We start from the raw sequence: 60,948 nt of genomic DNA, 5'->3' as shown, positions 1-60,948 counted from the left end.
GGGCAGGGATAGTAATATTGCACATGTGGAAATAATGTACTAAGAAAGCTCTGTGGTTTCATATGGAGAAAAAAGATAGCAGCCAACTCTAGCTGAGTGGGCAACTAATTAAGCCAGAGATCTCTCTGTACATTGTATTCTAAGTTAAGTACAAAAGCATGTATCAGCAAGGTGCCATATGATTTCTCCTTTATAATTTGCAGTTTGATTTCAGAAATGAACTATGCGTCATCACTGTAGTGATCATTTAAAGATGAATGGGGTTGGCTGAATGTTAGATAAGAGTCCATATGATTAATGTGTCTTGTTCTTGTGCATGATCATTTTCCTTGGTCAGATGTTCACATGCAGCTTAGGTCTGCTGTTTCTCCCTCCCTGATTTTAATTGTATCATAGTTATTATAATAAAAATATGAACACTTTTAATGTTTAAAAACATTAGAATATATTGAGACAGCTGTAAGGAGTGATTTTGCCATTGCTACGTATTTTGCTTACTCCATTTAAATGGGGTGCTACAGCCTTCATGGTTCCTTCCTCAACTTCATCCACCATTTTTCCAATATGCAGAGACCAAACACAGGCTAGAGGGCTTTTATTACACGATACAGGAGAAGCAAAACCTCCAAAAGGTGTGAATTCTTTGTGATCTCAAAAGAGTACCTCTCACCAAAATATCTCAAATATGATCTCAAAAAGGTACCTCTCACCAAAGCAGCATGAGAAATTTAACAGTGCCATTACATAGAAAACAAAGCCTAACATGACCTATCCAGCTCTGCCTCAGGGCTTCTCTACTTTCATTCTTTTTCCACTCATTCACAATGACTTTATTCTTCTGCATTTGCAATAAGTAGGACTGGGATAATGCTACACAAGGGCAAGTACAGGAACAATCTCAAATGCAAACCTAAATCCCAAGTCCCTCCTGATTAGCACATTTCACCTTGCAACTGGTGGGGCACATCTGGCTTGTAGGAGGTTGGTACTTAGCACTTTCCCCTGGTGGTTATTGAAAAGAAGTTACATGTACGACAACCAAAGCCAGGTGCCTCCTTGTGCTCCCCAGGCCCAGGCAGCTGCAGGTGCAGGGTGACAAGAAGAGGGGCAGTGAGCTGCAGTGGTTCACTGCCTGGTGCAACAACAGCCTGGCAGGCAGCACTTGCTGTTTGCACTGTCCTGCCCCAACACCCAGGCATGAGGGTGGCCATCTGCTACCTGAGGCAGCAGCCAGCCTCTGTGCCTGCTTGCCCACCATAAGTACCTTTGGCAATAGGATGTGAGTCTGTCTGAGAGAAACAGAGAAAGCAAGAGAGGGAGAAGGAGCAAAACTTTAATCAGGCTGATGTTGGATTGCTGGTGCTAGATCAGTGTATTAGTCAGGGTTTTCGTCTGTGCTAGTGGCAGCAAAACTGACTTTTCAGACTGACATTATGTGACCTGTTTTACAGGTCGCAAAACACATTCCTACATGTTTCCAAGACATATTTTATTGGCCTGAACATGAATCTCTGGCTGTACATCACATGTACTGTACGTGTAATGTAGATCACTCTGTGAAGGATGTCAAGGAACAGGACATGCTAGCATAAACAAACTCAGCAAAAGTCAACAACGTCGAGCTGCAGTGGAAAAAGGCAAACGGTCTGATGTATAAACAGGAGTACACTTGGGAGAGATGTGACGCCCTTCCACTTCTCAGCTACTAGGAATTCCACAGCCATATTTTGTTGAGGTCGGTGACAGGAAACCAGTGGTCTGGCTGTGGAGCTCCCAGGGGCAGACAATAACGGTTGTCTAGAAAGCACAGCCACCATGGGAAGGTTAAATGGATTAGGGTTGCTTGAAGCCCTTGGAGGTAGGGGTGAGGGATAAGATGATGTCAATTATGTCTGGCTATATCAAAAACTCGAAAAGTAGAGGAGAATAATGTGTTTGCTGTGACCACAAGAGGTAAGATTCAAAGCACGTGATTAAATTGCAGGAAGAAAGTTTCAGTTTAAACTTCAGGAAGAACCTTCCTAATAGGACAAACAAACTGTAGGATAAGCAGTTGTGGGAGGCAGCCTGCTTCTTCAGCAAGACACTCTTTAAAAGCAAGTTAGACAAACAACTGCTAATAATGACCTGGGTCTGTATGAGTCTGTCTAGGTGTCCTTTCCAGTGCTGTTTAAGAGCTGATGGCTGCAAGCTCTACTGCAATGACACAGCATTAGACAGCTTTCTAAAGAGACATGCTGAGATGTGCAAAGCATAACTTTCTGCTGATGCTAAGGTAAATGCTGAAAAACTGGAGTTGCAGTGGGGTTATCTGGTGTAAATGAAAATCCAGCTTGCAAATCTCTCCATAGGTCAGCGGTGATTCTTAAAGGCACATTGAGACTACTGGGACATCTGATTTATAACAGCATTCACCGTATTTGCAGAATGAAGCAGTCACTCTTGAGAAAATGCCACACTGGAAAGCATAGGGTCAGGAATCCTATCAGAAAGGGTATCAGATACAGTGATGCAAATTTCTGAGTCTTTCAGGGGTTGTCTATGCCTGATAAAGGTGAGCAGGCAACCTAGGCTGCATAAACACACACCAGGGACCTTTCTCCCAGGCTGTTGCTATGGTGAGGCCGAATCATACATAGTTTTATAGGTTTCAAAGCCCAGCTACTTATTATTATAGAGAGATTTGAATGATGTCTTTGTGAACCCTGCTGGTTACAGCTGTGTCCTTAGATTACAGTGTTCAGATTCAATTTTACTGTGTACGAGTAAGCTACTTGGGGAGTATTTTCATTAGTGACTACAGTTCTGTGCCAGGCTTTGTCCTCTATATCATACTGCTGCTGAACTTCCCTACTTCTTCACCATTTTCTTCCCCGAGGATAAAACCAAAATTCTGGAGGTTACAAAACCAGAAGAGTATACCTTGGGCATATAGTAACACCCACAGAAAGCAAGACTGATAACCAGGATAACAAGAACACTTTTGCTTTTTAGTTATACTTTTCCATGAAACCAGAGCTTACGTTTGCTTGTCCAAATAGATGTTGAATAAATGAACTATTAAGTTGATTAAGTTTATGAATTAAGTGTGTGATGAACGTAGGTGGTTAGTCAGAAGGTCAACTTTACACACAATACCTCTAAGATACATCTATAGATGGGGCTGGCATGGTCCCAGTGCTTTCTAGACTCATATTTCTTGGTGTATGCAGTTTTGCCATGTTTTAAGTGCTGTGACTGGCTGTGCAAGCACCTTAGGAGCCCAGAACTAAACAAGACACTGAGTCAGGGCCCTTCTAGGGTGTCTTAGGGTTAGGAGTCTTCATGAACCTTCTTAGTGAGTAGCCCTGCTTTTGTTGTTCACTGCCACAGAAGTGGTGGGGGAAAAAGGCCCCTTATTTAAGTGACTAAATATCATGTGTAATACATTCAATCTGCTGGAAAGCACTCTGTAATGGGTGGTTGTTTCATATTTATCAACAAACTGCTTCTCCAGGAAAGGTTCTATTGGGGATCAAACCTTGAAAGGGTCAACCATGCAACAGACTACTGTAGGGCATCGATCTTAGTGGGAGACACTGGCTGCTGGATGTGACTGTTGGCAATGAGAGCTGTCAGCTATTGCCTGACTACTCAAAGCAGAAACAACCCCTGCTCCTTGGGAGGCTGACACAATTGCAAGATGCAGGTTGATGACATGGGTAATAAAACAAATAAGGAATTTCTCTTTTCCTGCTGAGAATACTCGCCACCTCCATAATGACAACCTGGGGAGAGAGTGGGTAAGGATATAGAGCTTTCCAGACAGCTTTAAACTTTTAGGTCTTGAGAAATTCTTTGGCACTATCCTGCATTTTTTCAAATATCCCATTAACATTTACAGAACGAAGTCGAACCTGATTGCTAGAGCTGCTAGTCACCATTTCAAGTGACTGAGAGAATGACAGAGAATGTAGCCAGTAGCACACACTTGTCAAGCAGAAATCAACACAACCTGCAGGATCACATGGGAGCACTGTTACTGTTGGGAGAGATTTTTGACCTCTTCAAGTTCCTAGCTTTGCACATCCACATGTGTATGGCTTGAGTAGAAACACAGCAGTTTGCTATTTTCTGTTCTACTGCTTGCAGCTGCATATATAAACGCTTTAAATTTGAAGTCCTCCCAAATCTGTGAAATCCTCAGTGATGTAGGTCTTATATCTTGGCAGGATCTCCAAATGAGTGTTGATGAAGTATGCACACTGATGAGATACTTTCTGTATTTCCATTCTTCTGGGATGCAGATGCCCATGAAAGAAGCCACAATGTTAGGCCAGAGCAAATACCAGAATTGCTGCCCTTGAATCATTGTAGCTTTACCATCTGGAAAATAATTGATTGCATCCATTTTAAAAATCAGCTGCTGCATTATTAACTTTTTATAAACCATTATTTCTTGGCGAAAGCAGTGATCTAAACATTAGCACAACTTGGTGCATGCCTTGCAGCACTTAGAGCACAGACCAACACAGGCATGGAATTTTCTTTGGAGGCCACAAATCAGTCTTACCTTACATCTCAAAGTGTGGATGTGCTTCTCAGCTGCCAGCTATACATACTTTGATTTTCTAGGCGATCTTGATTATTCTGACTCATATTTCTGAGTCATATTTCAGAGTCAGAAATGGAGATGAATTTTGGGCCTTGGTTTCTGAAAATCCCAGAGTTCCAGGGAGCTGTAAGTGATATGCTTCTTTGAAAATGTCTCCTTACTGCTGTTTGGAGACCTAACTATGATTATAAAAGCTTATTGATAGGTTCACATTGGAAAAAACACTGCCAGTAGCCAAAATGAAGAATCTGCACGTGCAGTATTGACATAGCTGTGGTGGTGCTTCGAGGGTGAGCCTCGAAGGTTTGAGAAGCAAGTGATAGAAGGTTTTTTAATCCTTTTTCTCCTGATGCCAACAGACAACCCAATGTAACTCTAGTTCTACTCCTCAGGATGCTGTATTGGATTTTATCTGGTTTTATTGGAGTGGTCAGTTTTTGTGTGAGTTTTCCCATACATGAAGTTAAGCAGAGAAAATAAAGTAGGTAGAAAGATCAAGTGACTACACTGTTAGGTATTTTTTTTCCTTTTATTACTTACATCAGAGCATAAAAAGATTATGTACCTTGAGTTTATGAAGGAGGCTGGTGCTCAAGCAGAAGAGGTTCGTATATAATTTGTGACTGAAAATACTGGATTTTTATCTTACTTGGAAAATGCCACTTGTTTAGAGAAAATGCACATTCAGCCACTGTCTGTTTTCACTGGATCTTGTGCCCAAACCACCCTACAACAGAGTCCCAAAGCCACAGGAACTTACCAATATTCCTTTCAAGCTTCCATGTGATCTACAAGTATTTCATTAAGTCTTGTATAGACTCCTGGTACAAAATTAGATCACTTAAAGAAAAAATATGCAATTCAGTACCCAATGGAAACCTTGTCAATCAAAACTGTTCTAGTCAGATCATTAATCAGATGGTTTGTGTTCTTTTTCCTAGGGCATTTGGAACTTCAGGCATGCACACACAATATCCTGTTTCAAAAGGTGTGGTGGAGGAGCAGTTGTCACTTCAGCATATTCAGGTAGGTCAGGACTTGGTGAACATGCAGTTGTCACTGTATCATTACTGTTAGCTGGGACAGCTAAAGAGTCCTTCTCAGTGGCCCTGACACACTTATGTGAGGCATCATACAAACATGGAGCAAATATATGGTCCCTGCTCCAGAAGACTCACTGTCAACTCATGTATACAGGGAGGACCCAGAAGGATGCATACAGACAGATGAAGGAACACGAGGAAATATCAAGTCAGGTAAAAAGCAGCAGGTGGATCAATCTTGATTTGTAGTATGTATCTGGTAGAGCCGCGGTGTAGACAAAATTCTGGACCACATCCTTACATCTTCCCTTTGAATCTCATTAAAGCTAGAAAGCACTGATAACTATAAACTTACTTTAACCATGTAATTAACTGGAGCTTGTGCTGTTTTGCGCAGTTGGTACTTTAAAGGCATGTAAAGATCATTAGGACTGATTTGATTAGGACTCTTAGTGGTGTCATGGTCAGTTTTAAGGATCAGAGGAAGAATCATGATGGGATTTGTGCTCAGCTATAAACGTTCAAAGTGATTGCAAATTTGGGGTGACAGATGGCCTCTTGCTTTAAATGTGAAAAAAATTCGCCTTCCTTTGTTTTTATTCCCTCCCTATGTAACTAAATAGTTATTCTGGAAATATCATTAAAATGGATTAAAAAGAAATGTTACCCATAAAGGAAGTTTCATCACTGCATTCAATTTTCTCCATGGAAAACAGTAGGTTTTTAATGTAGCTGAATGTCAAAACTCTGCAGATGTTATTGTTGTGCTTTTTAAATGAAAAAGTTAATTAAATAGAAATGATACTCCCTAAACTAGCTTTTCTCCATTTTGGATGACTGCTGCTCCACCTCTGGATGCAGAACTGGTGAGTGGAAGAATCACACAAGAAACAGAGAAATTAAATAAATTGAAAGTACCCTAAAATTGCTGGCTCTGTGTCCTGCTCAGCAAATGCCATCTTCATAAATAGAAAGGATGACCACAGTGTTCTAGAACTGCCTTGCCATGCAGAAGGTGATTCAGAAACACAGGAGGTCCAGAAGAATGATGAGGGAGAATTCCAGATTCAATAACATTGGAAAATTTGAATCAAACCTGAACTTCATTAAAGTTTCTGAGTTTGTATCCTGAAATTTGGAAATGTCAGAACTCCAGTGGTTTAATACTTGACTTTTTGTAGCTGGGGGAGAGGTGATAAAGTAGCTCAATTCAGAGTTAGCTCAAAAGATCTCTTGCATCTTATCGGCACACATGCTGCTGAGTACTGTAATAAAGCCAACAGTTTTATACCTCCAAGAGATCAACCTCATTGCAAGAGCTTAGGAAGCAAAGCATTTTAGGACTAAATGGGAAAATGAATTTTGAAACAACAGGATAATAAGCAAGAAGTAGATGCAGATCCCCATATATTCAGAAGGCATGTGTTACCTGAGACTCAAGCACAAGAGCCTCCAGAGTACCCAGTTTCAAGAGTTCAAGATGGCTCAGGTGACTGTTTTGGCATAAGATTTATTATTGACAGTGCATTGGGATAAAAGAAGGAATATTGATCACATTGATATAATTCCAGGAGATACCTGCAGAAATTTATCAGAGTTCCCTGTTTTTCTTTTATTTTCGATTTTGAGGCTGAACGTGAATTTTCAAACCACGATGTTCTCGAGAGATTTCTATTTTGAGAGTGTTTCAGGATGAATGCATTACATATCTTTGCAATGTCATCATTTAGCATTTTATGGCAATGATTTCATTCTGTAAAAGTTGTCATTCACCATAAAGTTAGGGAAAAGACCATAAAACTTTGCGGGAATTGTAGAAAAATTATGAAGTCTAACTCACTTAGCAGAAGTTTGGAAATTTCAGTAAACTGAGGTTCTGATTTGATTCAAATATTCCAGATTCACTGAGTTGTGATAGTTTTCCTCAAATAATCTTCCTGACCTCACTTAATACAAATACCTTAAACTCAAGACTGATTTAGTCTTTATCCATCTGCAGACAGCAGAAGAAAGTTGAACATTATTAAAACAGCTTCAAATCTTGCAATGAATGTCTGTTACTTTGTTTCAGGAGTCTCTATGTCTATTATTACAGCAATTGCCCATTACTTAGAATTGATAAACTGAATTTATAGATTAACATCATAGGATTTCTCCCTTCCTTCCTGCACTCATATGAAATGTCATTACTTACCTTGAAAAACAGAGTCTTTACCTCATAGCATATGGAATGACCAAGTATGTTATCTTTTTTCCAACTGAAAAGAATGCCTAGCAATAAAACTTGTTTAACACACTAAGTGGTCCCAGCGAGACAAATATCAGCCTTTTCCTTTCCATGAGAAAAGTGGTGTGTTCTCCAGATGGCACTGGATCAAATTGTCATGGTACTTAGAGATTCATACAGAGATGCTGGGCAGCCTTAACTCCCAGACATGTGAGAGGGGCTTGGCAGTGCTCAGAAACCTGTAACTGTGTGGGCTTCTAGATGAGGTGCTGGTGTAGTGCTTATTCAGGCTGATGAGCTCCATTCACAGTCTTATTTCCTTCTAGAGGTGGATAAGACCTTCCATCCAGCTCATGAGCCATTCTTTCCTTTGTCACCTGGGCAGCATCTTAGTTCATTAAGAGAGATAGAGATACCCTGAAAATTGTTCAAGACTGAAAATTCACAGCTTCTGTGTTGTGGGTCACAAGGGGAGGTGACAAGACTTTGGCCTACCTTCTTCTTACCCATTAAAATCTCATATACTTCAAATTAAGCAAGTATGATCAAGCGTTCTTTACTACCATCTAACCTGAGATGGTCTCTTGGAAGCATGTACCTGTTTTCTACTCCCTTTCCTTGTAGGTATTTTCCCACTCACTTTAGCTACTCAACAGCTGCTCTCTGCTAGGCTTTTCTGCACCTCTTCCCTTGCAGTAGCAGGTCACTCTTGGGGTTGCCCTGAGAACTCCTGTGCAGATTTCCTCCTCTTCTTCTGCCTATGTTTTGTTGATTTCATTGTTGGGGCTTCTGCTTCCCTTAAGAGAGTTTATGACCATCCAGGAATTACCTCTGCTAGGAAATTATTCTTTTCCTTAAAGGAATGTGTTCTTAAAAATAACACTAACCTTTCAGGGTAAATTCTAGGGATGACTAATATTTTGGCATACTCTCAGCAGTTCACATTCTCTCCTCTTCTCGGTTGGGTGGAAGGAGGTGACAACCCAGCCTTCTTGGAGAAGCCCAGGCTTCATGGAGACTTGCAGCAGTGGGAGGTGTCTCTGTGATCACACTGAGACCAAGAGCCTGCTGGGGACATGGTCCTGGAGGAGGTTCTCTAAAATACTGACCAGAGGTGATTTGCATTAGGCAAATCCTTCTGATAGCTGACTAGACTTGCCCAAGAACAGTCTGGGATCCCACTTCATTTTCTGTCCCCCACACCATTTAGTCCCTGTGCTGGGAATCTCATTTTTACCACATGGTTCTGCTCAGTAGAAACCCTCTCCTAACATCCAGCTTAAATTTATTATTCATGCTTATGGTCTGGGCTGCAGAAAGCAGCAAGAACGCACAGCTCCAAGAAGAGGTGAAGACCAGTGGTGTGTTTTACTGGCTTTTTTATGGGTGTTCAATGCTTAGGTTTTCCTAAACAACTAATTAAAGAGTGCTGTCAGTTGTGATAACTTTTTTCTTTGATTTCTAGCCAGAGGTGAGTCTTCTCTTAGGATGCTACTTTATCCCATCTCATCAGCTCAATGCAATCATCAGATGCATTTCTGTGGGACAGTTGCCCTTGAGAGCATGGGAGCATGCCTGCTAGTGAAAGTAGCTCAGAGAGACAGATGTGCTTGTATCATGGGAACTCCCTCAACTACACTTTGGACATAACAGTGAAGTAGCAAATGAGGTCCAGAATAGGTCTGACAGCTTGAAGTCATTCAGCAACCCTACCTGAAATACCATTTGCTTTGCTGTTGGAGATGTAAGCAATGAGGGCAGATGAATAGCAGGGCTCATTTGGAGAGCTTTAAACTAGATTCGAAGGGGGATGGGGTTGTAGCTGGGCTTGCCCCAGTGGGGCAGCACTCCAGAATTAATGAAGACTGGGAGGCCTCCTATAATCCTAGGGTGAAATCGGTGTGCTCAGCTCGCTCCCTGAAATGCCTGTACACCAATGCGCGCAGCATGGGAAATAAGCAGGAGGAGTTGGAAACCTGTGTTAAGTCAGGAGACTATGATCTGGTGGCAGTTACAGAGACGTGGTGGGACAGCTCACATGACTGGAATATAGTCATGGAGGGCTATGTCCTTTTCAGGAAAGACAGGCCAGCCAGGAGGGGTGGTGGGGTTGCTCTTTATGTGCGGGAGCAACTACAATGCACCGAGTTCTGTCCAGGGACAGATGATGAGCAAGTTGAGAGTCTGTGGGTGAGAATTAAGGGGCAGGCTGGCAGGGGCGATACTGTTGTGGGTGTCTGTTACAGACCACCAGATCAGGGTGAGGAAGTTGACGAGGCCTTCTACAGGCAGCTGAGAGCGGCCTCACAGTCACAGGCTGTGGTCGTCGTGGGGGATTTTAACTTCCCTGATGTTTGCTGGAAGGACCACTCGGCAACCCAGCCGCAGTCCAGGAGGTTCCTCCAGTGTATGGATGATAACTTCCTCCTGCAAATGGTGGATGAGCCGACCAGGAGAGGAGCGCTGCTGGATCTCATCCTCACTAACAAGGAGGGTCTGGTCGAAGCAGTAAGGGTTGAGGGCTGCCTTGGTTGCAGCGACCATGAGATGGTGGAATTCAGGATCTTGTGTGGTAGGACCAGTAGAACAGCAAGTAGAATTGCAACCCTGGACTTTAGCAGGGCAGACTTTGGTCTTTTCAAGCAATTTCTAGGGGAAATCCCATGGGCAAGGCTGTTTGAAGGTAAAGGGGCCCAAGATAGTTGGTTGACATTCAAGGACTGCTTTTTCTGAGCTCAAGATCAGAGCATCCCGACACGTAGGAAGTCAAGGAAGAGGGCCAGGAGACCTGCGTGGCTAAATAGGGAATTGCTGGGTATGCTCAAGTGGAAGAGGAGAGTTTACAGGTCGTGGAAGGAGGGGCTGGCCCCTTGGGAGGAATATAAGGCTGCTGCTAGAGGATGTAGGAAGGCAGCTAGGATGACTAAGGCCTCCTTAGAATTAAACCTGGCGAGAAGGGTCAAGGACAGCAAAAAGAGCTTTTTCAAATACATGGCAGACAAAACTAACACCAGAGGCAATGTAGGCCCACTGATGAACGGGATGGGTGCCCTGGTGACAGAAGATACAGAGATGGCAGAGTTACTGAATGCCTTCTTTGTCTCTGTCTACTCTGCTGCAGGCAGTCCTGAAGAGCCCTGTACCCCTGAGACCTCAGATGAAGTCAGGTCAATGGAGCGGTTTGCCTTAGTCGATGAGGAATGGGTTAGAGACCAGTTGAGCAATCTGGACATCCATAAATCCATGGGTCCAGATGGGATGCACCCGCGGGTGCTGAGGGAACTGGCGGAAGTCATTGCTAGACCACTCTCCATCATCTTTACCAAGTCTTGGGAAATGGGAGAGGTGCCTGAGGACTGGAGGAAAGCAAATGTCACTCCAGTCTTCAAAAAGGGCAAGAAGGAGGACCCGGGTAACTATAGACCAGTCAGCCTCACCTCCATCCCTGGGAAAGTGATGGAACGCCTTATCCTTGGTGCCATCTTAAGGCATATCAAGGATAAGAGGGTTATGAGGGGCAGTCAACATGGCTTCACCAAGGGGAAGTCATGTTTGACCAATCTCTTAGCCTTTTATGAGGAAATAACACGGTGGATGGATGATGGCAGAGCGGTGGATGTGGTCTACCTTGACTTCAGCAAAGCATTGACACAGTCTCCCACAGCATCCTCACAGCTAAATTGAGGAAGTGTGGTTTGGATGATCAGGTAGTGAGGTGGACTGCGAACTGGCTGAAGGAGAGAAGCCAGAGAGTTGTAGTCTATGGGGCTGAGTCTACTTGGAGGCCTGTAACTAGTGGAGTGCCTCAAGGGTCAGTACTGGGACCAGTATTATTTAATATATTCATCAATGATTTAGATGAGGGAATTGAGTGTACTATCAGCAAGTTTGCTGATGACACTAAGCTGGGAGGAGTGGCTGACACGCCAGAAGGCTGTGCTGCCATCCAGCGAGACCTGGACAGGCTGGAGAGTTGGGCAGGGAGTAACTTGATGAAATATAACAAGGGAAAGTGTAGGGTCCTGCATCTGGGCAGGAACAACCCCAGGTTCCAGTATAGGTTGGGAAACGACCTGTTAGAGAGCAGTGTAGGGGAGAGGGACCTGGGGGTCCTAGTGGACGACAGGATGACCATGAGCCAACACTGTGCCCTTGTGGCTAAGAAGGCCAATGGCATCCTGGGGTGTATTAGAAGGGGGTGGTTAGTAGGTCGAGAGAGGTCCTCCTTCCCCTCTACTCTGCCCTGGTGAGACCGCATCTGGAATATTGTGTCCAGTTCTGGGCCCCTCAGTTCAAGAAGGACAGGGAGCTGCTGGAGAGAGTCCAGCGCAGGGCAACGAAGATGATTAAGGGAGTGGAGCATCTCCCTTATGAGGAAAGACTGAGGGACCTGGGTCTCTATAGCTTGGAGAAGAGGAGACTGAGGGGTGACCTTATTAGTGTATATAAATATATAAAGGGGGAGTGTCATGAGGGTGGAGCCAGGCTCTACTCAGTGGCAAACAATGATAGGACAAGGGGTAATGGGTACAAAGTGGAACACAGGAGGTTCCACTTAAACTTGAGAAGAAACTTCTTCTCAGTGAGGGTGACGGAACACTGGAACAGGCTGCCCAGGGAGGTTGTGGAGTCTCCTTCCCTGGAGACATTCAAAACTCACCTGGACTCATTCCTGTGTAACATTATCTAGGTGTTCCTGCTCCAGCAGGGGGATTGGACTAGATGATCTTTCGAGGTCCCTTCCAATCTCTAGCATACTGTGATACTGTGATACTGTAATAGGAGCCCCATGGAAATAAAAAGAAAAGTTGTTTTCCACCAGGACCCTTTGACAGTGCCACTGTGATCCAAGATCGGCAATGACAGACCTTCAGGGCACACTGCAGTATGTCCCATCACTGTCAGTGGGGATTGATAACATGCTGCCCTGTTTGTTCTACACCTGGTGTGCATGCCTTTCTGTTCGGCTCATTTTCCTTTTCCTCAGTCTGATGTAATTTTTACAGATGAGGAATAAATGGAAAAATTTCAACAGACCTTTAATAGCTTTTTCCATTGACATAATGCTTAATCTTCTAAAACCATTTCAAATAAATACGATAATTAGAAGAGTCGACAAATTAGGACCATAAGGCATTTTTGGAAGATGAGCAAAGACCACCCGGCATATCACATATTTCCCTCACACACATATCTCTCCAGCCTTCTCTAGCCAATAGCTACACAAACAGCTCTAATATTACAATCCTAACTGGCTTATTGGTTATGTCTGGATTTGCCACACTCATAATTAAAAGTGTGCTTGACCAAAGAAACACAGAGCATTTGCAGAGATAGAACCTCAGACTTTTTCAAAAGTCTTGAGAACCTGCTTCTCCTATCTTTTCATGTGTGACTTCATTTATATAGATGCTTGTAACAGAAAGCATTCCCAATGATCTGGCATGTTTGGCAGACTTTGAAGTACATGAAAATGATCACTTTGCATTTCCTTGAGTGTAGCCCCAAAACACAGCTAGAACAGAAGGAAGGAAATGAGTTCACCCCTCTGCCATCTGCAGATTTTTATGTCCCTCAGTTCCCCACCCACCTCCTTGCAGGCAAGGAATACAATTCTCTCTCAGAGACTAATAGTTGCATGTGGCTCAGGAGGGAAATAATTTCCAGGACATTGAGTCCTAATAGGGAATTTCCTGCTGTGCTCCTGCTCCTGCAACAGTGGCGCTCAGCAAGAGCACAATGCTAGGGTAGCTCTGACCAGCCACCATGGGGAAAAGAGGATATCTCTTATGAAAGACCTGGCTTCCTAAGACTGCTTTTAAAACCCCAGTCTGGCAGACAGCCCTTTGCCACTGCAAGTCAGTGGAGATCCCATATTTGGTATCTTCATGAAGAGAAAAACCTCATCAGAAGTGTGAGTTGCATCCTCCAAACAGCCGAACCATTGCCCTGTGCAGAGCACAGCACTATTATCTCCAGCTAACAGACTCAAAAGACACTTTCAAAGTTTGTATCCAAAAAAAAAGGCACAATCCTTTAGCCATCTGGTAAGTGGAAAAAGCAAACCTTGCCACAGCAGTTGCTAATCTTTGCCTGGCAGCGGGGATACTGACCAAACACCCCGACTGCAAGACCAAACAGCAAAAGGCAGGCACACATCTGTCAGAAAACAAGCAGAAATACAGCTCTTCCGGCTGCTTGGCACAAACAGCCAGTGTCACCTATCCAGAGCCAACCCGACGACGTCCCAGAATGCCACGTGATGCAACTGACCCAGCTCTGGTCAGCACAGTGATTTTAAGGCAGACTGTCACTGGTATATTGCCCTTGCCACATCCCATGGTTGTTCATTAATGCAGTCTGGAGGCTTTCAAAGTTGCATATGCTCCGTGTATCTGAGAATAATGCCGACAAGGCAACATCTCAGTTCCTCTTTTGTGAGCATCCTATCCTCATTGAGAGGACAGTGTGGTGGGAGGAGAGCTGGGTGCCATTTGTCTCACCTCTGCAACAGGGGTAGGGATAAAGAGTAGGGGCAAAGGGAACAAGCAAGTGACCCAATGCTCTTTCTTGAGACCCTGTTTTCAGCAGTCTGGTTTATGACCCGTGAATGAATGGGGGAAAATCCTAAAAATCAAGGTGCAGTAGAAGCAAGGGGGGAAGAGCAGAAGGCCCTGACCTAAAGCACAGGTGAGATTTGTTGGTTTCCCACTCAGTGCTGTGGTTTTGTTTAAAGCTCCTGCTAGCTCACCTCATGCACTGCATGGTGAACTGAAGCCAGACACCGGAAACAGATCTTGCGAGGCTCAGGGCACCCTAGATGATTTGATCCTAATGCATATCCAGTTCATATGAAGGGTGGATAGACTTGCCTGCCTGAGAGCAGATGCCGTCCACAGCCCATGCTATTGAGAAGAAACTAATGGTAACAGCAACCCAGTTCATTTCAAAGCCCTCTGAGTGACAAGTACACCTTTTGAGCACGGCTGTCGGCTGGGAGCTCTGAGCTCTCCTTGGCTTTCTTTGAAAGGTAAGATGTAGATCTAGCAGAGCTCTGCCAGCTTGCCTGGGGCTGGGTATGGGCAGGGCCTGTGGGTGCTGCCTGCGAGGCAGGCAGGGCTGGAGCTGCTTGTCCCAGAGCTGCACCAGGGACTGGTGCTGCCTTGGCTGGAGGATCTGCATCCTGCCCAGGGAAGAGCTGTGCAGCAGTCATCTGCTTAGCCTGGATATTTAGTCAGGAGGGGATTGTTTTCTGTGGAGGCAAAGGAGATGTCAGATTCGGTTGCCAGAAATAGGTGACTGATACAAGCCCAGCTTGTATGGGGATGTTTTCTAGTATCAGTAGTTAAATGCATTGGAGGCAAAAAAGGTGAGATAAATCCTGTTTATAGCCTTTTACTTTGGCAAAGAAAAGTAAATTTGCTTTTCCTGTTTTTGGCTTCTTTCATATCTCTGTAAAAGGGGTTCAGTTATGGAGGTCGGAGTAAGTGCAAAAACTGGCATTAAATTCCCTTTATTTCCCATTTCATTCCCATGGGGATTTAGGGAGGAACTGCACCAGACAGCGCATTTGTCGGGGCTTTGGTCTTTATTTGAGCCCAGAAAGCTCTGTTTCTGCTTGATCCTGATGAGACTGATGTTGAGGAATTTGCCACCAGTGAAAAGGCCACTGAGCTTTTGGGGAGGGTGAGACCGCAAACGTTCACTGTTACTTCTGGATGAGAAAGGAAAACAGCATGCACGGTAGCCTTATTTAACCTGCACACTGCCCCTCAGACAGCCTGATATCAGGCCTGCCGCGATGGCAAAACAGTGCTGCTCTGAGTCTGCAAAAATAATCAGGATATTCTGCTGCGGCAGGGACTGGGGCCAAGCAGTGAAGACAATCTGCCTTTGAATGCAATCAAATGTGAGTTTCTGCTCCGGAGGCTGGAGGAAATGCCAGGAGGACAATTTAAGCACTAGCAGGACGTCTGGCCCCAGAGCAAGGCAACTTGCCAGCCTGCGTCGACTCGCTTGGCCACTGCCGCCTGCCTCCCTCTGAGGAAGTGCTGTAACGTCTTAAGAAGGTTTGTCAACCGAGACCTTTGGTCGTCCACTATTTAAAAGATACCCAAACTGTTACGGTGGCTGCTATAGCTAATGGTAAAATTCACAGCAAATTCTAACCAATATAATGATTTAGCTTGAATTATCTGGACCAAAGGGTAATGGGGAAATGTTAATCATCACTGTTATCATATTTATTCATGGTTTAAAATACTTTCAGGACAGATTCAGTTTCTTTTTCAAGCTGAAGAAAAGAAGGTTTACAAATACTGCAGCTGAGCATCTGTTAGACCTCTTGCCAGTCTCTGTCCAAACTTGGATCCAAACACTTTTCACTGTCAAGGTAAAATTCCCAGCTGCAGCAGTGCTGGAAATTTGCTCTTCATTCATTTTTCCTCTAGTTCCAGGAATGAAATAACACTATCAAAAATGCATCAAAACAACCCTGGAAAAATATTTGCTGTAGTACAGAATGCAGGAGATAAGAAGACTCACAAGTCACAGCAGTTTCTGTGCATATGTCCTCAAATCAAATGTGTATGTTATTTCTTCCAGACTAATTTTTCTACAACAGTTGAACTACCACATCATTTGCTATAATGTCTCTGTGTTTTTTTCTAAGAAAGACAGCTCTTGTTTGTACTCTCCTTTGAAGCAGGGAACAGTAACTCTTACACGTGATGGGATTTATTGTCCCAGCTGCTCTTAAACAACACAGGCTTATAGTCAAATCAGTCTGACAAATAAAATTATTAGTTAAACCAATATGAGCATGAAAGAAACTCAGTGAAACTTCTCATCAGTATTTCACAGTCTCCTACCTGAATAAAGCTCTTTTGCTCAGACTTTGTGAACAGCTGGGTCCATATATATTTTACAACCCCAGCATTAAATATATTATGTCTTTCAAGCAGAGAGCTGGATGAAGTAAAGGCAATTGAATACTGGATTGTTGGTGTTTGTAGTAGGAATAGACCAAAGCAGCTGGTCAGAGCCATCCTTGAGTTTGTTTCTCAGTGAGCAGAGCAGCCCTTGTTTCAGCTGTGCTTGGGGCTCGCTGCCTGGGGTTTTGATGCAGGGGATGGCAGGCAGCTCTCATTCCCATCAGCCTCTCTCCAATCGTATACCCAGGCACTCTGGTCTTCTGATTCATGGCCTGTGCTGTTGGAAACTGGGTTGCTGAACCACCACCACAGCTGGATGTCATTGCTGGTGTCATTTTCCTGGTACACAGAGGGACTTGCTGCTTTTTCAGTCATTCAGGGATAACCATTACTAGTCTGTTCTGTCAGGCACAAAGATATCTCACTAGCTCAGCAGATCAAGACAGTATATACTGACAGTCAGTTATAGCCCCCATTTTAGAGCTGAGGATGAAGATAAGGAGGGTTTTCCTGCCAGCCCACATCATGGTTGGTAGCAGACCTCCCAGCCCTTTATCTTCCAGCTCTGCTGACTTTTCTCCCTTTCCCTTGCCTAGTCTCCCCTGTGGTTTAACACAGCAAAATGCCCACTGGAAAACAAAAAAAACCAAACTATTCCTGTTCACGATGTCAGGGAAGCTGAGCTTCACTCTGATGGCGCGTGTTGGGATCCTCTCCAGGGGTGGCTGTAGGGGTGGTCCAGCCTTGCCCCAGTGGGGTGGCTGGGGGGCTCAGATAATCCCCTCCTAGAGAAGGGCTTTGAGAGGGAAAGCCCTTTAGAAAGCAAAGAGATTAATCACATCTGGAGGGTGAAGGAGAATGGCAGATCAGTAGCACAGAACAAAGGGAAAAGAAACTGAGCACCTGGGGAAGGGACTGGGAGGGAGAAACAGAGGATTTAATTTCTTTGTGTCTTTCTTGGGTAAAGCAGATATCCAGGGAATGCTGTGCCCTGGCCCTGCTCTGCCACACACCATCTGCTGAGAAATGGGTTTCATCATCCTGCTCTGCCCATGAACATCTCCCGGAGGGATAAATCCTCACCTTTTCACAGGCACCCAGGCTGGGAGTTGTGTCCTCGGTCCAAACTGAAAGGACATTAACTAAGATTGCTTGTGGGTGTAAGCAAAGGCAAACCATCAGTTGTACAACTGTGACTCCTCTGTGCGGAGCAGACCTTTGCTCTGTTTCCCTGAACCATCCAAGAGGAAGATTTACACAGTGGAGCAGCAATGGATGTCTCACAGGGACAGAGATCAGGGATGTAGCTGCTTGGAAAATTTCAATGCAAAACTGAAAAAAAATAAAATTTAATCAAAAAAAGAAAACTGCAGGTTAGGTTTCAGCCAAAAATATTAAATGTTGAGGGGAAATGCTTCGAAATGGCAAGTGATTAAAGAATTGTGGTTTCCTATGAAAAAAGCAAGAGAAAAATTTCCAGGAAAGTTTTTGCCTAGTCAAAAATGTTCTTTTCCATTAAAAAAAAACAAACACAAAACCCCACAAACCAAACAAAACTAACAAAGAAAAGAAAAGATTGTATCAATTTCTTCGCAGTCCTGGTTAGGCCCAGCATTCCTAAGAGGACCATATCCACTAGATGTCAGTCTATTTCCATGCAATGAAAACAAATGAGCCAGAAACGTCTCAGGAGTTTTCCAGGATGAGGATATTTCCACTGAGCTGTCTTCTGTCAAAGATGTTGCCAATAACTCCTTAATTTCTATAAAATTCCTCAGCTTTGGATTTCCAGAGTTTTTCAGAGCCATTGCAACACATTCCATGGACTATGCCAGCCAGATAATTTTCCACTACCACATCTAACCCCCATCTGACCTTTGATTCACCAGATCTTTAAAACATTTTAAGCAATATCTGAATAGCACATAAAAAGAGTTTAATCCCCCCTAACTCCTCCACTCGTCACACCTCCCCCTTCAGCTCATGATGTTACTGATTTTACAGAGACAGAGAAACAAGCACCTTATCTAGCTGAGGTGTGTGTATGCAGCAGCAGATGTCTTTCTGCAATATTTTACACAGCTGAAGTAAACGTCTTTCTCCCTGATACCAACATGTGAAGACAAATGGGGTGTATTCCATGAAACATGGCCTTTAACAACATGTCTGTGATTGTCCTGCTCTCAAAAATCATTCATTTTGGGCTGCAGGTGTTCCAAGCAAAGGCCAAAAAACCAAAGGTAATGCCTACAGAAAAGGATATTCTTCCTACCACATGTGACAAATGCTGTGATACTGTAAATTTCTGACATTGACTTTCACTGCTGAGTTGACTTCTGTGGAATTTATGGCAATTGTATCACAAGAAAATGTGGCCATCAGTTTCTAAAGGCTTTGGTCTGGATTCTTTCAGTGTATTCTGCTGCTTGTATCTTCATCAGTATTGCTTGAGCCTTCTTCAGTATTGATTCTGTTCCAACAAAAATACACAGGATTTACCTGTGGCATGGAATGCAATAAGAGAAATTATCTAGACCCCAGATTAGAATGGTACTTTATCCCTAGCTGCAAATATATGATATTAGGAGGCGTGTCCTTGCAATCACCCTGCTGAATTAGAACCTGAATTTTCAGAAGATTGAGATTCCCATTCACATACACATGTGACCACGATAACAAGGGTAGTTAAGGTTTGGAGGGAGCCAGCTCTTTTGAATAGCACACAGAAAACACCTGGTCAATATTGTATAAATCTGCCACGACGTGTGTGTTGAAGCCTTTTCCTGGTGATCAGTTGTGATTTCTTCACATTTAGATGAAACTGTGAATTAAAAAAAGTCATATTTAATTTTTTTTTTCCTGAAAAAGTTTTTTTTTTGGTACAAGTAATTTGCAGCCAGTACTTGCTGCTGAACTTCATAGGCTTGCATAGCTCCTACACTTTTAATACTGGATTATTTGGAGACAGATAATCACTTGGCAAGAGAAAAAAATGTGTGTATCAGATTTGGGTTTGCAAGATATGGACAAAATAGGAAAGAAAAAAGAGCCCCCTCAGTCATAAAACTTCAAACCCTCACCTTTCTTGCAGAGTGAAACTTGAGAAATGTACCTCCTCATATTAAATACCCTCCTGTTCTGCTAGGAGGTGGGCCTCAAGACATGCTTCATAATAATGGTTCTGGGAGAGACCAAGGGAAGTTTTCTGGGGGCCAGCGCTCACGCTGGTAATGAAAGGAACACGTTGAATTACAAATACTGATGCCTCATCTTTCCCGAGAAGATGCTGTGACTGAGCTGTACAAATCAAACCTTTATTTCTAAGAGAAGTGGCTGGTATAAGAGAGAGGTGTAAATAGGTAGTTAGTAAGTTGAGTGTCTTGGTCTTGACCGAAGGTTAGTGCCAAGAAAATTGTCAGTAATGAGACCCAAGGAGCCATGCATGTGTAGCTCACTCAAAAGGAGCCTAAAGAAATCAGCAGCAAAAGTCTGGGGGAAAGCGCTATCTAGATACATGTTCTGACTTGCAGGCGCTATTTCCAGCCACATTTGGCTTTCATTTACAAATCCTGCTTTGCACATGGGGTCTGTCTCACAGGTGTAGTGTGTTCCAGACAGCAGAGATCAAACAAAATTGGATAAATCTGCCTATTGAGACTTAACACATGATGTGTGCTGGAAGATATGATACAACACCTTTGGTTCTCTGTAGTTATTCATGAGTTGGAACATACTCTTATTTAAAGAGGTTCACTGAAAAAACTGTTTTTTTACTTTGTTCTAGCCTAACACTTGCCTTCAAACAACTGGGGGGGATTTTCCCTGTAGCAGCAACAGTTTATATGAGCTGTGACCTCTCAGGTAGGTCCTCTTTGTTTTTCAGCTAGTCCAGGATCTTTAGTCTGTCTGCTGGTGCTAATTATTTCTCTTGGGTCTTTGGGAACACAGTAATCAAGCAGTTAAAACAACAAAAGAGACACCCCAGCCCTGCTCTATCCCTGTGCCATTCTGCTGTTTCATGAGCCCTAGATTAGAGGGTTAATCGAAAGCTTTAACTCTTCTCACATAATAGTCCAGGTGCCTTTAACAGTTGGGAAATAACAATGATTTTGGCTTCAAATTTGTTCAACTTGCTGCAAAGTCACATTTCCTTTCAGCTAGATAGCAAGTTTAGTCTTTGCATATAAAATCATCTGGGAGAAGACATTCTCAACACAGATATTTTGGGCTCTTCCTTTGACCAAAAATGTATTGCTTCCTTTCACATAATTTTCTTTCTGGATTTGGTTCCAGGGTTAGGAAGTACAGAAAAGTTTACTCTATTCTGAAAATACTGCTCAGTAACAACAACAGAAAAGAATCCAAGGCTCTTGTAATTTTTTTTCACCACTCACTGGAAAGAATCTGCTAGAAAACGTGTTGCTAATAATTGCTGTATGTAAGCTGTCTTGGGGATTTATTCTGAAACCCCTTTCCCTGAAGAGTGTCCTTAAAATAATAGGAAGGCTTATATGTTCCCACAGTCCTAGAAACTATGTAGTGTGGGTTTTACCTCAGGCTAAGGCTGCTTCAGCTTAGTTGAAAGAATAATGGCTGGGTGAAGATCTTTCTTTGAAGGACCCACAGTAGTTTTGTAGACTGTGAATGAAGAGATGAACCATCATTGTATTCTTGTACAGAAATCCAAGAAGTGTTTCAACCCAGGGATTCATTTAAAAATGTCTCTGTTGTGGAAGGATTATTTGGGACAAGCACTGGGAGGTGGAGGAAAGACTGAGCAAAGACTAAGAGAAAACTACTGCAAATGGTAGCAGTAGGTCTCCAAAACATTAGTACAAAGCCTGCAATGGTAAAAGTGGTCCAGAAATGAAACCTGAGGTATAGTACTACTTTTGCAATGAGGAAAAGCGGCTGGTTGAAAGGTAATCAAAAATGACTAAAAAAAGGAACAAGTTTTAATAAATCTAGGGAGGCATCTGCGAAGAGGAAAATTTGTGTCTTCTGACAGAAATGTCAAGTCTACAGCAGATTGTTTCTCTCCAGTCTTGAAACCAGTCTTGAAAATGACAATTTGGAAATGTCACACACCAGCAGACAACTTGAATGAAGTTACTGGCTCAGCAGTTTAAACGCTGATTTACAAAGCTCCAAGAATGGTACCTGCTCCATAAGGGAAGATGGAGACGAACTCCACTGCCCCAAGATGCTGCATCTTGACTTGGTGTGATAAACTGGGAGACCAAGAGGAATCAAGTAGGCTCCTAAAGGAGAAGCTGTTGGCCATCAGACCCTCTTTTTGAGGCCAGGAAAACCTAACTCAGAACTGTCCCTTAGAAACACACAATGACTGGGTGCCATCCTAGGATGCATAATCTTTATTTTGCTGCATTATGAATTTTTTAGGAGCTGTGAGACTTGTTTGGGCACTCCAGAAAGTGCTGTCATAGTGCCAGGACCAGACCTCAGGGCTGTCTGAAATGTTGAGATGGGCTGTCAGAGGACTGTAAATACAGTGTCCAGACCCCTAAAGACTGGATAGATGTGGTTATACTGCTGCAGTAAATGCTGCCCTTCCGCAGGTGATCAAACCTAGAATCTGGATAAACAAAGTAATGCATAAGTGTGCTAGAGGGGAAAGCAGCTACAACAAGCAGCAGTTTCTCAGATCAACTCCGGAAAGAAAACCAGTAAGAAGGATGCATAAAACAAAAGGTATAGTAAAAAGATGAGAGATGGATGGAAAAACAGAGATGGTATCGCTGGAGAAGCTGCTGAAAGAGATGATATTGAAACACTTGATCGGCTCAAGTAGATCCAAAGTGTCATACTTGCACTGCTCAGCTCATCCATGGTAACAGAGGAGAGTGCAGAAAACAGGGAGAGTGGGGAAACGTGGTGACAGCACTCTCCAGAAGAGCTGGACAGATTAATACTACGAATTGGTGCTATCTGAGGCTAGGGAAATGCCAGGCACCTGCAGACTACGAGGACAGAAAGGAGAGGTGAGGGAGTGGAGTGGAACATTTTATGCAGAAGCAATAATACACTACTAAGACCTTAACTACAAACCCCCTTTGAATCAATTTACTGAGAAAAGGAGGTAGAAGTATCTGGATAGATGTTTAAGAATTTTAAACAGGTTGCTCTGCCAGGACAATCTGCTGGAAAGAAACAAGAAAAGAGCTGACTAGCAGTAAGCTTCTGTTGAAGTCAGGCTGAGAGGGAAAGTTTCTGTGTCTGAACATCAAGATGTAAGACGAAGTTGAGAGATTTACACTGTTCTTGCCCTAAGCAGTGTTTGGCAGACTAAATATGATTCCTCTTCAAGGTACAAATTTAAGTTAGCATTTAGGTCTAGAGTATGGCCTAAAAGGAGGTGTGTAGTATCCGTATTACTGATTATCCATATTAATTGTGTTTAAGTGTTTAAGGCTATGCTGGATGAGGCTTTGAGCAGCCTGTTCTATTGGAAGGTGTCTCTGCCCATGGCAGTGGGGTTGGAACTAAATTATCTTTAAGGTCCCTTCTGACCTGAACCATTCTGTGATTCTATGATTATCATTTGATAATTGTACTTTGGGGCAATATAGAGTTTAAGGATGAGTTTTCCACTGCCAGAGCAATGTTTAGCAAGGTTTTATGACCAACATTTCAGGAATCAACTTTTCCTCCTGAGATTTTTCAGAATGGGAGATTTTGACACAAGCTCTAAGAAGGTCACAAAAAGAAATGAATGGAATTGTTTTGCCCATATAAAAATAACTGGGAAACGCCAAAATTCATCATTATTGGCAGCCTCAGGGCACACTGCTGCAAGTCAGTGTTGCTGGGACAGTGCAGGAGGTTTGGACCATGTCTGCTTGCAATTTGCCAAGTTCTCATTGTTGCTTATTCATTTCTCACTTTCCAGCATAATAAAGTCAACGTTTTTCATATTTGGATGGCAAAGTCCAGCTGAGTTAATTAAATCAGAAGTGAGCAGGATACCAAGTGATTTCATAGAGTGTGTCAGTTGTGTTTCTTATGCAGGAGATTTTCTCAGTATGCTCTGTTTGGAACATGGAAGAAAAATGAAAATGTCATAGTGTTTCTCCCCCATTTTTAGTGTGCATGACGAGTAATGCCCTTCTGACTGTGCCATCTTTGTCAGGAGAGATTGGCAGCTCCTCCCAAGCTCTGTGCCCAACTGGATAAGTCACAGAAGAACAGCCTTAGGCTTCAGACCGCCATCCAAATTGGTGGAGTTTGACAAGTTATTACATGTCATCTGAGCCACAGTAATTCCATGGATGTGCTTTAAGCATGTGGCAAATCTAAGTTACTGTACTATAGCTTTAGATGCTTCCACTGCAGGCTAAGATAATCTGTAGCATTCAATTAAGAGTTATCTTCTGTACTTGCTTTGCTGGGAGAGTTACAATACAAAGAGAACAGGGATTTTGCATCTGGGCTACACATATGATATGGCTATGCAATGGTTATGAAATAAGCTTTCTACAGTTCAAGACTAGGGACGGACTAGGTCAAACTTTGCCTTCAGTATGTTTTGACCTTTATTTGCCCAGAGAGCTGAATAGCTCTAAGCTGTCCTCCTTTCTGCTTCCAGCTGTGTCTGTTTTCCTCTCACACCTGTATATAACATTGTTTGGTCAGACTTAGTGAGGACTGACAGTAGCTGGTAAATAACTGTGATAGATTTCGTAGTAAGGAGGCTGCCTCTCCAGGAACTGCTACAAAGGTGATATGCTTCACAAAAACTATGAGCAAAGCCAAGAAAGGAAGAGTTTATTTTGCTCAGGACAAGGATAGCAGGATTTGAACCCTACAAACGTAAATTTGCTCTTTCCTTTTTTGTTTTGTTAACAGCATTTTCTTGCCAGGTGCCTACATTTTCAAAGTGATATTATTCAGTGAATCTCATTGTATAAGAAATGAAAAGTGCCTTAGACTTTTGTCTGTGATAGTGAGATGCAGAACTTGGCAAAAATGAAATTTGCTTTTCTTGCCGTTAGGGATATAACAAAGTTACTTTTTAGGTCTGTACTCTCATTAGTTTTTGGATTTATTTATTCATCAACAAATATATAGTACAAGCCATTTTTATTAAGAACAGCAGTGTCAGGCTCTCACAACATGACTTCATGAGAATTCAATGAGGTCAAAACACAGCAAGTAGCTAACTGATTCCCTCAGGTAGCATTAAAGGAGAGGAAACTGAACTGCCCACATGCACAAGACTGCTTTCCATGGATTTTCCATTAAATGTTCTGTCAGTTTGCTGAAGTTTTCTTTACTTGTTGAAAGCAGCCAAACTAATATTACAGAAAAGAGTAGTTAGAAGTGAGAGAATAGTACTCTGGGAGTTGCCTTCAGATTTGGGAATTTCTCTGTAGTTTTTTTCCAGATTCCCAGCCAACCACAGGATAAACTGATACCTACCTCAGTGCTGTACACAGTGTTGTAATGTCTTGCAAGACCAGAAAAAAAATGTTTTTGTGACATGCTGAATTTTTTTTTCTAGTTTTTAGCTTTTTTGTCTTAAATCTATATTGTAAATAGTGCTAGAGGAATGAAGTCAGTGTGGGATCAGTTTAGAGAATGATTGCTACTAGTGTGTAATACTAGGCATCGAAAAGAATGAGTGTGGATGTCTGAAAATACCCAAAGGGAAACCTTTGAGTACCCACCGCAGTTACGTTTAAAATACACTTTTAGTCTCCAGTCACTTGGTGGTGCTCTTGAGTTGTATTTCAGCTTTGAAACAGATAATGTGCAGAAAGGAATACGTTACTCAATTGTTCTTCCATTTTCACTCCTCTCTCATCTGAATACTGAATTTAGGGTAGGGTCCCACTGCACACTCCTGAGCTCTTTCTTAGGACCCTCCTGCATAGACTCGCTGTGAGTTCTTCTATGCCAGAAATTATTAGACCAGGAGGGGGGATGCATCTCACTATTTCCAGCCACCTAAAAATATCCACTGAAAATTAGTTGTCCAGGCTCTCTTCACTGCTGCTATAGAGGCAGAGGCCCTTCCATGAAGTACTTCATCTCAACTCGCCATAAGCCAGGCAGCAGTTCTCCTTTGACCAAGGAGGAAGCCTACACGGGTATGATTGTACTAGATTCCTATTTTTTTTTTCTTTTTTGTTCCTCTTCCTAAATTTCTTCTTTTGTTATTTGTCCGTGTATGCTAATACAGCCCCATGTTGCATTCAAACCACAGCCAAGCTGTCATCTCTCTGAGATAAGCAGAGCTTGTCATGTTATAGGAACCAGCATGAGGTGTATGACCAAATGTTTAGAAATTCTACAGTATCTCAACTGTAACAGGAGTCCAAAGAGCTAAACCATACCTTGAAACGATGCTAAAAGCAGCCGCATCAGCTCTGCCCTGGTATTTCCAGGACTTCTGTTCATGGCAGCCCTCTGTGGATTCACTGCGGAGCTAAGTCTTCTGAAACTGCAGTTATAGAATCATAGAATAGTTAGGGTTGGAAAGGACCTTAGGATCATCAAGTTCCAACCCCCTGCCATGGGCAGGGATACCTCACAGTAGACCATGTCACCCAAGACTCCACCCAACTTGCCCTTGAACACTGCCAGGGATGCTGAAAATCTGGTCCTGGCACTATTCTGACACATCGCTGCTCACCTGAAACACTTCAGCAAGGTTATTAGACTGATAAAATGATTTAGTCAATTCTGACTTGTATACAAGGACAGAGAAGCCAGTCACAATGTATTTTTCAGCATATATATCTTTCTGTAACAACTTTTTGCTCAGATGGTATGATCTCCAACATGTTGACTTCTTGGATGTCACAAAAAAATTACTGTAAAACAAAAATTACTGTAAAGCATACATACTTACATATGTGTGTTATGTTTTGTGTTTTAATAGCGTGTAACAAAGGAAGACACCTTTGTGATGCCAGAAAATATATCTTAAATAACTCATGTTTATAAGAAAATAGCTGCAAGTTATGGTACTGATGATTTTGTATTTATGGGAACTCAGTGGGAAGTGAGTGGCTTCTAATCCAGGCTCAAATAGGGAGGCTTTTTTAATGGCAATGTCTTTCCTCTGCAAAGTGCATGCTTTAAAGGTTTGAGTTAGATTCTTTGGCCCCATGATCTGACTAATCAGACAGCTTAGAATTTGCAGACATTGTATCAGCAATTGTTTTCCTTAAATTCTGGGTATGTTGATGTGCCATTTGTCTAGGTGTGATTTTTCAGTTAGTTCTTGATCAGCAGCAATTTGAATGTGATGCAGCAGACCCCATCTGGACCTAACGCTGAATTTGTGTTGCTGGGAGATTTCAAGTAAATGTTATTGGAAAGTTTTATTATCTGCTGGGAATACCAACAAGGAAAGTCAATTAATGTCAAACAGTATTTTCACACTGCCATACCCTGAGGGTTGCTAAACCCTGGTCAGCTCTATGAAGATGTAATGGAAACAGAGTGCAGTTAAAGTTGAAAAAACTACTGAAGAGCTGATTACACTCCATCCATCACATGTATCTGAGGAATTTTGTTCTTAGAGATAAAAAGGTGCTCTATGGGCAGCTTGCCAGGCAATCACAACCTCCTGTGGCCCAGGGGTTGATGGCTGAGCCACTCCTACTGTCAAGTGATGCTCATCTGAACTTGGACTACGTTTTTTCCTTCCCACTCTGCAGTGCATTGATTGGTGCTGCTGGCAGATTTGCCACTGCGGTATTTCCCCCCTCTTCTCGCATAGAACAGATTGTCCTGTTGCAGCAACAAAAGGACCATAGCAGTTTTATCTCACTCTAGGAACAGGAAGCAAAACAAAGAATCCTACCAGACTGTTCATAAGCTTTCAAAACCAAAATGCACAAGGGTCAGAGTTCTCCGCCTGTGTGCTCCATCTATGGAAAGAAACAATTCATTGTTGAACCAGTGAATTCCTCTCCAGCAGATTTCTCAAGCACTATAAGGAGTCTGATACATTGAATGAGACATCTATGTTGAAGAGCTGAAGAAATGCTTACTCCTATTTTGCCTCAATCTGGGCTTTTTTTTTTTTCCTTTGTATTTATTTTTCAAGAAAGGAAAACATTCTCAGTAGCTGTCAGCCTGATATCTGTAAAATGTTCTGCTTTCTCTGAATGACCACAGGAAAAAGTCTGAAGTTGAATGTTTTCTGGAAGTTGCATGAATTATATGAATTACTAGTCCTACCAAAAAATATTTGTATAAACAAGGAAGAACATATGTTTCCTATTTGATATAAAATACAGTTTTCTTACAAAGAAACAGAAAACATTGAATTCCGTACAACAGAAGAAATAGTAATTCAGAATAGTTTTAATGTATATTGCCACAGCCTGTCAGTCACTGATGATGCTTGCCACTCCTTCCACCTGTTATTTTTTTCTATTTCATGCAAAACCACACTTTGCAAGAAAAGGGATTTTATGTCAGGACTCGATTAATAACTGAATGTAAGTGATGTTTATTAGCTACCAGGTTTATCAACTATCCAGTATTAGCCATTTCTGGGCAGAATGTGTGCCTTTGAAATGTAGATGATTGTTTTTGCAATAGTAACTTATTCACAGGATCCTCCATTTTAAATACAGCTTATGCTGCAAACAACATAGTGAAATACATACAAATGATTTCAGCAACCTCAGAATTTAAGATTACTTGTAGATCTTATGTTGTTTATAGACTAAATGCTGTGAACAAACACCATTTTACTATATTCTAAACAATATCTATGTGATCTGTCAATAAAATTTAACTGATGCATCCAGGTAGGATACATCTTGCTGAAAGATAGTTAAGTGATATTTCTTAGGTTGGACTTTCCTAAACTTGAGTGGTATCAGTGAATACCATGGAAGGTTCTGCAAATTTCTTTTTTGGTTCTGCAGAAAACTTCATAGTTTGAGTCAAGCTTGGTATGGGTGGAATGGGAATGAATCGATAAAATGTTTTTTTACAATAACTTCTGGCTCATCAGTCTTCTTGTGATTTCTACACCACAAAAAAACATTGATTGGTGCTTAATGATCTGAAGAGTATATGAGCCTAGGTACAGTTATATCTGACTTAAGAGATTTTTTTAGTCATCTGGGAATCAGACTGTGTGGATTTCATTCTTGGCTTGCTGAGTGATTTTAGGCATGTGCACAAATGAAGGGTCACTGGGGTTATGGCTAAACTGTGGAGCTTGGGGTATTTCATAGCTCCCAGCAGCAGCTAAACACCACTTGTGATCCAGCTCCATTTAGCACAAGGTCTGCATGAATGGTGGCTTTCCATTGGAACTGGTCACTTGGTAGGGAGCTATGGATGACGGAGGCCAGGATTTTAAGGCATTGGGGTGTGCTAAATACGTTAGGACTGGAGCCCAGACAACCCAATTCTCTGCACAAATGAATTTCTGAAATCAAATAAATAGCATTCTTTGAGCTGCTATTTAATAATTGTTAATGACAGATCTGCTTAATAGCTTGGAATATGCTATGCAGTCACTGAAATGTGTAATTTTCTGTCAAGCCAGGAGCTAATTGATGCAGAAGACCAGATATAGTCTGTAGTTACCTATGCTTCAGTTCCCGTCTCTTTTGTTTGTATGCTGTGGTGTCTTAGAGCTAGCTAGGTCTAATGGAACCACAAAGCTGCTGGGCACTGAGGATGACCTGGGGAAAGGGAATGAGATGCTGACTGAGAAGCACAGATTCCTGAAAAGGTGTTAAAGGGGTCAAAAAACAGTGGGTAGACGGTAGGAAAATAAATGCCTTGAAAAGGTAGCTATGTTAAGAACTAATGTGGCACAGGGTGTTCCTACCAAGCAGAGGGAGATCTGATTGGAAGACCTCCGCAAACCTGGGAGTATCATCTCATGTTCCACTGGGTCAGTTTGCCCCAGGGTCCCTCGCAATAGAGCATTGGGACGCAGTGACCTGGCTGCAGTGATGTGGACTCAAAGATATTTCCATGAGACTGACCCTATCTTTTGCAATTACTGAATGATGACCCTGAACATAAATTTACATGATTAGTGGGTCATTTTAACCTTCACTTTGTTTTCTGGAGAGCTGCTACCCAGCTGAACTTCTGTGCCTAGACAAGCACATAACAGGGCTCTTACTGAGCTGCATAGTATTTTTTTTAATGTCAACTCTTAATTTTGTGAAGATCAATCAGACTTCCCATTCTGCCCATCCCAAAGTTGACTCCAGCATTCTTGTGCCTTCCCTGCTCTTCTTTACTCCAGCATCACTTGCAATTTCAGTGGCAGTTCTCTCTGTGATTGAGATCCTAAGGGTAACAACTGTAGATCAAGCAGAGGTTCCTCTGGATGCTCCTTGAGGTTTCCAGCTTGGCAATTATTCTCTGATAATTTAGTCTCTAGGCACATTTATATGAGAAAATTAAGCATGCCAGGAAATGGTCCTGGAATCAAGACTCAGTCATTTGTGATATTTATGAACTGTTAGAACAGTCATGGCTGCGATTTTGGTGCAAGCCAGCTAACATTTTCTATAGCAATGTTTGAGCATGGGTGAGGTTGACATGGACCAGAGACCATGTAGGCTGAGCAAGAGGCACCTTGTATGGTCACCATGTATGGAGGGGAAGAAAATTAAACAATGTGGACATAGGATGGTCTGTGCTAGAAAATGGGTCTAAGCGTAGTTTAGTTCACTTGTAGGTTTGTATTGTTTGGATCTAGGCTTTTCATTGTAGTTGCAGATTATTATTATTTTTTAAAATATTTTGTGCATTAGTTTTTTATTTCTAATTTATGAAAACATGATGTGGGACAATGCCAGAAAGTGTGTTGATATTAAGTGGCACAACACTGTGTTTCCTTATTGATAAGGCCCAAACTTCTTTTGCAGAAGGAAATTAGGTGGATTTGCCATAATATATTGACTGTGACTTCCCTCCTTGCTATTTTCTAAATGTTTTCAAATAACATGGATTTTCATTCTAGTACTCACCTGGGCTTAGGCTGGCTGACCTGTAATTCTGTAACTGCCATTTACCTCATTTTTCCAATGGGAGACCTTTGAATTTCCTTTGCCAGCCTTCTGAAACCTCATCTATCCTCCATGAACTCTTCAAGGTGGTGGTTTTGAAATGGTGTTGGAGTGTATCTCATCAAACCAACTTTTATCACCGCTCTTTCATCTTCTATTTCCCTGCTCTAAACTGAATTCTTGCTCTCTTCTCTCTTGCAGTAATACCATTATCTACTTTGAACACTTTAATGTCGTTGTAAGCTTTCTTTTTCCACCAAGCAGGGACCTATTCTTTGAAAAGTGTTCAGATACTACCGTGAAATGAGACACAACTTTAATAAAATATTCTGTTGGGCTCTAGGAAAGTAAGGCATTCACATGTCTATAACCCCGGAATATAACCTGCATTTTGTTAGTTGTTAAATACGTTTATGTGAGACATTTGAGCAAATGTGGGAATGAGTTGTGTCAAAAGCTTAAAAACTCTTTTGTTCGCTATAATGATTCTTTTACCTTTAGCACTTGTTACACTGTTTAACTTAGGAAGGAATGGCTTATGCATGCACACATGGCAAAGCATACAGAAAACCACTTTATTATTTGTCAAAACTTGTGCTGAACTATTTGAGACAGTATTATGCGGACTTTCTTTTTTAGGGAGTCATATGGGTGGCTAGTTTGGTAATGGAATTGGCAAAGATGATGTTGGCTAAGTGGTTGGATCAAGAGCTTTGATGTAATAAAGCACTTTCAAGGCTTTTTCTACAGTGTTTTGGACAGTCAGGAGATCAGCTATCACTGTTCCATTATGTTAGTCCCCGTGGATATTGCATGCTGATACCCACCAAGTTGCTTAAGTTCATTAACTTCCAAGAACTTATAATCTAACTAACACAATTATTTTTTTTATTTAATTCTGGATTAGATTTATTAATTAGTCTTGCATAGATTTAGAAATTCTACGTATTTCATGTTTATTTCTGGTAGGAATGTGAGAATGCTTCTGAGTCTTAATGGAAATGTAAAAGACAATTTAATTTCGATTGAAAAATTTTGTTTTCAAATGGACTCTAGTTAAAAGCGTTTTAATAACATGGTTACTGGTAGAATAATCACAGAACTTTATCTTTGCTCTAGGCACAGTCTGCCCACTGAGACATGATGTATTCATCATCTGTTCTCATTTGTAGAATATATTTCATTATAGTCTGATATTTCCTAAATTTTCTGACCTGGTATTCTGGAATACCGTATTTGTAGAATTAGAATACTATCATTGCAAAGTAACTATCACATTTTCTGGAAAAATCCAATAGTTCATCCTGGACATTGAATACATAAACATTGTTATGACACTGATGTTTCCACTCTACCAGCAGAATTTCTAGCAATTTACTGACTTCTGTTATTAACATATGGTAAAAAAAGGTAAAACGTTTTATCAAAAGGTCGGTCAGTGGTATTTAAGAGACTGATCAATCTCTCAGGGTAGAATTCATCTGAGACTGAGACAGATTTAGATCTGTAAATATAGGTGCTTGGGAGGTCCTGTTGTGGAGTCAGTGGTGCTTGGAGGTTAGTCACTGACATCTTAATTTGATTGCCTTAACTTAAGGTGTCTACCACTATTTGAGGGACCTCAGGATGTAGCAGACATTCACACAGTACATCCACAAGACAACACCCCTTTGGAAGACCTGGGTCCTTCTGGAGTGGCAAATTAAGGTGCAGCAGGATGCCTTGCTGAACATTATACAAAAAGCAGTATGTGTCTAATTTCAGGCAAATATGGATCAACCCCTTGACATTTACTTTGGGACACAATGAATGGTTCTACAGGCTTCACTGACTGGGTTGTCCAGAGCACTGCTGTCGGTGGAAACCTTACACATCTGGCTTGCCAATGGATGCCTGCACGTAAACATCTGAATTTAAGTATTTGAATCTGAAGCCAAGTTCCCGTGTGGTGCAGGAACCGAGTATTTACAAACAACTTGGAATATTACGCATATGAAATCCTTTTAGATGGAACAAAATAAAATAATTCCATGTTTTAAAAAATATTTCTGTGAAATTAATGGAATACTGTTAGGAAAATATATATTTTTTAATTCTTTATCTTACATCTGTACAATTCTTGTTTTCTTCAGTGGCTAGACACATACCCTCTTCCCTACCAAAACCACTTTTTGACTTGTGTGAATTCATGGTTTGCTGCAGACAGATAACATTTGGGTTCCTACATATTAGTCATACCTGTGGTTAACATAAACGGGTGAAATCAATCAAACTAAGATGTATTCTTGAGAAGGGTTTAATCCTGTTTGCATGGAAAGGCATTCTTTATACTCCATATGACCAAAATAGACCTTTTAAAAGGTGTCCACAAAAAATCATTGACAGTTCTGTGTTCTCAGCTTTCTCTCTCCTGTGGATAAAATTCCAGAGAAGATTCTGATAGCTAAGGACAGAATACGTGTGATAGGGAAGTCTCAGAGTTTCCTAGTCCAGTTGCATAAAAAACATCAGAGGCATATAAATACATTCCAAAGTTGTCAGGAAGCAATGCTGTTCAATTCCTCATTATTAGGAAGGTATGAAAATGACCCAGCATGTACGGGAAAGACTCTAATCATACATTTATGTCAGTCACATGTACTTTAAAGGAGTGGGGCCTAATTCTCAAATCCATGCAAGGCAGTTTTCATGAGTGAGCAGTAAAACGTATCTTTTCACTGCATTAAGGGTGAACATTTCCCCTTATGTGGGAAACCTTAGCTGCTACAAAGACTGCAGGATCATTTTCTGATCTCTAGTGCCAGCTCCCTTGTTACTCACGGTAATGGAAAATAATTGCTCTTATGTGTGCTGGAGCCTCATCACGGAATGGCGACAGGCACTTTCCTGCTTGCTTTTAAGTTTGGGCAGAATTTAGCTGTAATGAGCTAAAGACAAAAATATGAAGCCTGAAGTAACCCCTCTGTTAGTGGGGGGACAATGCTGAATGAAGCCTATGAAGAAGGTTCCGTGTAGGAGCTTTTTACACTGTAATGTGCACCCATTAAGCATTTCTGTATTGTTGGTTCAGCATTGCTATAAATCTGTATGCTAAACTGATTACAAATCCCATCTATCTTGGTATTAGTTACATACTAGTTATCCAGTTTGAGGCTTTCAGTTGCTGTCCTGATGGATAGCTGGATTGAAGAAAGTAAAAAATGTTCAGTAATGCTCGTGGTTTTCTGACGTAGGCTTGGTTTAAAGAGCTCTCAAGATCTGTCACATTTTAGTAAAGTGGAAGTTGGGAACTCTTTCAAAAGCAGAGAGATGCTGATAGCATTAGCCACAACAAAATCTGGTATTGCTAAGAGAAGAAACCACTAACAGGCATTCTGCTCTTCGTTGAGAAGCAGATAGAACATGTAAGGCACCACAGTACACAAGTCAAGGTTTTGGTCTAAAGAAACCACTGCCTGACAAATTTCAGCACTGTTGCTCAGTTTCAGCGCCAGCTTTTACTCCTTGATCTGTGGAGAAGAACTATTCATTCATTCTAACACCTAGACCGCAATTAAATTGGTGAGATTATGAATCAGTGCTGTTTTAGCAATAAACTGGGGTATGGTTGAAACAAAGTTCTCTGCAAGGCAAAGTGGAGAGTATGTTTCTAACAGCACGGGGCACCTTCAGGTGGCATTGGTGACAATAGCTTTGGGTTCTTCCTGGACAGGATCAGCATGAGGTAAGTGTCTGTCTCTCTAGGCTGCCTCAAGAGTGATGGAGTTCCATTGCAATGTATCATGAATTTCTGCTGGGATATTTGCCTGGAAAAGAGTGTTTTTTAACAGCTCAAGTCTAAATAAAAGAAACATCTTGTGCAAGAGTTTGTAGGGATTCAGAGAAAAAGTACACAGTTTTCTTGAGCAAGTAAGTCCCTGACCAGACGACTGAATCTGAAATTCTTCTTCTTTCACTGACAGATAAAATCCAATTTGACTGGCTTCATGCACACGGCCAAGGTCATGCCTTTACAGGGCAAAATGACTTTTCATGCTGGCTCCTAGTGTCAGTTTGCTTAGCTGATGTGCTTAGTCAAACTGGTATCCTGACAGAAGCTTAGCAGTACTGTGGCAAGTTATTAACAGCTGCAGAGAAAACTTGATCAGCACTGGAATTTACATCTTCTAAATGAAGATAGGATGTTCAAGAATATTCACTGTTGACCCGACCATGTTACCACTGTGAAAAACGGCAAGACTCCTGCTAGAAGGGAATATAGCATATTTTACAAAACATAAAAGAGTCACAGCACTTATTAGCCTTTCTCTCCTTTAATTTCTTTGATAAATAGGTGGATTTACTGTCCAGATATAAAAAAAGAGTTAATGCAAATTCTTTCATTATCACAAGCTAAAATATACTGAAATCTAGATGGCATTTATGAGCAAATCAGCACTTAATTATTATCCAGATAAACTGAAATGGTAGTTTCAGAAGAAAGCTGGTGTCCTATCAGTGATGAACACAAAATCCAAATTTAAATTCATGTTGCATTCCCACAGAAGATGTGTAAGGTTCCTGGTATAAAACTAAAAATAATTTTACAAAGCCATTACTATTTAAGTCTTAAAATGTTGTTAAATATGTGCTTGAAAAACAGAGTGGTGTAAAGAGTTCTCTGTGGATTTAGTGGTAGCTTCAGTGCCATTAAATTGCACTAACCTTCATTTTATATTTTAAGGCTGTTTGCATCAGACTGCTGTGTTTACGTGAGTTCAGAATGTGTGCTTGTGGGTAACCAGGGGACAATAAGCATGCCTGGGTTAGCTTTGACACTTTTCCATTCCACAGTTATAATCAAATGAAAATATGTAGAAATTTAATTTGAAAAGCACCATTAAATTGCAGAACATAATAGTGCTAGGACACAAACTGTGTAATAAACCACAAGGGAAAGTGATAATTACAGTTTTGAGTTTCTTCTTGTGGGCTCTGATGGGTTCATATGACATACGCTACCAAAGTATGTCTGTTCTTTCCTCAGTGGAACAAAAGTCTAATAATTGCCGCTTTCCTCTGCATTAACTATGGTATTTAATTTGTTATGTTGACATGCCATCAGTCTGTCATTTGGTTCTGTTTCAGCACAATGTTTAGGTTCATGGGGTGTCTCCATCAAGACGAGCAGGACTTTCCTCCATTCCCTGCTGTGTAGCATGCTGGCTGGCAAAGGTGACAAAGTGGATCTCAGTGAGTTCATTATGTGTGATAGATAAAATCACTTTCCTACATGATTTATTTATAGATGATAACTGGTAGGAGCTGGACTGTGTAATGGAGTAGATTGCTTGGTCCCTTGTAAACAATATCCCATTTCTTTAGGGAAGGCATTGAAGAATTACTGGTTGTAACCCCACAAATTGGCACCTTTTCAGCAGCTTGGGTCAACTCATAAAGTTGACAGCTTCCAGGGGGAGTGCAAGCAACACCTTCAATTTTTCATCATTTCCCCGTCCTGCTACAACTATAAAGAAAGGCTATGAATGGTTTTATTGTGAATCACCGAGCTGATGCCAAGTAAAGATAGACCAGAGCTCTCCTTCAACAAAGATCCTAAGTGCTTGCTTGGGACTCTAATTCTGGCCCCTCACAGAGTTGGCAACCGTCAAACTGATCTGTCTCACACTAGCAAAGGGTGGGAAAGCAGTGGGGCATTTAAAATGAGATACTTCCCCAGCCAATTTGCCCATTTGACAAACTGAATTAAGTTCTTTCAGGGGTTATCTGAAGTCTTCATTAAAGAGGCTCACAGCAGCTCTCCTCAGTGAGCTCCAGGCTGAATTGAGGTTTAAATCCTGAATGGCAGAGAAGGGCTGAAGGCCTCCTTTTCTGGTGATGTTGGTGAGAGTTTGATCATGAAGAGCTTGTCTCCTGCTAGGCTGTGTTAAAAGGGTGTTGGAAAGAAAAGAGGCTGCCACATGGGTGGCAAAAGATAGGGCTCTGACAGCTTGTTAAAAGGAGAGTGGGACACCTGGACGCCTGCCTCAGGGGGAGAAGGTCTCTACCAAATAAGTGTTCTGGCTCTTTTGGGATCTAGCCTGTGATGCTCTGCTCCCCCCTATACATGGGATTTAGAGGGAGTCACTTGCTTCTGAACATCACTTCAGCTCCCCTAAAGCGTGACACGAGTCCCTTTTTGGGGAGCATATAAACCTGTGGTGCATCAAAAAGTATTTTAATGCCAGCCCTGTCTCTGTCAGTGAAGAAATTATTACTCATGGGAAAAAAAATAAATAAAAAAATCTGTGTATGCTGACATAAACCCGTGCCCTGTAATTTAGATTTCTAAATTACGTGATGTAGCCATCACATTGATTACGCTGTAGTTATACTGTGTTGCTATTAACTGTCTCTTAGTAGGATGTGTTTTAGTGTGGTAAAGTCTACACAAAAACACCCAGAGCTGCGTATTTCATCTTCAAGGTTACTAGTCCATTTCATCAGGAGCTTAAAAATAATGAGTGTGTTAAACAGAAAAGCCATAACATACGCAAATTCCCAATAGCTTTTTTATTTTGCAACTAGCCAGAAACTAAGTTGGGCAGTGCTGGTAGAATTAAACATTTGTCTGTAATTGAAGGACTGCATTTCACCCTGTTATATGTAAATTCAGAGTAGGTCCAAATCCAGGAACTTCATTTTCAGCATGTATAAATGTAGAGAGTAGAGATGTTGTTATTGTTTTGTGGATGGAAATATTTTTATATTAATTAAAAAAGCATTCAGCTTTTTTATAAGTATGAATTTTAGACACAGGAACAACACTCAGATGATTTTTTATTTTGTGGTTAATAAAATGGAAGAAAGGAAAATTATGTGTGCTCTTGTTTCACAGAGAAAACAAACCTTCTACAGCTTTTAGACTCTAGCTCTAGATCTACTAATTTTTGTAGCTGTGGACATACCCGTCCTACCTCCAATTAATTGGTGAGATGAAAACTGATTGTCACACCCTATCATAATTCAAACAAATCTACAATCCTCTACTTTTTTGTTTATTTAAGCATCACAAATGCCATAGGTTCATAAGGTACAAAACTGCAATAGCAATAAAGTTCCCAATAAGACATTAAAGAGAGAGATATTTTACTTCATCACAAGCAAAGGTTAAAACCTCGGAGAAATCACTATTCTGAATCATTGAAAAAGTGTGGTTATTTCTATGGCTGAACAACCAGGAAAATAAATCTCTCTAATACTTTTTGACAGTAGAAAAGTCACTTCAGCTGTACTCTGCTTATGCTATGTCTCCTAGACTTGCTCTGTAGAGAACAGGAGGTTAGAAAGAAAGGAATTCCTCAGCCGGTACCTGAAAAGAAGCTGGACCACAGTCTAGACACCAGCTCAGCAGGTCTTTGATTTTTTAATGTATCAGATTGTTCTGAAAGAGAATTTGGGCTGTTATTTAATCCATCTGCTTGGCTAAGTACAGGCTCATGGAGTTCACCATCATTTGCAACTCAGGTGTTTCACCTGCTCTTACTTCTTCAGAGACAGAGATTCCTTGACTGTGGAGGTGCTCCAGTTCAGCACTTTTTTACTCCTGGGTTGATTTCAAAACTTCTCTCTTCTTTTCTGCAGTTTCAAACCAATGACTTCTTGTCCTGAAGAAGAGACGGTTGGTTTCTTTCTTCTCTGCAGCAGACTTATATATATGAAGACTGTTACCGTGTCTCCCCTGTAGAATAAATATCTCCAAGTTTTTTAGTAGCAATTTCTGAAACTAATCCTGTTTTCATTTTGTGTAGGCTTTTGCAGATCTTCTCTGGAATCTCTTCATTGCTTGATTGAAATACCCTAAATTGCACTCTGTTGTGCTTAGAACAAAATATATTAAGATATAGTCAATTTTAGCTAGGAACAAAAGTGGGAAAACCCCACATTTTTTTGTGTTTTCCATAAGCGTTTCTCTGAAATATGGTTTAACAGGATTCTCTCTGTCACAGTCTTTCATATTACATTCTCCCTTCCAGAAAATAAAAATCAGTTTGTATCTTGGAGACTATAGTCAAGCAATCATAAAATAAAATGTATGTTGTCAAGATTAAGATAAACAAGCTGAAGGCAATCTGGCACTATGATAAAAGGCCGTTTTAATTGTGAGAAATGGCCAAACAGATAAAAGGGGAAACCCAAGTAAGGGGAAACCCAGATGAGAGCCTTAGTAATGTTTGGGTTTTTGGTTTTGTTTTTTTTTTTTTTTAAATCTTTTTTTATTGTTACCAGAATAATCCTTGACATAGATATTTTTTATGATTTTCATTACGTTTTCCAGGAAACATAATAGTAAATCATTAGCTGATCAAATGACCATTGTGGAATTGTAATTTCTCATATTACTCCATAGAAATTATAACCGAGAATCCAGGTTAAGTCGTGTAATTAACTTTTTATAGTTACTTATTCCTGAGGATACCATTAAATTCCACAGAGTCCAGAGAAAATTGCACATAATAATGTTTTATGTATTCTAGCTACTCTGTTGAAGAGTACCTACCCATTTCTAGATAGTTCTTGGGCAGTGAGGCTTCCCCTCAACATTTATGGATGATAGAGCTCTTACAGAAATTCAGGTGAGTGAGTGTGCTCCATAGTCTGGAGCAGTCTGATTCTATTCCACTCTCTTCTTCTCCCATATCTGGTATCTGCTCCTGTGTATTCATTGGTTGGGGATCACCTCTATTTCATCAGAGACCCTATTTCTTACCATTGTAAAGAGAGCTTCCATGTATTCCTCTACCTTCTCTTGAATTAGAGTGGAAACTCTCCTACAATGCACTGACTTGCTGAATGCTTGTGGCAGAGGACATCTTTTCAGTCATATAGGAACAGGAGACTTGAGAGAGGAAAGGAATTCTCCCTTCTCCCCTGAGAATGATCACCTGCTGCAGCAGGTAGCATATCGCAGATAAACAGTCCTAGTGGGGTTCACAGAAAATCTACTCCCCACATTGTGAAACACAAGACTACTTCACAGCATCCTCAAGCATTGTCAGTGCTGGATAGCTGAAGCTAAAGGTGAGACAAGCTACAAAAGACTAAACTGTTTTAAATGGGAGTGCCAGGTCTAGCCACAGGCACAGCCAAGCTTGTATCAGTGCACCTTCCTTAAACTCTTGGTTTCCACAGAAAGAGTGCTTGGCTGTGTAGACTGAAAAGAAACTGGAAGATTGTGATTGCTTGCCTTTTCTAGAGGCTTAGACTATCTGGAGCCCAGAGCATGATCATGCTCAGTATATATATAGCCTGTGGTATAGGATTATACCAAATGTCATGGTCTATTTTGTGAACCCTTCAGTCAGTATGTTTGCTGTAATTCTTAGAAGCATCATCAGCCAGAAATCACAAGAAGAATTACTTCATTAAGGGGTTCTGCTGAGATCAGGGATTATGGTAATAGCAGATCTGTAGTCTATTTTAATTTTGCCATTACATCAGATTAAATGACTGCGATTACTGTTCTGGTGGTTGTTTACTCAGCAAATGAACATCATCCCAACTCACTTTATTGTATGTTATAATTTATTTGCTCAGTGTTGTTTATAGTGTGACTAAGCTGACCAAGGCTTTATCATATTTGCATTGAGAATGCTGTGAAGAAAGCTAGACTGGCTGGTGTGTCCCCCATGTATAGGGATGTTCCACTGTGGCAAGCCACTAGCAACTTGATACATACTTATACGTAGGAAAAAAAGCACTATTCAAAACTGATGACCTTGTAAACCCTCAATTTTTAACCTTTTCATTTTCTCAAAATAAACCTTGTAATAAATCTTCCATTTGTTTTTTTAGATTTTTTTTCATTGCCAAATGAGTTAGTTTGTTCCTGAGTCTGAGCATGCTCCCAGGCACAGGGTGACGCCACTCTTTTCTAATGAAACTCTACACCTCCCTGTGCCACGACCTTTTTGTCCTCTCTACGCACAGGTCTAGGTCATACAAGCCTTCTGGTAAATTTTAAGCAGCAAGAGATGCAGGATTTAATTCTTCAGGATCTGCTTTTTTGCAAGTTCATCCACATGCAGTAACTTTTCCAGGCTGCTGTGATCTGGGAGAAAAGTCAGTCTGTACCAGTCAGGAAAGGAGGTTTGCACTCTTAATGCAGTTACAGCAATGAGCAGCACCAAGTTTTGCTCCAGTCATTTGGGAAAGCAGCTACCTCCCTCTCACTAAGTCATGTTGTTTGAAATGGCCACACGTTCCAGAATAAATGCTTAGAGATGGCATTTTCAAGGTTCGAACAGAATTTTATACCAGTCTTAGTATAGGTGGTTGTTGGCTTAATTAGACCATAGGTGCTTCTGTTAGGCAGGAGAATGTTTGTCAAATAATTTAGTTTGAATCTGGCAGTGTTTATGCTCATTTGACTTTTCACTCATTGAACTCTCCTTATGCTGTACTCAGAGCAAACTTGAGCTGCTTAGGGAACGTGACCTGAAAGAGAAAACATACAATAAAATACAGCAATTACTGGAAAATGTCCCAGCATTTTCATGTAGAACATTTTGAATGAATTTAGTGGCTGTTTGGAGAGCTGAGCCAGTGTTGGAGCCAGAGGACGGGCATATTTGCATCCAGGATTAATCATGAATCAAAACACATGAAAAAATGGTTAGGATGTAACATAGTGTGGAGATGCGTCATTATGGGCCTCCTTAGCCTGGGCAACCTGGTTAGCTGAATGCTATCCTATTGCCAATTCTGTGGCATCTGCTGACCTCATTTTCAAAAGAACACTGTTTTTAAAATTCTCTATGCTTTATTGTTATTTAATATTATGTTTGAATCTGGTATTACTTGCTTGGAAAAAATTAAATGCATCTGTAAGTATCTAATATGTATTAATATTGTATTTAATATGTTTAATAGTCTTAAAGAATGGCTGCTATAGGAGAATATGGCAAGCAAGCCTGACTTATTTTTAAAATAGAACATGCATGTTAAAATCACTGTTCATTCACGTTATTGATTCAGTATGTTTTATGTGCAAACTAAGGTGGCAGAAATTGCATTTTATCTAAACAGTTTTCCCTCTGTTTCATGGTATTTGGGCTTGTGATGCATAAACATAATCCTAAGAGTGCTTCTATGATGAAGAAACACATTCATATTTGCAGTACAAGTTACTGATAGTACTTGTTTTACTTACAGACTAAATCATACAATTATAGAATCATTTAGGTTGGAAAAGACCTGTAAGATTATTAAATCCAACCGTTAACCTAACACTGCCAAGTCCACTTCTAAACTATGTCCCTCAGTGCCATGTATTTTGAATACCTCTAGGGATGGTAGCTAAACCACTTCCCTGAGCAGTCTATTCCAATGCTCGACAACCCTTTTGGTGAAGAATTCTTTCCTAGTATCTGACTTGAACCTCCCATGGTGCAAATTGAGGTCATTTGCTCTTGTCCTATAGCTTGTTACGTTGGGAGAAGAGACCAACATCCACCTTTCAGGTAGCTGTAGATAGCAGTAAGGGCTCTCTTTTCTGAGCCTCCTTCTCTCCAGGCTGAACAACCCCCCTTCTCACAGCTGTGCCTCACAATACGTGCAAATTGAGATTTTTATGTTTCTGGTGCTTTTAGAATTTTAATGACCACATTTTTAACTGCACTGGGTGAGCTATAGAGTAAGATTGATAGATCTCTGTGAAGTTCCTGTACTGCATATGTGACAGATATGAAAGAACCTTAATTTTGGAGTGTGAAATGAGCAGCACAACTACATAGAGGTGGGTTTCTTTTTAATCTCTTCATTTAACTTCAGAAATGTGCTAATGAATTTCTCAGCAAATAAAATGTATATGCCAGCACTCGAGACTTATGGGAACAGATTTGCTAACTTGCATCTGTTGCTGTTGTTATTGTATTTTTAGTTTTTCTTGTATACAGGCCAATCCCACAGCAAATTTGTCCTGTAACTCATTTATCTCTGTTAATGAGCATATGTGTATAGCTATATATTGCTATCGGTGGCTATTTCTGGAAGAAAATAATTTTCCCCCATGCTAAACACACAGAACAATGTGTGTATAGCTTTCTGCGGCCAAAGACTGTTAGTCCTAGATTTCACTTTCCTTGCTCTTTTCACTGTGGTATGATATTATAATATTTCAAAAATAATCCTGTGTATTTTACATTATGGATCATAAATAACTCTTGACTTGGTACCAAACTTTTATTTATAAGGTTACATAATTTTTGGATTAACATCTGTCCAATAATATTTTGGGCTTGTATAAGCAATATAAAACAGAGCAGAAATTAAATTTTTATTATCATTCGCAATAAGAAAAGGTGATCTCTGGTACATGCATGTGATACCTTCTGCAAACTCGATCCATGTACTGACTATAAACAGCTTGAATTGCTCAATATTCTAACTTCAAGATGTCTCTATTTTTCTGCTAGTGTGTGTTGTTTTCTGCACCTCAAGTAGCATAAGTAGATAGTGGGACATTTGCAAGTGAAAGCTCCTGCTTTCCAAGGGCCAGCAGAGACTCAGGTGTTACTGATTTGTTGTATAGACAGTCTGCACATCCTTAAGAAAAAAATACATGGCAGCAAATACATGATTGATGTCTGGCACCTCAGCAGAAATGGAAACTGGCCTGATGTCATTGGCTATGCTGGTATTTATAATGGAAGAGTGGTGGCTTTCTCTGCCAACAGCTACCCAGCCCATCTCAGCTACTCCTGTGTGAGCTTCTACACGCAAGCATGCTCCAGCTCTCCTACAGTTCTAGCAAATGTGAGCTGGCTCTTGCATCTGGTCATCTCAAGAGTACAGACAGTTCCAGCCCACAGGGGGCTTACAAAAGGTGTGTCAGTAATCCATTCATTTCAATGACCTTAAAAAATCTGCACACATGATTATGCTAGGCAGAAGGGAAGCCTTCAGACAGAAGGAACTGGGAAGGGAAAGCAAACTATTTACACCCAATGTAGGTTTAGTACATAATAGAACACTGAACTATCAAGTACCCTCAAGATCAGTTTTATCTGCCATTCCCATTGTAAACGTTTGAACACACACAGCCTAGCTCAAGCAGTTGACACCTTGAGAATAATTCAGGCATGCATAACCTATTGCCAGCCCAAGCTCTCCCTTAGGCTGTTTAGACGCACCAGGTGCAAAGCAGGATTACTGCAGTCCAGTATCAGCAGGCATCCTGTACATGACTCTTATGCATTTGGTAGATGCTTCTGATGCTGGAGCCAGGATACAGCTGAGTTTCAGACATCACGTTTGGCAGGTATAAACATTAGATTCACAAGACAGACATGACCTAAGGGTGCTCAAATAACAGGGATTCTAAAAAATGCTGGGAAACATGGGAAGAAACACAGAACAAATCTAAGTATCCTTCGAGATGCTACTATGACATTTAAATCCATTTTTTTACTTTCTTTTTATTCTATATCTGTAAATTTGCCTCTATACGAATGCCCGTAGCATGGGGAACAAACAAGAGGAATTAGAGATGTGTGCACGTCTATGGGGGTATGATATAACAGGCATCACAGAAACATGGTGGGATGGCTCCTATGACTGGAGTGTTGCAATGGAAGGTTACAGGCTCTTTAGAAAAGACAGGCCTGGCAGGCGGGGAGGGGGAGTTGCCCTTTATGTTAGGGATAGGCTGGAGAGTATGGAACTCTGTCTGGGGACAGGTGAGCAGTCCACAGAGAGTTTGTGGGTCAGGGTTAAAGGGAGAACAGCGATGGGAGACATTACTGTGGGGATCTGTTACAGACCGCCTGATCAAGGAGAACCTGCAGATGAAGCACTCTATAGACAGATAGGAAAAGCCTCACGCTCACAGGCCCTTGTTCTCATGGGTGACTTCAACCAATCACAAGCAATCCAGGAGGTTTCTCGATTGTGTAGAAGACAACTTCCTTCTGTAAGTAATAGAGGAGCCGACAAGGAGAGGTGCCATGCTTGACCTCGTGCTCACCAACAGGGAAGGGCTCGTTGGAAATGTGATGCTCCAGGGCAGCCTTGGATGCAGCGATCATGAGATGCTCAAATTTGAGATCCTCAGGACAGTGAGAAGAGCGTGCAGCAAGCTCACTGCCCTGGACTTCAAAAGAGCAGACTTTGGCCTCTTCAGGAACCTCCTTCGAAAGGTTCCATGGGATACAGCCCTGAAGGGCGGGGGGGCCCAAGACTCTTGGTTGATATTCAAGGATCACCTACTACAAGCTCAGGAGTGTTGCATCCCAGCTAGAAGGAAGTGCAGCAGGAGGGCCAGGAGACCTCCTTGGATGGATAAGGAGCTCCTGAGGAAAATTCAAATGAAAAAAAGAGGCTTATAAAAAGTGGAAGCGAGGACAGGTGGCCTGGGAAGAGTACAGGGATGCTGTCCGGGAAGCTATGGACCAGGTTAGGAAAGCTAAGGCCCAGTTAGAATTAAACTTGGTTAGGGATGTTAAGGATAACAGGAAGGGATTCTACAGGTATATAGCACATAAAAAACAGACTAGGGACAATGTAGGTCCTCTCAGGAAGCTCTCAGGAGAACTGGCTACACAGGATTTGGAGAAGGCTGAGATTCTGAATGACTTCTTTGTCTTGGTCTTCACTGGCAAAGGCTCTGACCACACCACCCAAGTCTTGGAAGGCAGATGCAGGGACTGTGAGAATGAAGACCTTGGGCCCACTGTAGGAGAGGAACTGGTTCGAGACCATCTTAAAAACCTGAACGTGCACAAGTCCATGGGACCTGATGAAATCCATCCGTGGGTCCTGAAAGAGCTGGCAAATGAAGTTGCTAAGCCACTGTCCATCATATTTGAGAAATCGTGGCAGTCAGGTGAAGTTCCCGATGACTGGAAAAAGGGAAATATAACCCCCATTTTCAAGAAGGGGAAAATGGATGACCCGGGGAATTACAGACCAGTCAGTCTCACCTCTGTGCCTGGCAAAAGCTTGGAGCAGATTCTCCTGGAAGGCACGCTAAGGCACACGAAAAACAGCAAGGTGCTTGGTGACAGCCAGCATGGCTTCACTAAGGGGAAATCCTGCCTGACCAATTTGGTGGCCTTCTATGATGGGGCTACAGAACTGATGGACAGGGGTAGAGCAGTTGATGTCATCTACCTGGACTTGTGTAAAGTGTTTGACACTGCCCCACACGACATCCTTGTCTCTAAATTGGAGAGACATCAATTTGATGGATGGACCACTCGGTGGATAAAGAACTGGCTGATGGCTGCACGCAAAGAGTTGTGGTCAATGGCTCAATGTCCGGCTGGAGACCAGTAACGAGTGGTGTCCCTCAGGGATTGGTGTTGGGACCGGTCTTGTTTAACATCTTCGTCTGTGACATGGACAGTGGGATTGAGTGCGCCCTCAGCAAGTTTGCCGATGACACCAAGCTGTGTGGTTCGGTTGATACGCTGGAGGGAAGGAATGCCATCCAGAGGGACCTCAACAAGCTTGTGAGGTGGGCTGATGCCAACCTCATGAAGTTTAACCATGCCAAGTGCAAGGTCCTACACCTGTGTCAGAGCAATCCCAGGCACAGCTACAGGTTGGGCAGAGAAGAGATTCAGAGCAGCTCTGCAGAGAAGGACTTGGGAGTGTTGGTTGATGAGAAAATGAACATGAGCCGGCTTCAGTGTGCACTTGCAGCCCAGAAAGACATGTTCTTACATGAATGTATTTGGTTGCTTTTAGACCTTTGACATTGTGTCCTGGGCTGCATCAAAAGGAGCATGACCAGCAGGAGGTGATCCTGCCCGTCTACTCTCATGAGACCTCACTTGGAGTATTGTGTGCAGTTCTGGTGTCCTCAACATAAAAAGGACATGGAACTGTTGGAACAAGTCCAGAGAAGGGCCACAAGGATGATCAGGGGACTGGAGCACCTCCCGTATGAAGACAGGCTGAGGAAGTTGGGGCTGCTCAGCCTGGAGAAGAGAAGGCTGTGTGGAGACCTCATAGCAGCCTTCCAGTATCTGAAGGGGGCCTATAGGGATGCTGGAGAGGGACTCTTCATTAGGAACTGTAGTGATAGGACAAGGGGTAATGGGTTAAAACTTAAACAGGGGAAGTTTAGATTGGATGTAAGGAGGAAATTCTTTCCTGTTAGGGTGGTGAGGCACTGGAATAGGTTTCCCAGGGAGGTTGTGAATGCTCCATCCCTGGCAGTGTTCAAGGCCAGGTTGGACAGAGCCTTGGTTGAGCTGGTTTAGTGTGAGGTGTCCCTGCCCATGGCAGGGGGATTGGAACTTGATGATCTTAAGGTCCTTTCCAACCCTAATTATTCTGTGATTCTATGATTTGTATTTTAAAGATGACAAATGAATAGAAATAAACTGAATTTTCCAAAATGCCTCAGTTTGTGTGTACTTTAAAGTCAGCACACACATCAGAAGCTATGGCAATTTCTATTACAAAATACATAAGTCATAATAATGTTCCCCTCGATACTGTACCCAGTCCTTGCCAGCAGGCTACAGCCGGTGCTGGAGAAGAGAATAAAAATATCAAGCATATGGCGACATTTCCCAGAATAACCTGGTCTCCAGTATTCTATGACTTATTCACTTGAGGCAGTTTCATAGACCATGTTCTTACATGAATGTATTTGGTTGCTTTTAGACCTTTGACATTGTGTTGAAATGAATTCAAGAGATGAAGTGGATGTGCAAACAATACATCCAAGTTCATTCAGAACTTGTGATTGCTGACTTCCTCAGATAGCTCTCTGTCCCCATATGTGGGTGAGTTCAGAGAAGCCAAATATGGAAACAGGAAAATAACATAAAAAAAAGTTTTAGACTGACATACTTTTCAAGAGTCCTGATGGAGTCTCAATATCCTTGTTATCTCCTTTGGCCAAATCAAAGAGCACTCAAACCTGAAGACTTTTTAATCCAGGATACAGCTTTTGTATTTTGTACATATTTCTAAGGAAAATGTAGTCTCCAAGGCATATTTGTGACACAGGAGTTGAAGCTGCTCTTTGGGTGGCTCCTGTGAACTGCTCTGAGGAGCTGTGTTGCATGTTCATCCTCAATTGGAATAGCAGAAAGCATGCAGACCAGTCAGCGCAAACCTGTACTGTGGGTCAGAGATAGTTTCACTCAAAGTGTCTGAAATAGCAGGCACAGCTGGGGATCATTTCCTTTTCCAAACAAACATCACAACCTGATCTCACTCTTCAGACACTTTAAAATTCCATTTTCTTCAAAAATTCATCCAAAGTAATATATTAGAGGAAAGATCTTAAAAGCACTTTGATTAAAAGGGCTCTGGGGAAACAGGATGAACTGATTAGACATTTTTGGGTGGTTTGATAATTTTGCAACTCTTATTCTCATATTTTTGGTACATCTAAAAATAGAGTATTCATTACTCTACAAATAGCTTGTTGGCTAGAGAAGCAGAGTGCTAGATCATATATTGTTTCGTTGTTTTGATTTAAAGTATGTGCTATATTCAAACTCCTACAGGGTATCCATGTGTACATGTAGCTTTTGAGGGAAGGTCCAGTGAATGCCTCTGCTTATTATTTATCTCAGGATCCCTCAAACAACAGTTTTTGTCCACGTGAAGGAATAGCTCACAGAAGGATGTAATGGGGACTGGCAGGCCAAATCTAAATTGAATATTCCTTGTTTTGTACTGAACCTGGAATAAATCTATGGAAAGATAGCAAGCATGATCTGTGAAGAATGATATCTTTAAGGTCAATAAAGCTTTGAAAGACAACCATTACTAAAAAACATTGATAAAAGCTATTTACGTCCTTAAACTTCACTGTCTTTGAAAAAGTTGTGAAAGACATCCTGCTGTAGTTAAGCAATGCTTCTGAATGCTTTGTTAAGCACAGAATGTTTTCCTTAGTTTTATTGTCCTCTTTAAAGATAACAGAGTATCTCTGAGGCATCATCTTGTAATCAGCTGCTGTAACTTTTGGTGTTCACCATCAAGTGTATTTGTGCTACTTAAGTAAGCCTATGGCATCTTTTTCTCCCAGCCTGCCTGCCTCCAGCCTGTCGGTCTGATTTACTGCCTGTCTAGAACAAGCTGGCTCTGTCTTTGGTCTCTTTCAGTTGCTTGCTGCCTTCTTTTGCCACAGCCCCCTTCAAATTTACTACGTGAATTCACATTCTGTACAGGTTTATTATTTCCTAGTAATAGTAGCACTTCTATAGGTTGAAAAAAGCAAAGATTCTGCCATGACACGCTCTCCATGAAGCTCTTCTAGTAACTGGTATACGCTGCTTCTGCTGCGAAGTATAGAAATGTGAAATGCAATAATGCCTTTTAAAGTGATAGCCCTGTTCAAGTATTGAACTTTCTGTACATAAAGTTTACTCAGGTACAAGCATTGTTCCGGCTTCATTCCAGTAACACATCTGTTGTCATGTACTCTGTAGACCAAACTCTACATAAGATACACACTATCTTAAAACAAGAGCTTTGTATGAACATAAGGCCTGTGATAGTGCAAGTCGTTTGTATTTGGATACTTCAGCACCTTTTGCAGAAACAATGAATAGAATAGTACACATGCAACCCGAGTGGGACATTTGTGCAGCCTGTGGAAGAGGACTTCTAAATGGGGGTAAACCTAATCAGTTTTTGCTGGAAAGAGCTAGGTACTTATACATCCTATAATGGAGATGCTGAATCTGGTAGTCTGACATGGGTATTCCCAGTAGGCACACAGATACACATACAATCACACAGACAGACACGGGCAGACACACTCAGCACTCACACAAACACCAAGTCATCAGTGTGATCATCCTGTTCCTTCCTCTGGCCAATCAGAAAGAATGGCTGTTAGTAGGTAATATGTCTATACATATGTATATCTGTGTATGTACATATATGTATGTACATGTGTGTATATATATAATTTTATATATGTACATATATAAAGTGTTGGGACCTCCATCAGCTGGGCTTAGCTGCTGGCCTGTGTGTTTTTCTGCGGGAGGCCTGGGAGCAGCTGGGGCTGGATTTGAATTACCATAGCTGGCATTACTCCCCTACTCTCCTTTCCATGTCTGTGGAGATGAGCTTTTCATAGCATAAGCTGATGAAGCATGGAATTAAAATTATCTGCTTTGAAATACTGAATAGCAATGGAGTGAAAAGGCATTTGAAGAAGTTAAATGAAATCTAGGGAGAACAGCTGCTGTAATATACCTGCAGCAAATGTAATGTCTCCCCTGCACAATGAAATAAAAGTGCCCAACAAGCTGTACTTGGTTTTGTCTTTGCAAACCTTATGTCTGCTTTGCTTTTCAGCAGAGAAAAGATGTGGGTTCTGAATGTCCTTTTGCCATTGTGCATCAAACCAATTCTGTTTAAAAGGAATTTCGGGATTCAGAATACTGTGCAGAAAGTTCTCATAAAATGAAATAAATTCCAGACTTTTCCCGCAGATACTGTAGAAATAATGGAAGTTTGGCAAATTACATCTGCAGATTTGACCTTTATGTTTCCCTGTTTCCTATTCTGAATGTCGAAGATATGATAATAAATAGTAATAATAATAACAGTAGTAATAACATAGGGTGTGGTCTGTGATGGAATAGCCATGCTTACACAGAATGGTGGCTGCCCAAACACTTTTCCATCAGGGTGAATCCTTGGATAATGCTTGGCAGCGCTTTTCCACTGGTTCCCCTCACAAGGCTTTGTGTTTCTTATGGAGGTGAAAGACTTGGAGCTGTTTGGAGACATGAAAATAATAGGAATTTTATTAGATTTCACAGAATTTTTCACTTGCCTCCAACAGATGGGCTAGACATGAAAGTTTAATGCATGCAGCTGATGCTTGCTAAGCCTGAAAGAAGATGGCTTTCCAGGACCTCTACACTTTTGGGCCTGGAAACACGTTCATGAGCAGTGGAAGGTCATGGCTGACACTGAGCAGCTGGGCCTGTTTTGAAAGTTTGTGGTCTGGGAGCAGTAAGATAAACAGCAGCTCAGCAGAGTCCTACTAAAAAAATAACTAAAACGTGTTATCCCCAATTTTTGAATAATTAGGAAAAAGTACCATCATGGTCAACATGGATTTTATTAGTTATAGTTTTAAAAAATGTCCATAAGGCCCTGATCTGTGGGAACATGGTTTTGATCTGGAGGACCAGAATAATATTCTTTGTACTACTTCATAACAGCTACGTTACGTATCCCACCATCTTCATAAAAGTATCAGATTGGTTTTCATTTGAATCAGCTTCTTTTATGAATAGCTAATATCCCAAGTTCAGTTCATAAAGCTGACTGTATATTCAGGCTAATTATGCTTAAAGATTCATTATTACTAAGTTTAAAGCTTTGTTCTGCAATTTTTCCCTTCTGGTTATAGCTTCGTACAAAAATGGCATCCACAGAATGCTGGCCTCAGAGCTCAATATGAAACTAGTGGTCCTGTACTGGACTAGTGCAATTTACCATGCACTTGGCCCCTGTCCTCTTTCTTTAAAAACCAAATGATAACATCTTTTGTTTTTCATTTTAATGCACTGGAATTAGCTGTAACATAAGTTTTCCAAAGCACTGTAAACAGTGTATCAAGTTGTGCCAAAAAGACTGAATAACAGAATTGAAGAAAATCCTGGAAGTGCAGGAGTTCCACTATAAGACTGCATTAGATGAACTGATTTGACAAATTTACTATGTTTTAGGGAGTATTTATTTTTCCTTTTTCTTTTCTTTGTACCATTTTTGCTCTGTGGAACCAGAAATCCACACACTATATATCAGCCATTGGATGGGAAATCTGTAATGTTTTACGGAAGAAAATACATTAAAAATACAAGATTTTATTTATTTATTAATTTATTTAATCAGTAAGACCTTGTTGGTTGCTTTGTTGAATGAAGAAATGCCTGGAGAAAAGTAGAGCACCTTGTTGGTTTCTTCTGCACACACACTATAAAAGTCTCTTCAGATCCCCTCCACAAACAGCTCCATGGGATTTCAGAACTGTGTTATTGCCTTCAGGGAAGCTATTAAAACTTACCTTTTTCTGTATTTCATACCTTGAGTGGTTGGCAAAATGAGCATTGCAGAAATGAAAAATGAAAAACAAAGAAGTGAGTTCACTGCTCCTTCCCAAACCAGGTGCATTTTTGTTTTTCAAAGTTAAGGTTTGGCTTGACAATGAAGAGTCACTTATATTTTTCTAAAGGGTTAAAATAAAATGTATTTGCTAGACTGGGCTTAAATGAGGTACCTCTTAAAAAGAATTCTGGAAGGGGTAAGTGTTTGCAGACTTTTTTCTCTTTTTTTCAGCTAAAAGTCAACAAGCACCTTTTTACTTTTGATGTTACTTTCGATGTTACTTTCAGGTCTTAAATGCAGCTCTAGCCTAGAATGATAAAGGTTCTTAGATGATAGTGTATTAGTTATTTCAATAGCAATATAATGACCTAAGCCAAACAATTTACAAGCTGAAACTAAATACAGCCTTCTCATAAGAGGCTCCAGGACAGAAGTTTTCAATTGGCCAACTTTTATCACAGTTGCTTGAGGTGTTTCAAGGTTTTGTTTGTTCCCCTCAAACTGCTGTAACTTAGGCTTAGGCAAGCACAAGGAATAGTCATGTTAAGAAAAGAAATGTATTTTTAAGGCAGAAGAGGTATAAAGATGTAATGCAGATGCAGTAGGAACATACAAATGGACAAAGTGAGTTCTTTGACTTACGATAGGATGGAGGACACATTTGCAGACAAGGAAAGTTAACTCAAGAGCCCTCCAAGGTCTGACACAATTTTAGTTCCATTACTGGTACATTGCTGTGACCAGGTCTGTGGTTTAAGAAGAGGTAACATGCTTCTTAGTATGAATTAGCAACTTTTTAATAGCTGAAGCAGGTAGATAGCTTTAGATTTTGTCAGCATCTGAAGTAAAATATCACAGAATCCACCACCAACAAGGTGGAAAACCATCACAAATGCTTGTTACTGCCAAGCTATTCTTCACTGTTTGGTCCTCAGCATGTACTTGTGCATGTTGTTATTCCTCTCTGGGGGCAGGACTTTTGATTTCCCTGTGTTCAATGTCATGAGGTTCCTGACCACGTTTCTCCAGCTTGTCCAGGTCTCTCTGAACGGCAGCACACCCACACAGTCTATCAACCACTCCTCGCAGTTTTCAATAGTTTGGAGCCTTGCTGAGGGTACACTTTCATTGCTCAGGTCATCAACGAAGATGTTTAACAGTATTTGCCTTAGGATTGATGCCTGGGATACTGGACTTTGTGTTGCTTATCATAACCCATCAGTTTAGCCAGTTTTCAGTCCAGCTCAGTGTTCACTTATCTGGTCTGTATTCCACCTATGCTCTTCTCTGTTGCCTGTGCATGTTGATCACTGACCCCAGAGTCATGCTCCAGGCCACCTTGGCAGCACTGTTGATGCCTCTATAGAAAAACATCAGGTCATAGCAATCACAGGGCCAGACAAACCTTAGCAGCCTCTCCACAGTATACCTGATACAAGCCATTGGAAAGCAGCAAGACCTCCTCCCTAGATGATGGGTCAGGTGGGCAGACGGGAGCATCCATCCTTGCAGCAAATAATCTCCCACAGCTACCTGCTGATGCTACTATGGTGCTCCGGCACCACTGGCTTGGAGGCTTTGTAGATACATGTCCCAGCTCCTGGGGGCTGGTGACCATGCCCTGCAATGTGTCATCACCACTACCTAGTGCACAAATACCACCCACAGCAAAGTTTCTGACCCTCTTCTGATCTAGGACCAGTGGTTATATGGGATTGCTGATACAGCTGGTGAGACACTGCTAGAGCTTGCTAGCAGGCAAAGATGCAGAAGCTGCCAGCCAGCCAGCCAGCCAGCAGCAGCAGCAACTGTAGGGGTGGCTGCACTGAGGTCTCCAATAGCTCCCAGGAATCTTACAGCCATCCCAAGAGAAGTTTCAGAAGATCTTGAAGCAAAGCCCAGAAACTGCTGTGTGTTGGCTGCCTCTGCTAGTTATGTTCTCCTGAGGGCCTCTGCATCACTTGTTCAGACTGTGCTTCAGTGAGGACAAATGGTCCAGGGACTTGCAGATGCAGATCCAGAATGGGAGATGAAAGTGGATGCAGGTTAGTAAAAAGTGAATGGGAACTGCACTAGTTAAAGGGCATTTTCATTTAGGATGGCAGTGATTTTACAGAAGGAGTTTTAATTGCCGACATGAACCTAATAAAGCAAACCACTGAACTGTGCAAAGATTTCTTAGATTTGGGCAAACCTGACAGCTTAGATACCTATGGGCTAGAGTTTTATCTGCTTCCAGGAATAGGAAATAGCTGCTGATTGGGAAAGGGTTTTAGAGAATTTAGATTTTGGATTGCTAAGTTGACGTCCAATCATTTATTAAGCAGTGAAGTTCTTTGATTTTGCTCTATGTTCATAATCCTTGTTCAATTAAGGTATCCATGAAGCTTATAAAAGTAATTCTATTGAAGTCAAACTCACTTTGGATCAAGCCCTGTGTGTTCAAGTTGTTAATATGAAACACATTTCTGCTAGCAGTGCCTTCCTGCATCCTTGCAAGCGCTAGGATTTGTAAAATGATTTGTATAAACAGAAGAAGAATCTGTTGGACTTTTGAATTTCCAGAAAGAATAACCATACTTGCTTACCTAGTTGGAATTTGAAGCAATAAAAAGTGATTTTGTTGCTGCTTTTTATGTATGACCTGAAGTTTTAAAAACTAAAATGTATATATTCTACATCTCAACATAGAAAGCAGTTTCCGGTTTGTCTAAGTGAAATGGTTTTGTTACAAAAGCATTTATCTTCAGAGAAGAAAGGATCATGATCAAGCCACAGCCATTTTTGCTTATTATCTTATTGAGAAATACACTTTCTGGAGTTTGAATCATATTTATTTCTTTCTTGAACTCTTTCCAGTTAGCATCATTTTCAGTGTGTTGACACCAGAGTTAGTTGCAATACTCAAGTAATGGCCTATTTATAATTTCCTTACTGCCTCTAAATACCACAGTAGCTTTCTTCAGAATTGCACTGGTAAATTTTTCAGCTTGATATATTTTTAAAATCAGCTTAATGCCCTACACAATATAAAGGCTTTGTCCTATAGCAGGAGACTTGGAAATAGTCTGTCTGACTATGGAAAATGCATAAAAAGAATAGGAAAGAAAACAGCTTGATCTTTAAAAGTGTTTACAAAGTATCCAAAAGTCATACAAGATCGATACACATGTTAATACATGCGATTTTGGCACTAGACATTTTTGAAATAGGGCCGTATTTTGCCACTTACTATAGGTTTGCATAGAATTCTAAGCCTAGAATTCTGAACTGTGCATTCTTCAGTAAGACCCAGCTCATATTAATCAATCTGAACTGGGTAAAACAGTATCAAAGAAGGTATTATTTTACTTCAGTGAATGCAAGTCTTATATTGGTAAGGTGTTTGTTTTGTGTTTTTTTTTTAGCCTGTAGGTTCTTAAGATATGTAACTTTATGTACCAAAACTGTCTGGATCATAGATAAAAATAAATAGATATATTTGAGAAATTTGCCAATTTGTTTAGCAATCAGCTTGAATCAGCCTAAGCTGGCATGGCTGCCAAAAGGTGACGTTCAGGAATGTTTCTGGGGTGGGTGAAGGGGAAGGATGCGCTGCCCCTTCCAGTGGCAGCATGACTGTACATATTCTTCAGCCAACTGTGAAACCAACCCCTGGAGGGAGTACAGTGGTTAGGACAGGGTATGTGTGGGACTTTAAAGTGAATAGTAAGTCTGGCCTTTAAAATCCCATCACAGATCTGGTTGTTGGTAATACAGACACAAGGTCATCTTCAGACCAGGAATGTTATGTGTAGGTATTGTAATTTCCGTCTTCCCTCTTGCATTTCAAAACTATTAGAGATTTTTAGATTGATTCCAGACAATTGGGAAACAGAACTGATTTACAGCTCTGTTCCACAATGTACTGAGTGGAAAAGGGTTACGTCAGTTTCAATCAAACTTGTAGTAACTTTTTTATTCATCCTTGTAAGTGTTCATTTGTCTTTCAATATGTTGAACAATATATTTGCTCAATAAATTACAAATATTGACTGGATATTTCTGATGTGAAATACCTTCTGGAAAAAGTGCACTGGTTAGTTTCCATGATACATTTTGTATTGCTGTTCTCTTGAAGTAGCTCACAGAAGGGAAACCATCACTTAAGTCATTTGTCTGATCTGGCTATAAATCAGTGGAGACTACACAGCAGAAAATATTCCTTCATTGGCAGGCACTTCGATGGGAGGACCTCATAATTTTTTCCTTCTCCAGAATGAAGGTGTCTAAGATTTATTACATTCTTAATATAAATTCAAGACTATGGATATGGTTTTATGACTTATTTTCACGACAATGACAAAAAAAGGCCAATGTAAGTACAAGATAGCTTTATAATGTCAGGATATTAAAATATGTCCATCCAAGTTTATAGTGAAGTTTAAGTAGGAAGCATCTGAAAATTAATGTTTTCTCATCTCCATGATTTTCTAATATAGGAAACTAATTAATTCAACTATAGAAAAACATTTTCCCTATCAATTCAATACATGAATTAAAAAGAAAATTGCAGTTTCAGGATTACTTTAAAACAATGTCATTTTCTAATCTTTCTGGTTGAGAGTGCAGATAACCACAGCCTATAATATGACAAAGGGTTAGAGGAGGAGCCAAATGCAAAAAAAGATACAGGCCTGAATAGGAGAATATAGGTAGACTTCTATTGCCTTGCTCAAAGATATAGTCTGACTACTTCTTATCTAATGGTTCCCTCATCCCAAGGTTTTTAAATGTCAGTAAGAAAGCCCTTTTCATCCTGAAAATTCCCAGCATTTAGTTTAATGACAAAATGCTTACCCTCTGACTAATCAATCATCCTTAAATTCCAGAAAAAAAACAGGGGCAAATTTAGTATCTTGAATGACTTTTATGATGTTACATGGCAAAGTAAACTTGAAAAGACTTTCAGAAATGCTGGTGCTAGAGTAATGACAGATATTACTGAGAGGTTACTGAGATTCTTAGAGAAAAGCTCAGGAACAGTAGAGGAACTACTAATAGTATGAGTGGAACTGCTCAGATAGGGCAAGGAGGTCAAAAGAACACTGCTTAGGAGTGAGAAGAAAGGCTGGGCAGGACCACAGAGCAAAGGGTTATACCAGACAATGAAGCAAAAAACCCCAAACAACGGAGTCTAGAATCCACACGAAATGGAATTTGCAATACCATCTGTATTCTAGAGATCGTGACAACATGAATAGAGGAAAATCAGCACGGGGGGAGCACAGTTGCCATGTAAAGCCGAGCTGTAGTTTTTCATCACTACTCTGTGAAAGAAGACACAAGCTGTGGGCAAAGTGTATCTGCTGTGTCCTTGATTCAACTTTGCTCCTACTATACATGCAAGCCATGTGCTTAGTGTGAGTCAGGACTGATCTGGCTTTCCTGGAATCCAGACTTTTTTAGTGAGTGATAGATCAGACCACTGAAACTGTCCAGGCTACTGTCTACAGGATGTTGGACCCATTTCTGAGGTCATAACTTCTCCCCCTTCTAGCTTAATCACATTTTCAATTGGATCGGCCATGCAACAGGGAAGTAGGTTTAACTGTCATTTTGTAATACCCTTTCTTAAGGGTGAAATCTCAGGCACATTCTCATTTACATTCATCAGCAGATGCCACAGTTACACAAGGAATGCAATAGCCACGGTGCTTATTTGTGTTTACATTATGCAGCTGTGGTCTCTTGGAAAAGCTTTCTTGTGCCTGGCCTCTGGATGACCATTTGGACAAGTCTTCTAAGCCTCCTTTAATCATGACTATCGGATAGCCCTTCTGATGAACCACTCCTTTAATGATACCCACTAGACGATCAAGATACAAATACTCTCTATGTAAGTCACTGAAGTCATCCCAGACTACTGACATCTGTTCAGACTCTATCTTTCATAGGACTCTTTGTGACTGTGTCTCTTTTTCTGCATGCAAATTTGGTAATTCTTTATCTTGCTTGATTTTTTTTCATTTGCAATGGTCCAGCCAGTCTTTGCAATCAAGTGACAATTGAAGCATAGCCACAGAGTCAGGACCACTGTCAAAAGCCACCTGAAGCAGAGGTAGAAGCATCACTTCTGCCAGAACACCCTCTGAAGGCAGAGTGTATGTGGACAGCAACAGCAGGCAGATGCTCAAGTGTACGCAGTGTCTTTTTTTCAATTTGTTGGGATGAGAGAATGACACAGAAACAAGAAGCTAATACCCAAGATAACACTGGAATTCCAAAAGTGTGACATATTGCATCAAGCATCCCACACACCTAAAGTTTTGTAGAATATGTGTGTTTGCCTGTGGTTGCTCTGTGAGGGTGCTCTCTATGTAAAATATACATAGTATACACAGGTGGGAAAGCTGAAGTTTGATATGTGATGAGCAGTATGGCTTGCAGTCATGATATTTACAGATACACTAGTGCCTAATGCTTCCACCTTTATTTCCTGTGAGAAAATGGCCGGTTGCATCAAACTGGGTGGTGATTCCTCAAGTGCCCTCTGGCAAAGGACAGGTTGAGAGCTCTGCATTGACTAGGGGTCCTTGTCTCTGCTGAGACTCTAAGGTTTTGTCTGTCACATGGCAGCCAACTGAGAATAATACTAGTGAATATCACATCTTTGGGATGAATTGGCACATTTAAAATGTCAACATGGTTGGCAAACAGGAATTTGGGGCTGGGAGGGGACTGTAGGAATGCTCTGGGAAGAAGGGTGGAATAGGACAGATGGAATCATTGTCACCAAGCAAAGGGGGTAAATGGTGTACTGAAATGTCTGGTGATCCAGATGGCTAGAGTATGTCAGAGAGAAATGGGAACATGAAAGGCAAAAAAGCTGCCAGGGACAACAGTGTAGCTGAAGGAGCTGTGTGAGAGCAGACATGGAAAAGTAAGGTGAAGGAAGAAGAAGGCAGAAGAGCAGTAGTTCATCTAGGACTTCTGTGGGGAACAGAGTCAGAGGGTGAGACAAGTGTGTGGTGAAGTGTGATCCCTATAAAGACAGTGATGAGAAAAAGAATAACCTCTCCCCCAACTGATTAAAACATGATTGTTTGCAATAAAGATATTACTACAAGATAAATATATATAATTAAAAGCCAAATACATGTTAGTGAAGTTAATGAAAAAACTGTAAGTTTTGTCCAAAGAGTCTACCAACACTGTATAAAACACTGCCAAAGGAAAAAATGCCTCATATTGTCTTCTTATAAATAGCCAAAAATAAACATGTTAACTATAGGAAAAGTGTTTTTCCCACCTTCACTCCTGTACTTTCCACCATCATTCAAATGCACACATCCCTTGAAGGCTTTTGTGCTGGCTGCCCATTTGTGAATACCTCATTAGCTATTTATCATCATCATAAGTGTTGGCCAAAAGTTTTTCTTGGACTGCCAGTGTGCAACAGTCTGTTTTATGCAGTTGTTTTTCCATTATCTTATTTCTTTACTGTTGGCTACTGTTCTATGACTTTTTACTTGTGCTGATTTGTTTCAGGTCACAATGTTCGTTGGCCTCTCTTCTACAGAAGATCAGGTATTAGGAAGGTAAATAGATATGATCACTGGCAAGGAAAACAGAAGAGACATTTTCATATTTGCAGGAATGAAGTTGCAGTGGAAGAAGTCCCATAGATTCATAGCGTTGGAGCTCAGGAGAGACCAGTATATCTGGTTTGTTTCACCTGACACAGGCTTTTAGTTTTTTGGGATGTCTTATGAAAAACATCAGAATTAAGACTAACAAATTTAATTAATGGAGAAATGAGAGTGGTTGTTAGACATAACATCACTTACTGAATAGGTTAGTTCTGACATGGTTTTGTCTTGTTGTGGAGAGTGTTCTCATGGGAGAATGGATAATTGGTACATAAACTCTGAAAATCCTGAAAGATACAGCAAGGCCATGAGAGGCCCGAGGAAGCCTAAACAAGCAAGATAAGAAGAAGCTGGAGTTAATGAGAACTGTGGACTGTCGGCAAGCTTTCGAGGTCAAGCTCTCACACCTGTGCTTAACCAATTATATGTTAGCCACTAAGGGTCTTTAAGACATGTATCCAATCATAATATGCCAAATCACTGGAAGTGCATGTAAGAAATAGTATTTAAGGTGTTAAGGCTTTGTAATAAGGGGCTTTTGTCTGATCATATTGATCTCTGACTGAGTCCATATATTTTCTGTGGCATCTTTTTTATAAAAGGAAAGGAATAGGTTGATTTGCTTATTTTCCAAACCCACCTTCTTGGTGTTTCACAGTGAAAGAGGAAGAGTAAAGCTCAGTGATGGTTCACAGCTGATTGGTCCAATGGAAGCAAAGTTGGTTTTGCATGAACGTATATATGTTACAGTTGTGGTATGATCTTCACTTCTAAGGTAATGGTTGAAATACAGACTTGTGATCATACACTGAAGATTGAAGCAGTCTTTTGATGCCTTGCTGCTACTCACAGGTTTCTTTTGCTCAAATATAGTTTCCTCCTAGGACTTGGAGAAGCTTGTCTCTGTGTGAAACTGTGTCGGAACCTGTGGAGTGTGAAATATGGTGGGCTGGAGTGTTGGAGGCATTCACACTGAGGGATCAGCTCCAGCTGCCCTCTCAAATACTGCCTCTTTTCTATGGGGCAAGGGGTAGACTGGTTTGCTCTGACTGATTTATTCAGCATCTGTCTTTCTGCATGTGCATAATGATCGTGATGGAGAGTCTATGGCATCTATCTTGGATTTAAAGCTTCCACATCTTCCCTTCCCACTCCGTATCTCCAGGCTGAAAGTGACACAGGTCATTTCAGTAGAGGAAAAATACATGTTTCTTCTCTATGCTGCACTTAGATTATAGCTGGCAGCAGTGCCAATTGCAACACTAGTTAAATTGCTAGTATTTTCCACCTTACTTATTATGCCTTGCAGGATAGGTGTGTTTTCTTATAACTTATTCCCAGAAAAATAATTTTTCAGTGATGTTATTGCTATTTAAGGACTGGGCACTGTTTGTTTTGTTGTT

The 60,948-nt window shown here is 41.1% G+C and overlaps 1 long non-coding RNA gene across 1 annotated transcript; it reads left to right on the top strand.

Annotated features, from left to right (window-relative positions):
• Positions 1 to 20,163: 20,163 nt before the first annotated feature.
• Positions 20,164 to 32,535, top strand: LOC130604371 (uncharacterized). Its single transcript, XR_008973438.1, has 3 exons — positions 20,164 to 20,658; positions 22,201 to 22,376; positions 32,425 to 32,535. It is a non-coding gene; the product is annotated as an uncharacterized LOC130604371 (long non-coding RNA).
• The last annotated feature ends 28,413 nt before the right edge of the window (positions 32,536 to 60,948 follow it).

Source organism: Pezoporus wallicus, unplaced genomic scaffold, assembly GCF_028554395.1.
Source record: "Pezoporus wallicus isolate ANWC-B61680 ecotype Strahan unplaced genomic scaffold, APGP_CSIRO_Pwel_v1 contig_4901, whole genome shotgun sequence".
NCBI lineage: Eukaryota > Metazoa > Chordata > Aves > Psittaciformes > Psittacidae > Pezoporus > Pezoporus wallicus.
The sequence above is the reverse complement of the archived record's forward strand: the minus strand, read 5'-3'. Positions and strand labels throughout refer to the sequence as shown.